The sequence below is a fragment of the Plectropomus leopardus genome, chromosome 15 (genome assembly GCF_008729295.1).
Source record: "Plectropomus leopardus isolate mb chromosome 15, YSFRI_Pleo_2.0, whole genome shotgun sequence".
Lineage (NCBI taxonomy): Eukaryota > Metazoa > Chordata > Actinopteri > Perciformes > Serranidae > Plectropomus > Plectropomus leopardus.
Window position 1 is genome coordinate 22,913,744 of NC_056477.1, and position 72,089 is coordinate 22,985,832.

Consider the following 72,089-nt stretch of genomic DNA (forward strand, 5'->3'; position numbering starts at 1 on the left):
TCAGGAGACCGCTCAGCTCAAATTAGGCCTTAGATTGGCGTTCACGGTCAAAATAGTTAACCTCAGCTCACCTCATCGTCTCTTAAGAAAACATATGCTTTGCCTCAATGCCTTAGTCTCGTTTCAACAAAGTCTGTCAGCCACACAAGGGCAAACATGAAGGAGCACTGACACATGTCTAAATATCTCCTGGATAAACAGTTTCTTTCAAATACATTAACACTTAGTAGAACAAGAATTATTAAGAACTCTACAGGAGTTGTTAGATGTTGCCAACAGGACCAAATAAAATTAGTTGGAGCAGTATTGTTTGCTGTGCCCATAACTTACTTTTTGTGCTCCTGCCACTGGACAGAGCAGCAAGGAGGGACACAGAGAAACAATAAACAGAGTTAAATGTGGGAGTGGGGAATGGAAAACAGCACCAAGCCAAGGTCAAGTCTATAACTGCCGCCCTGCAGAGTGATTTAGGTGCTGTGGCCAGGGGGCTTGTCCAATAGCAGCCGCAGTGTGAGTCAGGGTGGGATGGTAGAGGTGTTGAGAGCCTTGGTGGTAATGACTTGCTGATGACATCAGGACATAGAGCAGAGTCTTTTCTCTGCCCCGGGGTTAAAGGTCAGACAGCCCATTCACTGACCTTGTGATTTATTCCCTGGGCCTCCCTCGATCTATAATCACAATGAAAGCTATGTGTATGCTGGGAATGCATGACTCTCTCTGAGGTGGGCACTCCAGAGAGACCCTAAATACTTTCTGTTAGTTTCTTTAGCCCTCTTTAGTCCTCGTCTACGACGACAAATGTTCTCTAAAGATCAGCCGGATGACAGGCTGCGCTCATCTTCAAATGGTGTTAAGACTCTCAATAGAAAACACCTGCTTTCAAAATGCAGTGAAAGTCTTTCAGAAACCCCCACTGCTTTAAAAGAGAGTCCACGAGGACATCCTCAAAGATAGCATCAGTTCTCTTCATAGCAGTGGATAGTGCTGCTGGTAAGAGCAGTAGATTATAGGTACTACAAAGCACACCTCCTGTGAGTTGTCACTCAGAGCTGCTGCTATTTTTCTGGGGAACAGTTTGGCTCTGTACACCAGGTAATGTTTAACCTGACTTCCTGCTGCTCCAGACAGAGGAACTGCAGGGAACACTGCAGTCAGCGCTAATGTCTAAACTCCCTCCGACAACAGAGAAACAGGGCCAGGTTTCAAATTACATAAATCTAAACAGGTAATCAAATTTAACGCTGAGCATATAGGTCTTATATTTCATACTGTAACACCAGAGGGAAATGTATTTAATGGAGAGCATGAGTTCCCTTTTTTAAAAACTTTTTAGTAGGCCTACACTTTTTGAATAAGTGACCTGCTGCATAAAGGAACATTTTGCCATTTGGGATAATAGGATTATTCGCTTTTGGAGAGATTATAAGGTTGATAGCACTCTTGTATTTTTTTGATCAATATCAAGCAACAACCAGCAGCTGGTTAGCTTGGCACAAAGACTGCATGGAAACAGCTAGCTTGGCTCTGTCCAACACTAACAAAATATGCCAGTGACTGGCCCCTCCAAAGCTTATTAACTAAAACTGAGGTGTAAAAATGACAGTTTGCCAATTTATCAGGGGTTACTTCCTGCACTATTTCTTTGCTCTAAGCAGTTTCCATCAACCAGCAGAGACTCCAAAATACTGTGACTGGCCAAAAATAATGAGCTTTAAGGCCCAGACACACCAAAACAACTTCAAAGAACTATCAATGAAAGCCAACTGTTGAGTCACCTCACATCGCTGTGTCTCGGCCAAAAAGTTTCACCTGAATGCACCACAAAGACCACAGTCAACCTCCAACTAGCACGTAATTTCTGCACCTGCGTGAGAGGAAATAACTCTCCATGCCAGCAGGCAGCGGTAGTCTCCAATTGTCATTCAAAAAGGCGTACTCGAAGACTGAAAGGATTCAAGACGATACTTAGCCAGTTAGCTCATTAACAACAGAAGCTGATGTTGACAAAACAAATGATATTTACAGTGTGCTAGCAACAAATAACACCAACAATTACAAACCAATTGAAGCGTTTGCAACTGTTTACCACAGTTTCCAGTCTTTATGCTAAGCTAGGCTAACTGGCTGCTGGCTGTAGCTCCACACAGATATCTGCCAGGAAGCGAATGAGCAAATTCCCAAAAGTTTGGAGCCTTTCATTAAGTAACATTTTGTAATTAATGGAGAAATAATACTTTCTTGCTTTAGATGAAAAGAATGAATCATAATCAAAGACATGTACCATTGCACAAAGTTTTTGTTGCTAATGCTAATGTTAGCAAACTTTAGTTTGATGTTTCCGTGAAATGGATATCACTTAGTTCACAGAGTTGTTGGCTCATTTTCTCAGCTTTTGGTACTGTTGTACTAGGTTTTAAGATTCATCATTATTAGCTTGCGTAGCCTAATTGTTTCACATGACCACCGTGTTTGTTCAGCAAAATTGAATTAACTCACTGAGTGCCACTGACGTATATATACATCATTCAAAAGCCAACGCTTGAGTGCCATTGATGTATACATGTTAAAGTGTGTTTTCAGCGGCTGGCACAAGGGGGCGCTGTCACACTCCCTGTGTCTAATTTTGGGGCTGCTGGGATTCGTAGTTGTAGTACAAAAGACGGTAGATCAAAGCATTAAATGGAGTAGCCGGGATCAGAGAGCAGAGTGATCTGTAGACAGACGCTGGACGAAACGCTCATGGACCCCCCCCCCCCCCCTTTTCAAAGCAGGCCGGGTCACTCAAATACTGCAGGTAGGGTAGCCATGAATTGTTGCATTGTGCTGTACTTTGCATATTTATTTTACACTAAGATAACATTTGTAATACAATTTTTAGATGTCTTTTATATCATTGAAGGCAAAATTATAACATTCAAATCACTGTTTTGCTTTCACAAAAACGCATTTTTCTCAGCTTTCTAGAAAAAAAGTGGTCTTTTTGATGAAACTAGCCTCTATTCAACTTCAGATAAATCAAGAATGGAACAAGGTGCCAACCAACATTTTTTTCCATGGCGAAAAAGAGAGTTTCTTCTTTCATTTGAGCTATTCAGTGTTTTCAGAGTCTTTGTACAAAATATTCTGTGGGTCTTGAAAGATGACTCAAAATGGCCAGAAAAACTGGCACAAGCCACTTTCCATTATATAATAGGGCTGGCACTCAATGAGTTAATATACAGGCATTTCATGGTTATTGTTATTATTATCATATGATTTAAGAAACTTATTTTTTGAAACAGCATTAGGAAAAAAATATTTGGCCATTTCATCATTTTTGTGGGATTAAAAAAAGAAAGAGGAACGTTTTCTTTTTAATTATTTTTCACTGTAAATGAGACTTTCAATAGCAACACAAGCACTAACTTGATATATTTTCTGTCCAAGCTCATTACTACTGGGAGTACGACTGAGCTCTGAGTCACTGAAAATAATGAATCTCTGACTTTGCAATGACGTAAGTCTAACAACTCATAGTCAGTATGTGTACGTTCGCTAAAGAAGAATATTGAGCTGTTGTATTTAACTCCTAAAAGACTGTTAGCTTGAGCAGAAAAACAAACTTCAACAGTGTCAGCACAGGCTTAAGTCCTGACTTGTAAAGTATGACTCATACCCAGAATGACTGAAGTGACCTGTTCTCTGAAACCAAATGAGCTGTGTAATGTGTTTGTATGTGTGTGTGTGTGAGCATAATGCTTATGTGTTGTGCGACCACTGACCCATGGAAAAAAGGAGAAAGGAATGGTGAGGTAAAGAGAAAGATAAAGACGAAGTAAAGAAGTGAGGGAGAGAGATCCGTGTCATTGTTAAAATGCCAGGAAAAAGCTCTATTCATTCTTCATTTTATATAGAGTTATAAAGTTGTCAGTTCTACTCAGCATTTCTCTGTGTTTCTCCCTGGAAAAAGTCCTGTGTTATTTTTATTAGGAGTAATGGTGCCAGTCAGGTGGGAGGAGAAGCAGACATTTTGATCAGGAGTTACACTGCAACACTGCATGTTTCTGCTTCTTGAGCTGCTGTTTCCCATTGCAGCGTGAGGGAGTTGAAACTACCAAACTCCCAGTTTCAAGCTGGAAACATCCCCCCTTCTTCTCCTTGCACTCCCCTTTCAGCTGAGCTCCACTGCAAGCTCAATCTGCAGGCATGCCAGCTATTTCAAACACTCTGGAGTACTGAGGTGGAAACATGTGAGGAATCTGGATGATTGACCCTCCACTCCCCCTTCATCCACTCCCTCTATCCCTGCTCTCTGTTACCTGCTGAGGGGGAGGAGAGGACAGCGAAAGCCTGGCTTTCTGGATGAGGTTATTACGGCGTATCAGTGACAGTGAGGAGGAAGTCCCGCTGACTTATGGGGTGATGCCTCCTGAGCTAAAAGCTGAGGGACTTGCTGTGTGAGAGGGCTCATGTCGGGCAACTTGAGAGGGGTTCAGCAGTAAGAGCTGGCCTTCTTGATATCCACAGTGCCCACATGATGAGATAAAAAGTCTCTCTTGCAATTCTTTGCCATTTTCAAACACATCTCTTGTACTGCTACTGCCGGTTCCTGCCCCCCTCTCCAACCAAATACCTAAAACTTTACTCTCACACTTTCTCTTAGGGTCCTTTTACATCACCACATGGCCACAGAGAAGCTATAGTATGTGGTTCAAATTAGACCCTGAGGCATGTGTCTACTTCTTATTTCTCTCTCCAATCTCCTTCACATCCCCCCACCACACACAACTCAACGCATTTGTTTCATATTTTGCACAGGATATGACTCACCCACGTTTGTTGTTTTAATTATATAGTGTCAGTGATATATCGGGAGGAAAAAAAAGGAGGGCTCTCTCTAGGATTTGGCACTGCGAAGTTACAATAACATATCACTGCCACTCATGATTAACAGCAGCACCCTCAAGGAAGAAGCAAGAACGACCCTCCAAAGGAGAACAAGTGTGTTTTGTACTCTCAACAGAGAATATCTCCGCTAGGCTTCAATAGCATTCAGAGAGACACAGGGAGGGGTTTCACCATCCTGGCTCAGCTCACTGTAAGGGAGTGGATTGTCTGTGTGCCACTGCAGTGAAAAAAAGCACTGTATAATGGTTGATTGCCTCCAATAGAGGCGTAAGCCACAACCATTGCCTGTGTTAGCGCTAATATAGGACTGTTGGGATTTGAGAAGACGAGTTGTGATGACTGTGGCTGCTTTAAAAAGACTTGTCTATATACATTGACCTGTTAAAATTGTAAAAAAGTATGTTTACTTTGCTTTCTTTGAAAAATCCCAAATTTTAACTTTAAAGGTGTAATTGCTAAATGTGGGATATCTCCTACTTTACTAAAAACCCATTCCCACTGTATGTTTTCAAGTGTCCACATCGTACTTTTATAGATTGAATCACAATGAAATGTGTTAAATCACAAAGAATGAAACTGAGGAAATACTATCTCAGATGGTTCATTTTTTCCACATAAAAAATACCAAAGCAAAAAGATCAACATTAGTAAAAGTGTATGCTATACTCAGAATATTTTCACAGCTTAACCTTGGTGTTAGCCATTTCTGATGGGGAACTGAAGCAGTTATCTCAAAGCCACCACACTTCAGCATCGAAAACAGTAACTTTACTTTGCAGAACACAGGAATTGCTGTTCTACTGCTGCCTCCATCAGTTAATGTGTGAGGTAAAGCAGAGAAAATATTCCAAATATAGCGTAACCTTAAACTGTTATTAATTTTTAAGGGTAGATCTTTTTTGTTGGCTAAAATATGATTTGTTGCGGCCTCCGTCCACAGCAGTACATTGCCTAACGTTGATGCCATTCGATTAAGCAAAACAACACGTTATATTGAATAAACATAGAAACGTCAGATAGGTCAGACCATTGTGTTTAACAAAACAGTTTCAACAGAAATAGTTTGTGATTTGACATATCTCCGCAGTTCAAATCACTTGGAATGGATGTCTATCTGGAGGTGATTGTTGTTGTTGGCATGTCACTGTCATTTAGTTTATAAGTTGCATACTGTAGCATGATTGGTTTCCAAACTAGTTGTGATGTCACAAAACCATGTTTCTGCATATGGGTCTTTCAGGTGAGCATAGAGAAACTTTCTCCCTCCTCTACAGATAAAGTCCCTACACACACATCGCTCTGCACAGTGAAGCTCAAACACCCAAGTGAGGTAACAATGAGCTAAACTCATTTTGGAGAGTAGGGGGACTTTAATGTGAACCAATTATCCGGTCCCTTGACAAAGGGAAGTAACGGCTAGTTGTTGATTAGTTCTCTTCAACAGCATCTTAGATTTGCATAGCAGCAGGAGGCGTGCTTAATGACTGGTGAGTGGCTCAGCCTCAAACATCGCTCACAGCTTCAATCGCCACAGCAATAAGAGCTATTCCTACCATTAATGCGCCGTTATTGGAGAGCCTCTCCAATAACCGCCCTCCTGATGATTTCTATCAACACCGACAAGGAATCAATATGTTCATCTACGATGCTGATGGCGAGCTATTAGCTTGTCACTTTCTTTTCCTCTCACTCTGCTTCCTAATTCCAAACACTGCGGCTGCTGGCGCAGGAGGGATTAAGGAAGAAAGAGGACTGAAGAAAAGATCGGAGATGAAGAGGGACAATGACAGGTTGACGGATACCACAGCGCAAGGGCATAGAGTCCATCCAGTTCTCAGTCAAAAGGCCCATGAGACTCCGCTTGATGAGGTTTCTTTCAAATGTGGGATGCCCGAGCAGTGGAAAATAAATTGGGCGATTGTAAATAGACTCATGCAGTAGGAGGAAAAGAGACACACATAGACGGAGAAACAGTGGGGGGCAGTTTGTGCCACTCTTGAAAAATGAGTCAAACTCTCCTTCCTCACCTCTCGCTCCCTCTTTATTTCTGGCCAACTTGTCAGCTCCACTGTTATCTGATGGCTTTACTGGTGAGGCAGAGATGGGAGACAGAGAGAAAAACAGACGTAGAACTCTCCATTCACGGGCCAAACCTTTGCCTCAGAAAAAAAAAGCCTTGTTAGTGCCTCCTTTCAAATTGAATGGAAGAGTTTTCCCTCCCTTGTTTAAAAAAAAGAGGGCTTCAGCAGTGGAAATGAGACAAAAATAAAAAGTCTGTGGAGATTAGAGTCTTCCACCCTCCCCTGTGTCTCTTTCAGAGCACTTGAACGCCTGAACCAATGCAGGAGACAGCTTGAAGCAGTGGGGGACGAGCTACAGGGGGCCAGCCTGCAGTCTCTCTCTGGGTAGCTGTGGACAGATCTGTTCATCTGTTGGAAAGTTATGAACTTTAGTTATTCCAAATTCTGCAACGATGCACCATATCACAGAAAGCAATCCTTCTGTCTTCCTCTTAAAGCGTCTTGCTTTGCTTTGTTCTTAACTTTTCTGTTATCATTGTGTAATCACAGGCACTTTACTTTTTAATACCGAATGCTTATGTTATAATGTTTGCGATGTTATATTTGATAGATATTTTCTGTTGAGCTCATTGTGTAAGCAGTGGTGGAAGTATTCAGATTGATACTTTGGTTAAAGTAACAATACTATGTTGTAAAAAGTCAACAGGATGAAAGTTTTACTGTGAAAATGTTTTTATAATGTCAGAAGTGAAAGTACTCACTAGGCAGACAAAGTGGGCACTTATGATATTATCACAAAGGCAGGTGTGAAATGTTAAGGGTGTATTTTAACTGGTTGAGCTAATTTTACTGTTAGGTACTTTAATCTTATAACAGCATGTCATACTTACTAAGGTGATCATACATTATGTGATTAAAATCAACCTGTAGAAGAACTATAACGTGTTTAAGTAAAGTAACATCAAAAGTTAACACTCAAGTGAAGTACAAGTACTTCAAAATTTGACTTAAACAAATCACTACTACATTTCAACACTGTGCATGTCACTTTTCAGAAATATATTTTAGTGTTCATTTTAGCGGTAAAAAGTTGTTCGGGCTCGTGGGCGGTGCTTGGTACTCCTGTTTAACTGTGTCCAACATGGCGGCCGCGTCACAAACTTTCTCATTTTACAGCTAATAGGTACACTTAAATATTTTTCTCTAAACATTTATGATGAGAAAAAGGCAAAGCAGCAACAGAATCTCGATTCATATTTGATTAGCGCTGCATAGTTTAACAGTTTGACTGCAGTTCACTGAGTTATTGACATGATTGATGCGTTAGAGACTTGTCGGCTCTGATTGGCTGTTTTTGTCAAACGCTGTAACCTCATAGAAATTCTACGAAGCAACAGAGTAGACAGTATGTTTTTTTTCAGTAGCTGTCTCATTTATTTGTGAAAATAGATGTCATTTCAGGAAATGTGAAAAAAAGTGATGTTTTTTGTTTTGATTTTTAAATAAAGGTTACCAACTGTAGTTTTAAAGATATTTACACCAGCAGAAAAAATAAGTGTTTGATGCTTTAAATTTTCCAGTGGAGGACCCCCAAGTGTCCTCCCCAGTTTTGAAACCAAACTACGCCCTTGTTGTATTGGTTGACATCTCAACCCTTATGAAGCATCTCTGTGGTCGAGTAAAAGACTATTTACTCAAGGTCTGTTCCTAGAGAAACTTTGATGTACTTGTACTTCACTTGTGTATTTTCATTTTATGCTCCTCTATTCTTCAACTTCACATCTGAGGGAAATATTGTACTTTTAAATCCATAGATATAGTTACTACATGGCAGATAAAAGTACCTTAAACTTATTATTTATGCATATCTTCATATTGCTGTATTACTGCTGATGCATTTAACTACTTTGTTGGATAATTTGCTTCATGATGTATCAAATTTAGAAGCTGGTGACATGGTTTATACGCTGAATCATTCTTTTGCTGAGAATGCTGATGAAAGTACTTTGCACTTTTTCCTGGACATAAGTTGTATTTTACTATGTTTTGTGATACTTTTCGAAAATGATCTAGATATTTCTCCCACCACTGCAGCATAAATATGCTAAAATATACTGTATGGATGCCTTGTGGGTCTGTGTGTGTGTCCTGCAGATGTTGCGTCTTGGCCACAGAGGGGCGTTGTTACTGCGGTTGGACAGCTCCGGAGCGCAGCAGAGCGGGGGCCCTTCTCGTATTGGCCCCAGTTTGAGCAAGTTGAGCGCAGGGCAGGCAGGCGGGCAGGCAGCGCTGCAGTTTGATGGGCGGAGGAAGGCAGGGCCCAAAGGCACTGCGGCCAGGAAGCGGCTCGAATTACACTGGGGGTGCTTGGGGGGGAATGACACCCACTGGAGTGAAGGAGGAGGGCAGTGTGTGGAGACGTAAGGAGGAGAAAAAACCTAGTAAACCTGACAAAGCGTCTGAGAAACAGTGCGAGGACTGTCGGCGGAAGACGAGAAAGAGACGCGAAAGACGCTCTTTTCACCAGGGGGACGCACATTGATGGATTTTATGACATTTTGCACCGGACAACTATCCTCTCGTACCTTTTAAAGCCCCGTTCCACCTCCTTAGTGGCTGCAAACTTTCTTTTTAGTTAACAAGTGCGCTGCTCGGGAACACTGGGCATGTTTTGCGCCCTGGAAGAAACTTGGTGACGGGGAGGAAAGTTTCGGGGGGACAGCGGTATGGTTTTCCGAGCTGTTTATGAAGGATAACGCGTGTAAACTCGGATTTCTTTGCATGGCATTGGACTACGCTGCCAGTCGGGGTTGGATTATATCCCTCTGATCTGAGTTGATGCCGGCTGTTTGTGGAATAGTAAACTGAAAAAGGCAGCGCCTCGCAGATTTTTTTGGTGCATTGTGGAGTTGGAGACATTCCTCCCTCTGGATTCAGCTCATGCTCTCTCCTCCCTTATCTGTGCATGCCAAAACAGAGATCTCCACGATTTTATTCCTCCCTGGTAAGTATTTTATGTTTGCGTCTAAAGCTTTACAGTCTTATCTGTCAGGTTTCGGCTGTGAGGACCAATAAGTGGTAGATGCTTTTGGGGGGGTTTGTACCATTTTATTTATTTATTTATTTTTGCGGTTGCATTACAAAATAAAAACTATTTTACTCTTTAAAGTTAAACTTTTCAGAGTTTTCCCAACCAAGGATTCATTTTTGAGACATTTTGAATGAGTTCTCCATAAAGTTTTTTTTTTTTCCCCCAAATTTCACATCTAGCAAAATAATGCAATTTGCTTTATTTGTGTGTTTTTCTACCATTCTAAATTTCAGTGTGGAGAAACTAATGCAGCACTTGCATCATCACTTTAGGGCCCATTAACAAGTGTCCTGGTTATTTATTACTTTGCTTAATTTTCTACATTGCATTTATGGTGCCAATTATCCCGTGACCGCAGTTGTTTTTTCACTGCTTGGTGCCGGAGCCCTAAATCACTGAGCAGCTCCAAATGAGCCCCCATTGTGGAAAAAGCCAACTGATTTGAATTTCAATAGGAATTCAATCAGTGCCAAGAAATTTCATTCAGAGCCCGGTCTTAAATGAAGGCTGTGGTCCTGTATGGAACAAAGTCCCACATGTGCCCAAATGTCATGTCATCAGCAACATGAGAACACACATTTTTCAATAAGAGGTACATTATATAAACTCTTCGAATCTTATTTATCTGTACTTTTATCACTTTTAGTATAAGCTTTTTGTTACATTTGATAGCTGTAAAAATATCCTTTTTTTTTTTTTTAAGTTTTTTTTATTTTGTGACCAACACACTTGTTTAATGATGTAAAACGAATGGAGGTTTCTGGGTAAATCTGGTCTTATTCGTCTTGCTGAAGTTTGCAGACAGCAGTAAGCTCAGTGCTTCATTGGTTCACTGATTGCTTTACAATTCATAAATATTTCATCCGTCTTAGCTATAACTATGCAGAATTATTCGCCTTAATTGCAAAATCAACCCACTGCGTAAATCTCTAATGGAGTTGGAGGATGTCGGGATACATTCATGGATTCACCCGGACATCATGTGCGCGTCCACTATCCGTGTCGCGTGTAGTCCCTGAGGGCTGAATTAAAGAGAAATCAGCCTGCACGTTTTCGGGTTGTGCTCTGTAAAAGTCAAACTACATGTGTCTTTGCGGGTAAAAACCAATCGATACGTCCAGCTGGAGCAGAAGGAGCGCAGGGAAGCGTGACTTCACCAAACCTCCTGAGACACTTCACCACGGTTGAACCGCAGATGTCTGGCTAAACAGATTGCTGTGTGAGAGAGTGTGTGTGTGTCCAATATTGCAATATTGCATTTCAATTAAAGCCTTGCTGGTTTTATAATCAAGTCACGCAAATGCAATAAGAACCTCTCGATTAACACGGATGAAGCAGCGCGGGCAACAGGTTTGGCGCATCTGTTGCGCACGGGAATAAACGAGGTCCAAGTATATCAGATTGGTGCCACATTGGCTGATCTGCTGGCCATCTCGTGCCAATATTTTGAAATTAGATTATGCCTCATCAGTTAAGAATACATATTTTTTTTAATTATTATTAATTTTGAAGAAAGAATTGAGGCAGTTTGATAAATTGATACAGAATAAACGTCAAATTTGTATGAAATCACATTTGCATAAACTTGAAAAAAGTCCAGTTTTTGAACTGTAATGCAGCAGTGTGTCTTAGGAGGACATCAAAAAAGAGCTCTTAATTTGCTTCTCTAAACCATATTTTAATTATAGATGTGAGGTAAAGATAGATGCAGTTTGTGTTGACTGCCGGTGCCTCACAGCTTTGGTATGTCTGTGGCACGGCTTGTTTGACAGCATTTTGAAACCTTCTGTTTCTGTTGCTTCTCGCGCTTCATTTTTCTGTCTCACTTTGTCCAAAAAATGAAGTAAAGAGGAAGAAGTTCTTTGAAATGATTCCTTAATAACAAATTTTCTTTTTCCTCGCTCTTCTTTCCTCCTCTCATTCACCTCCCAGCCCAGGTGATTGAATTCCACTGAGTGACAGGCCGACCCGGGAGCAGTTGATGGTTGGGCGGACTCCCTCAGATGGGATCAGTGTCCAGGGGGAGGTGGAGAAGGGGGGTATGGGGAGCGCTTGCCCCCACTAACGGGATGGCCTCGTGGGCCTGGCTGCTGGCCGCTGTCCTGCTGTCTCTGCTGACCGTCAGCGTGGCCCGGCCACCCCTCACCGGCACCAAGGAGGAGGAGGCCACTCTGGAACCTGAAGGTAAGCAGCAGGGGGTGATGGGAAGAGACAGAAAAGAAGTGTGGGAGGTGGCAAAAACCATTTGTTTGTTTTGTTTTTAGAGAGCAGGTGTAGCTCTGTCAAGTTTGTTTGTTTCTCATTTTAAACCTGACAGGAGTTTTTGTTAACTTTTGCATCCTGTCCTTGAAATTCCTGTCCTTAACTTAAACACCAATGGATAAAAAAAAATCTATAATCGAACTCAAGCAAAAATGAGGGATATTTAGATTTGAAGATTTGATCATTTGAAGATTGAACAGTAACAAAACAGCATGGTTTCACTGTCACTTGTACACTTACAAATTAGTACTTAAAAACTTCTTGCAGAGAAAACTTTCTTTTTTTAAGCCTCTTGTCTCCTCACCGTGAGCCCATGAGTCACACTTTTTTGTTTAATTTCTTCCGCTGATGTCTGTGGTAGTTCAGGGTATACTTGAGTGTTAAAGGCAGGTTTGTGACCCCGCGTGGGAGGACAAGGGAGAGCTGTGAAGGAGGGTGAGACACTTTATGGTGGCATTTTCTCTCATGCCCTGCTTGCCTGGAAAGACGCATAAAGAGGGTGGGAAAGGGAGAAATGAGGATACAGAGTTCAGGGCTTTGGTTTGCTTCTTCTAGTCACGGCTGCTTGTCTGCTCCATTTTAAGCAAAGTTTGTGAATTTACATTTTTTTAATGCATATTTTTTTATTAGAAAAAGTTAAGCAAAAGCCCTTTGTTTTCTTTTCTTTTGAGGCTTCTCCATTTTCTGTCTCCAGTCTGGTCAGAGACTAGCTAATTAGAGTTGTTGTGATGGATGGTAACTCACATTCCAAAGCCTTTTGTTCCCGGGCTTTTAATCAGCATGCTAATTGTAAGTTGGGCCAACAACAGAGCATCACTTTTTTTTTAAAGCCACCTCCCCCATCTCTCTCTCTCTACACACACACAAACACTCTGTACCTTGTCTTACCCTTTGCCCTCGAGGTCAGGTAGCGTTGATGAGAGGCCTTCTGAGCTCCCCTGTTGATGTTTTTGTTGTTCTGTCACAGACTGTTTGGCTCCGTGTCTGTGGGTTCAGAGCCCCACATGGCCCCGACGCTATGCTTTGCATGGCTAAAGAGAGGACACAGGGAGAGACTTTTCCAGAGTTATACAATCCTCCAGGAAAGGTCTAAGAGGATTTGTGCATATTTGACTTCTTCCTTTAGATGGAGAGATTACAGAGCGCTGGGCTGCGATGAAGTCATGTGACTGGAGATTAAGTGGCTAGACCTGGGGGTCACATGATGAGGGATCAACGGGGCACAGAGAGCCCTTATCTGATCCCGAGTCAGTTTCCCTGCTGCACATGGCAAACATTTTATTGAACCGCAGCTGTGTGTGTGATTGAATCTGGCTTGTTGTGGTCTCCTTCCGTTCTTCGCTCCTGATGGGCGTCACTGGTGTCACCTGGAGAGCATATATGTTCTGCAGACAGATTGGCTGGTCCTGCCCCCTACAGAGATGCAGGTTTTCCACCCCTCCACCCCCTTTCTGCCCTGCAGCCAGGGTCACACCACTGCCTATACATGGGAGCAGTAATATGTTGTAGATTCGTCAGATTGCATATCAGTGTTGTCTCCATAGAGCCCACGCCTGCACCCCCGGTGGCCCCGCTAGTTTGTTTACCTGTGGATGCTGTAACAGTAGAAGTAGAGCGAGCGCGCTGGTTAAGGCCTCCACAACAGACCTATTGTTGTCCCTGTAGCCACTTCAATATCTATGGGAGTGTTTACCTTGTCCAGGCGTTCTCCGCTTGCACAGTGATTAAAATACTCTGACTGAGCTGAATAACAATGGTGCCAAACACAGCAGGTGTGTGTCTTTAACATTGGTATTCAGTGCTCTCTGGTCTGCTCCGCCAGGCCTCTCTTTGCATTAAAAACGTGGAATAAATGTGGCACCAGGCACTCTGACTGGAACGAAGGCTGAATGTGAGTGCAGCTGACAGAAGTCAGCTCATGGTCTGGCTGTACTTTCCTGTACTCCCCTGCCAAATTCTGTTCTTCAGAAAAAGCTCTGATCAGCATGGAGGCAAACACTTCAAAAGAGTTGAGTGGTTAAATAAATAAAGGCTACATTATGTGTGAAGGATGAGTCTTTTATGCTCAAACAGACACAAAAAAGGATGGATTCTAGTTGACAAAAGACAAGTTTTATTTCTTGAAAAATTTCTGTGCGCTGTCGGAACATAATTGCTCTGCTGGCACATCTCTGTGTTTATTTGCTGCATGATTTCTGCTCTTAATTAAGTCTCCACCGTTATGCTGTACCTTATTTAATAAGTCAGCTTGCGTTAAACACATCAGCGATTGCCTTTACTTCATTAACAGTCATGATGATTATAGACTGCTAATTAAGATCATAGTTTTCAGTAGACTGTTGATAGTTGTAGGTGGGACTGTGAGGAAGTTGCTGTGCTATCTACACAGCAGGAGTACGGTGGTAAAAGTATAAAAGAGTCAGCTGGCTGCTTAATGACCCCGAGTGTGTGTCTGTGTGTGTGTGACTGTGGCGATGGCAATGGAACTGAACCCAAAACAAACGCAGTGTGTAAGCTGGTGGTGTGACTGGGGGGGCTGAATGTATGGCCTCCACACAATGACTTTTATTGGCCTGCCGTTGGCTGGTGTTAAACTTGAAGGTTTGAGTGTGTGTGTGTGTGTGTGTGCGCGCACTTACTGTTTGCCTTGGCTGATGTGCCAGAAAATACCTTGTCACTCCACTGCTCGATCTCACACCTGTCTGATAAGAGGCTGGGAAGAGCTGCGACCTGTGCCAGCTTGTGCCTCAAGTCTCAGTGGACTGTCCGGTGTACGGGAGGAGGCAGAGGGAAATCTGAGCCAGCATGAATAGGGTGCAGGATGATGGAGGAAAGACACTGACTAAAACCAGTTAATAAAATAAAAATATAGACTCTGACACAAAACTAAGGATGCAGTTTCATAAAAAAGAAAGGTATGCATTTTGCTAGATAATGTTGCATCTACCATTTAAGTTTTTAGAGTAGTTGCAGTGCTTGTGTTTCTGTGCAAGGCACTGATTCTTCTACATGCTTGCTTTTCTGGAAAAATAGTGCTTCTTATTATGTAAATCAGCATATCAGAGTAGAGACAATAAGTCGAAAAATAATCAACAACTATTTCGATGATCAGTCAATCATTTTAGCCATTTTTCATTTAAGAAACAGTGAAATATGCCAAAAGCTTTCTGGTTCCAGCTTCTAGTAATGTGAGAATTTGCTGCTTTTCTATGTTTTATCTTACTGTAAACTAGCTATCTGTGAGTTTTGGATCTTTGGATTGACAAAACATGATATTTACAGATGTCTGCCTGCAGTCTGGGAAGTTGTGAGGGGAGAAAGTAATTGGCAGATTCATCGATAATAAAAAAAAAAAGAAGTTTAATCTCTCTAAGTAGAGGGAAGCTCTACTCCGAGGGTCACGAGAGCTTCACCCTCAGAAGATTTTGGAAGATAAGGGGTTATCCAGTGGGTTAAAGGGGTCGGGTGGGGTTCAGGGAATGCCTTGATGGAGGGGGTGAAGCGGAGGGGGCTGTTGCCATGGACGCCAGCAGGAGCCAGTTCATGGAGCTGCTCCTTTGTCATACTAAAAAAAGCTAAAGAGGGATTTGAATGTGAAAAGACACTGACATCAGAAAAGAGGGGAGAGACAAAAAAGGGGAGAAAAGTCCTGGGATTTGACTACGTGAGGAGGATACAGAGGAAAGAGGAGAGGAAGAAAGAAGGGATAAGACGGGCAGCAGAGATAATGTGATTTGGCAGTGTGTGTGTGTGTGTGTGTGTGTGTGTGTGTGTGTGTGTGTGTGTGTATGTATGTGTGTGTGTGTTGGTCTGCATGCATGCTGAGTGTGTGTCTCAGATGGCAGTCATTACATTTAGTCCGCCTATCCTGTTGTGCAGAACGCGACAGGGAGGAGATGGGAGAATAGATTTGCAGCCGAATGTACCTCCCTGCGGAAGTAAATTCATAAGATAATTTATGGAAAAAAATCTGATGTAAACTCCGCCCTCGCCACTTTGCCAAGCTTGGCTCTCACCGAATTGACAGACAGACAGAAAGACAGGTGTCAAGGAGACGTTGGTGGGAATTGCTCACTGCATTTTGCCGCAGACACTCAGGCGGTGAGACTAATTATCGTCAGCCCAGACGGTGCGAGTGAGGACGAGGAGATAGCCAGGAGTGGACGTCCCAAATCTATCACACCTGATAGACACTTGTAATAGCTGTCAGAGAAAAGAGAGAGATGGTTTTGAAATGGAGGTGCGCTTCAGGAGAAGAGAGGCAAAATGATAGTGGTGACGGAGGGAGGGGGAGACGAGAAAGCCGTTTGATAGAAATCGAGCAAAAGTGTGAGTATGAGATAGAGAGGCTCCCGCCCCCTCCTACGGTGCAGAGTGCGATGAAACTTTGCAGAGATGAAAAATCTGCAGTGAAGTGTTTCAGCTCTTCAACTCAGCATGCATCCCCAGACCCTTGTAGACTGTCTTCAAGGTGTGTGTGAGTGCGTGTCAAGGCCTGTATCTCCTGGTGTGCACGTGTCTGCTACATCTATTTATTAAGCTGCAAACTCTGTATCTTTATTTTTTTGGTGTTTGCAAAGTTTCTGTCAGTTTTTGCTGCATTCACTTTGTGTGTATGTGCTTTCGCGACACAGGTTCCCACGAACAATCGGGCATGCTAGAGGTGTAAACAGATTTGGGAAGGGTCAGGGTTAGGTCAGCAGGGTCAGCAGGGGGTGGGGAAGTGTGGGAAGGAGAGGGGAAAGCTGCAGGGGGAAATGAAGGAGAAGCAGGAGGAGGTGTTGATGCAGGGGGACAGATGGACACAGCAGAGATAAGAACGAAGAATGATGAAGGCAGAACTGACACATGCATGCTTTCTCTAATCAGATGCACCATTTGGAGAGATTCCTTCCTCCGTACTTATTTTCCTTCCTTCCATGTCTCCTTCCTCAGATCTTTCCTTGAAGTGTTACACACATGCACATCCATGTGTTTGTATCATCTCTTTATGAAGCACCTCAGTGCCTTCCCTTTTTCTTCACAGTGCAGCCTGTGTGTGTATGTGTTTGTGTGCGTTTGTGTGCATTCCAGGTGTTGCGCTACTACGTCAGCCTCATCACAGGGCTCTTGCAGTTGCCCATACCTGCTGAATTCCCAGCAGTTACACACAAGGCTTTGTGTCCTGGCACTTATGACATCTCTAAATCTCCAAAATCCTAAATTAAACAGCAAAGGAAAAAAGCTGAAGCCAGTAATAATATCAAGGCAAAAGGCAGTGGCCCCCGGTGTGGAAAACCACGTCGTAAAAGGTAGCGGAGGCAGCTCCCATCAATCAGCACAGGAGCTCCACCTCTTATCAGACCACACACTCAGTCCTGGGTGGAGAAGGAGGGGTTAATTATTTCCGGATCGAAGGAAAGAGGGAGAAAGGGGAAAAAAAAAGACAATTCAGGAACTGTACCTGTCTGTGTTTGTCTACTTGCCCAGGGGGAACATTTAGAGGCTCGCACACATGCCTCAACCGCTGGCTTGTGGCGGAATGACTTTCCCTTCCTGTCGAGGCTGGAGTGTGTGTGTGTGTGTGTATACTTTACATTTCACACACACTGAGGGCACGTAAAAGGGGTGGAATGTTGTTGAAAAGGTGTATTGAGGTACAGGAAAGGCTGGGAGTACCACTGCCTCTATAATTACACCTATCAGCCTTCAGTCAAACACTACATATACCTTCATCTGGCTTTTTTTTATGATTTTCTATTGTTGCAACTCCCCCTTAAACCTTTTAAATCCCTTTTTTTGTCTTCAGTTTCTACTGAGGAAAAAAAACACTAACAGACATTTTTGAGCTACAAAACTACAGTTTTTTCTCACTGTGGACGCATGCAGAGATCGTTTGGGTGAATATACACACTCGTGCATGACTCTGTGTGTGTGTGTGTGTGTGTGTGTGTGTGTGTGTGTGTGTTAAAGTCTTCAAGAGCCTTAAGGTGACTGGAATTGGCTTTGGCACATATGGAAGGAGCCAGCTTGTATTTCGGGCAGCCCCCCTCCCCCTATACACTTTTTGCTCAACATTCAGTCACAGTGTAGAGTTTGCATGGATAAAATCCGTCCTGATGTAGGAGTTCATGTCTCAGCTACGGACACTCCGAATTCCCTTTGATATATTGGACATTCACCTCACTCCCTCTGTGCAGTTGTACAAGTCAGAGGACACGGTGTACACACATGCACTCGCAGGCGGACTTGGATTTTCTCCCAGAAGTGAAGGTTTTATGCACTTTGGAGTCGACAGGAGTTTCTTGCTCTCTGCTTTGGCCGGCAGATCCTTTGGTTGTAGATCCTCCATGGCCGAGAACGAAGAACAGAGAGACGGAAAACAGAAGAGTCAGGCTAGGTCAGCCAGGGTCAAGGTTTTCGAAGCTTATGCGCAAAGTCAAAACCAAAGAGAGCTACCTCCCCCAACTTCCCCTACCCCTCTTCCCCCTTCCCCTGCCTGACAACCGCTTCCGTCCCAGACCTTTTTGGCTGCTTTCTTTTCTGATGGGCAGACGCGCTGGAGTTTTTATTACCTGTTTTTTTAGGATCCTTCTGTGCTGTTCCTACTCACCTAAACACACTGGCTGCTTGGTATTTATGCTACATGGGATGGATGTTAGTAGTGGGGGGGTGGGGTGTGTTCAATTCTCACCTGCTCGCAAAGCATCAATTGTTTTTTTATCTCTACACATGCTGCTCTGGCCGTAACTGCATGCTCTATGAACGGCAATCACACCGCACACTTGATAACAGGATAGTGGTATTTTCTGAGGGCTCCATTTCAAATGACTGACTGGGAGTTGGGTAACGACATGTTGGTGTGACGTTTTTTTAAAAATGGGCCTCCTCTTTTCTGTATTGCTCCTCCTGCATAAGTTGATTCAAGTGCATCCATTTGGGGGTTTTGTGGTGTTTTTGTTTCTTACACTATGGCTTGTTTCTTCCTCTCCCACCTCTCTTTCCTCCTTCTTGTGCACCCTCTTCCTCCTCCAATCTGTCCTTTGCCTCCCCCACCTCCATCCCTTCCACCTCCTCCCCTTCCTCCCCTCATTCGCTCTGCAGAGGCATCGAACAAATACCAAATTTCAAAGCCCACGGTGTGCTCGGTGCACCCGGGGGAGTTGCTGAAGCTGAGCTGCCCTCTGCCACCGACGGGGACCATCACCTGGACCAAAGATGGCAGCTCTCTGGGCACCAACAACCGCACGGTGATAGAGCAGGAGGTGCTGCAGATCCGTGATGCCACGCCCAAGGATTCAGGCCTGTACACCTGCACCAGCGTGGGCAAAGACACGGTCTGCTTCATAGTGAATGTCACAGGTGAGTCAGGGATGAGGCAGGTCAGGATGGGACAGAGTAATTTAAGGTTGGACTCAGCGTGGTTGAGTCAAGGAAGCGGCCATGGAGTAGATATGGTCAGCACTGAACAGCCTGATTTTTGTTCTTTCTGGAAAACTCAAGATTTATTAAAGGAACGGCCCAGCTTTAGCATTTCTCTGCAACTTTGTGTGTGAAAATTTGCGCAGAAGTGACTGCATGAAAATTTCTGCATGCAGTACCGTACGCGTGTGCATGCAGGTTGCGAAAGGTTGGCAGTAACCGTGGTTACTCTGTGCAGATGCCATCTCGTCGGGGGATGATGAGGACGATACAGAGCGATCGGAGGACACGGGGGCGGACGGAGAGCAGATAAGTGAGTATGGGCAGAACGGAAAGAGGGATGAAAGAGTTACTGTTGCGCTACCCTTCCTCACTGCCACCCATAGATTGAGCAATCCACATAAAGTGACAGTAAAAGCCTGTGGCTGCACTCATCTGACCCTGTTTTATCTCCACAAACACTCTCTGTCTCTGCAATGTTGTTTCTATTGTGAACTCAACTCTCACTCTCCTAGCTGCTATTGCTATTCTTTCAGGACCTCCCCCGATAAAAATAGCAAATGCATGACCCTCAGACTAGTGAAAATAACCGCATTTTACTTCCTATAGTAGCATTTGGAATATTAAGGGAAATTTCAGGAAACTAGGAAATGAAAATAGCAGCGACACAGTGTGTTTGCAAGTTGTGTCATGTGTGATGATTCAACGATGCTATGTTGATCACACTGCATACAGTTTCTCATAGGTAAGATTTCAATGTCACACCAAAGAGACAAATTTTGGACATAGAAAAAAGATATGAGCTTTTCCTCACTTTCTTTCGTCTCTCCTCTTGTACACTGCCAATCAGGATCCATACTTACAGACAGCCTGACACTGACTGATGGCTGACTTGTCAGCCTGATGTGTCAGGGCCCTAAAGGTAAAATTTTACATACCTTTGAAGCCACATCCTGGTCTAAAATATCAAAAGAGCAGTCCTTTACAGCATGTTAAAACTTAAGTCTGGAATGCTGATTGTGATAGCCAAACACTCACAAAGACTTAATCCCTAAGTGAAATAATCTACTTAGCTTTGTCAGTGTTTATTAGTGCAGTTCAGACTGTGAGATTATGATTAAGGCTGGAGAAAAAGCGGATTTTGTCTATTATATCGGGATGGCTGTTAGCACTGCCAAAACTCATTTCAGCATTGCTAACACATCTCTGCTACTCTATACCTTAGCATTCCTGTATAGGCCTAGACTGTGAAAGTTTGGAGCGTGTGTTGTATAGTGTGTGTGTGTGTGTGTGTGTGTGTGTGTGTGTGTGTGTCTCTCTCTCTAGGGAATACTGAGATTCCTGACATTCCTTCAGCTAGTGTCCCTCAGGTAGTCAGGCCTCATGGAGCCAGCGAGCCAGTCAGTCAGCTGGGCTCATCCATTATGAAAGACAACCCATCTGGACCCAGTTACCCACCTAATGGGTCTGCGTGTGTGTGTGTGTGTCTTTGCGTGTGTTGTGTGTGTGTGTGAGAGTGAGAGAAAGTGAAAGTTTTTATCCAACTTTGTGTATATGTTGGTGAATATCTGGGGGTGTTTATGTAGCCACGTGCACACACGCAAGCGCTCACATACACACACACTTGCTGAAGTAAAGATGAGGGCTTCCACATCTTGTTAAAATTCTCCACACGCATCACGTCTCACCGTGAGTCCTCCTCCTCCACTTTTGGGCTGACTGTAATTGCCTGAAATCCATTAAATATGGGGAGAGAGAGGAACTCAGCAAGAGGGGAAAAATGGGGGGAGAGGGAAAAGATCCAGCCATTCTGGTGGTAATAAGCTGTTTGAAAACAAAGAGAAAGTTGTTCTGGCAGTATAGTCGCATTTTCTCGCCGTGTGTGTTTTTGAAAATTCAAAACCAAGATTATTATTAAAAGAAAGGCGGAAGAAGAGGAGAAGGAAAAGAGGCAGCGGGAGAAGGGGGGGGGGTTGTTGGATCAGCACCAGCTTCTCTGAGCATGGCGTGGAGCCTTGGCCTCGGGCCGAGGACTGGAGCGAGGGAGGAGGGTGCATGTAGGCGTGGGAGGGAATGAGAGTAGAGAGTGTGGGGTGTAGCTTTATATTCGTGGCTCTTTTTTTTCTTCTTCTGGAGCTCTCAGAATGGGTTGGGCATCAGGCCACAGCAAAACAGAGCATTTTGACTTGACTTTGTGTCGAAGATTGAACAACATAGGTTGGTCCAAAGTGTTTGTCCATTTTCAGCAGTGGGTGGTGTTATTGGAAGAGACATGGAAGAGCCTCTACAGGGATCTGTGAGGGAAGCTGTGTTTTGGGGAAGGGTGAAGGTGGTGGGGGGTTGGAGGAGGGTAGCAGTGATGTCATGATGAAGTTGAAGAGCCACGTGGAGCTTTGCTTTCTGCATGCTCTCCTGTTTCTGTTGCAAAGTGTCTGTCCAGTAGATGACTTTGCTTGCTTTTGTTTACATCATCACTCACTGTCATTGTGCCTCGTCTGTAGTTAAAGCTGCACTGCAGGATCTTCATGCAAGAACACATCTATCACAGCAGCATAATTAAAGTTAAGACCGAAACATGAAGCACACAGCTAAAGCACTCATGCACGGCCCAGGGGGAACCGTTTTTATACTGTTAATGAATAAATAGGAGATCTTCACTGATGTCCTGTTACATGCACAAATAGGTACTGAAGTGAAAAAATCAATCTACTATTTGAGGCTTCCAGTTTGCAACATTAAGTTGAAGGTTATGGCCACTGTTGGGAAACAAATTAAAGATTTTTTAAAATAAAGTCATAGTATTTTGAAAAGAAAGTCATATTAAGGGAATTAAGTTGCACATTTATGATGAAGTTATATTATGACGATGATGTCATAATTTCTACGAAAAAAGTCGATTTTATGGAAACAAAGTTGTAAGGTCACAAGAAAAAGCTTGGATAAAAGTATTTTAAAGGCCTCAAAAACCTATTTAATCAGCTCCTCACAATAAGTAATGGGGTCCTACACGAACAAGCAATTTTCTGCCAAAGTTTGAACCGTTTTGGCGATGTCACAGCAGTGATTTCAGTATTTTTATTTTGTCTGAGCTCAGCTCTCTTGTTTGAAGTGGGTGGGACTCAGTTGGAAAAAGTTGATGTCAGATATTTCTGTAAAACCATCAGGATTTATCAATACTTCATTTTGAATTTTTGAGAAAAACTGATTTGTAGGTGGAGAAAATTCTACTCAATAAAGGTACAGGTTGTAGTTTTAGGGGCATCTATTGGCAGAAATGGTATTTCATACACATCACTATGCTTTCATTAGCGTATAATCACCTGTAAATTAGAATTGTTGTGTGTTTGTGACCTTTGAATAGGCCGTCTATATCTACATACGTAGCGGGTCCTCTCCCATCGAGTCTGCCATGTTATTTCTACAGTAGCCCAGAACAGACAAACCAAACACTGGCTCTAGATAGGGCCAGTCAAATTTTTTTGTGTCAGCCACCATAGTTCTTCTACATACTTGGCACACAGGAGAAGTTTTAGTTCTGCATCCTCACTGCTAAATGCCACTAAATCCTACACACCTGACCTTTAAGTTCTTTAAAAATTCTTTGGATTGGCTAAACATGCATTGACATAAAGCTGAAAACAAGAGTGTTTCTCCGAGTTCGTGAAAAACTGACATTTGGGAGACATGTGGCAATCACAGCACCAGTACCAAAACCGAAACTGTATTCTTGAAATCTCATGTTGTTTCCCCCACAGTGGCCTCCTCCCGCTCAGCTTGCATAAATGCATGGTAAAGGAGAAAACATTTCAACATTGAAATACTACTTTAGGCCACTGATGGATTTATTTCTCCGGAGGCAGAAAAAAAAAATCTTGACTCATAGCACAGGAGGTTCGATAACCTCAGCTCACCCCGGGCCAGCTTAGGATAAACAGCCGTGAGTGGGGATCCGGATGCACGGGGCTTTGGGGTGGAGGCGGGGGTTCCTGGAGTCCACAGCAGTTGGGCCAGTGAGAGTTTGGCTTCATCTGGAGAGAGGTCTGAGGGTCGTCTCGTTTGAAGTGCTGCCCCTCCGGACGGAGAGCATGGGAAACAGCACCGCTCACCTTTCATGTCCCAACCTCATCGTCCGACCCGGCTGCCAGTTTGAGGTCAGAGGTCGTTTCGGAGAGACGGCCTCGCAATGGGCCAGTCTCCACCTAATCTGTCTCTGTCTGGAGTGATGACAGGGAGAGTGCATGAAGAGGAATGGAGGGAAGCGAGATGAAGATGCAGGAAGAGAAGCTCAGATAGTGAGAGTGAGAAGGAAGTTTGGATGACTAATTATAGTTTGAGCACTTAGCTTATATATCCATTCAGGAAGGAAGAGCACTGTTTACTGACTTTACTATCCAAGTATGTTCAACTTGTCCGGTTGTGCGTGCCAGAGAAAATTATGGGAGGTGTCTGATAATATGCAGATTGGACAGGCAGGAAAATTCTCCTGGGATTGTGTGTGAGGGTCATACTAAAGTCAGTAGCTGTCTTATCTGTGGGTATTCCCTCTGTTGCTGCTATACAGAGAGGAAGTGATGGTGTGGAAGACGGTTTTGGTTGTTGTTTGACTTTGAGTTTTTCTTCCCCTCTGAGCCCCATCTGCTTAGGCAATCATGCTCCCAGGTGCAGAGAGAAAGAGCGGGCGGGGGGCTCGGAGGAAAATCCAGCTGACTGAGAGACAGAAATTGGGAGAAAATAGGGACCTAGAGAATGGACAAAACACAAGAAAGGTGACAGATTTCAGTGGGAAAAATTGCGGTAGATACAATCTCAATAAAAAAGTGCGTTGAGAGCTTTAAAATCGTTCGTTAAACGTGACATTCATTTTCTCCCCTGATGGCACATAATGATTTTCCAAGGGTGATAAGCATCCCAGGCCCTGCCGTGTATATCCAGCCAAGTGACAGGCAGATAAACAGGGGAGCTATGGTAATTGGAGGAAGTGGAGGGAGAGAAAAAAAAGTGGTAAGTGGAATGAGATGAAATTGAATGTGATGGTCTAGTTACCCTCTTGGCAACGCCCAGGCACATTCTCCCCTCAGAGCTGATGTTTCTTCCCCCTCTGCAACACCCCGCCGAGCCTACAGGGAAAGTGTGTGTTTTTATTTAACTGTGTGAGAGTGGGGCTCTGGGTTATGTTATGCAGACGGCGGATCAGTCAGTGTAGCCAAGGAGGTGTGTGTATGTGTGTGTGTTTAGGGGGGGTCTCTGGGAGTGTGAGGAATGGTTCAGGTTTGGCTCCTCTGCCGTCACGCTTCCATGTATATCAGACTTAGCTGGTCCAAGAATCCTGAAGCCAAACAGTTAATGCTGAGGACATGATTAGAAAATCTCACCCCTACTGTTCTGTGGTTGTAGGCGCTCCGTATTGGACGTCGTCAGCAAAGATGGAGAAGAAGCTGCATGCGGTGCCAGCTGCCAATACAGTCAAGTTCCGCTGTGCTGCAGGAGGCAACCCCCGGCCTAAGCTGCGCTGGCTTAAAAACAGCAGGCCTTTCCGCCAAGAGGACCGTATGGGAGGGTATAAGGTAGGATAAACAGTAATACATCATGCCTTTTTATTACAAATGTCAACTCGCTGCTTTCTTTTGCCTTTTTTTTACTGCTTTCTGTGCTCCTTTTTACGAATGTATGTACAAGGGACGTCAAGCCTTTTTCTTCCAATCATTCTCTGGCTGTCCTTTCACCCCTTCTCCACCCTTCACTGGAGAGACGGGAGGAGAGTAGACAGAGGAAACGAGGGCAGGGTTTCTGGTGTGAAATTGGAATTGCTCATCCGTGCGCCTCCTCTCACCAGGATACTTTGCAGAGTCTCTCACTGTAACTCGAAATGGTTCTTTACCCCCAACAATTAGAAACTTAAGCCCGGGACTTAAGGGTTAAATGCCCCTAGACAGTAACGTATAGTGAAGGTAGGTCACGTCAGGGTTGAACTGAGTTGAGAATGCTGATGTAACTCAATCAGGGAGAACAGGTCCCACAGGCTTTTGGTCGGAGACTAGTATGTGATTCTAGCAAGTGATTCTGTTGTTTTGAAATGTGATTTACAAACAGCGTTGCTGAGCTGGTTAAAGTTTAAACTGAAGGAGCTTGGTGTGCTGTGCAGCTTGCTGACTCTGTTTATAAAAGTGACTTCAAATTTAAAGGTCCCATATTTGTAAAAAAGTCAGACACATTTTCTGTTCTTTAAATAAAACAGGCAAAGTTGCTAAATAAAAACTGTAAAAGTATCAAAACGCTCAATACACAAAGAAATGCACAGTCTGAGTTTAGAAACTGTGTCTTTAAGCAATTTTTCCGGATTTCTGTGTATTTGTGATGTCACGAATATTGACTGCTTTAAGCTCAAATATAAACACTGTAAATGGGTCCCTTTGTATTTCCTGTTGTAATGTTTTGCAGTTTATGTGAATGACATCAGCTGACAGGAGGTCAACATTAGCACCTAATACACTGCCTGTTTAAGACAGGAATGTTGTGCTTTTATGCAGCCTAACCGTATATATGTATATAACGTATGATTACTTTTAAGGTGCCACGGGAGGTAGTACCGGCACCAAAAAACGTGTCTGTATAAACAAAACAGGAAGTGGGATGGGATTATTGATGTTTTGACGATGTGTTATACGTGTGACTCACCATAGGAGATTTAAAAATGATGCAGATGTACAGTATGTCACTAGAGGCAGACACTGTTGTGCTAAACACCGTGCTTGACACACCTTTCGGTGATTCAGCGATGCCAGCATGCTATCTAAAATAACACTGGAGCAGCATGATGCTGCTATAGTTCTGTGCAAAAATACAAATTAGGCATAAAGAAGGGACTTTGTAGTGGTCATGTAGTGCGATCTCTGTGTAAGAAGGGCTTTGGACTCAAGATGTTGCCTTGCACTGAAATTCCAGTGAAAAGATTGATCTGAGATACAAAGTGCAGCTACAGTGCTGTCACAGTCATTTCCATGGCTCCATAACGTTGCAGAGACGCAGAGAGCGTAGATGTACAAGACCCACAAACCAAACAGAGCAGACTGGGCTTTTTCAAGAGGTGGCTTAAAGAGGCCGGTGCTAAAACGGAGCGTTTCAGACAAAGTGTGAATACAGGTATATTCAGGCTGACAGTATGAAAAAAAAGAATGTGTTTTTTGAACATCAAAGCATGTAAACATGTTCTAGTAGAAACCCAAAATAAAAGTATGAACCTGAAAATGAGCATTATATGGGACCTTTAAACCTAGAACTCCAAAGTATTCCCTAATTCTTGGAAGGAAGGCCAGAATAATGATATGTGTGTATGATGTCAGCAGTTGACATAAATGAGTACTACTTTCCATACTTTGTTTCCTTGTGAAATTGTTTCTCACCCTGGTCCCATTTTGGGAAATAAACAGTGTGAGTTGATTTATAACTGCTGAAAATACCTGAATCTCTATGTCATGGGAAAGTAAAGCTAGTGCGGTTGTTTTATTCCTCTTTGTATATAAAAAAAAAAAAAAAATCCCGCTACAACTTAATGTGAAGAATTCCTCCCTTGTGACTGAGTCTATTTGGATTGCAGGTTTTGCACCTCGATTCCTCTTTGTCTCTCTAAACAGGCAGCATTTACTTTACATTGTGAAGCCACACTGATAGATGGGAATAACAGCTAAATCAGACAGTTATGAAATTAATTTATGAAAAGATCCAGTGGTGCTGAACGAGTCCGAGGTTCCTGGTTAATGACTGACGGTTTATGAGGAAACACATCTCCCTGCCAGGAAAGTTTAGGAGTAGATTATGTTGATGTAGCTGCTAATGTCGCTTCTCTTTTGCTTTCAGCAGACTCATTACAGAGCAGACAAAAAACAGCCACGACGTGACGGAAACAATACAGTCAGGCTGTCAGATACGCTGCGGGCAGCTCGTTTCTCTCTTTTTGTCAACAAATGTTGGACAAAAGCTGTACCTGAGCCCAGCCCTGCAGCATAATCTCCCCATTGTGTGAAATGTAGGCCTGTGCAAGCAGTGGCTGCAATGTCTCTTCAGTGTGCAGACGGAAACACTATTGTTAGCTCACACCTGTGGATTCCACACGGGTGGTGAAACTATTTTTGCAGATAATTATGAATAACTGTGTGTTTGAAACTGCTAAGAGTAGTAGGGTGGGGTTTACCGCCCCAAGATAACAGTGGCTAACAGAGGAATTAGAGGGAAGCAGGGGGACTCTGCTCAGTGTGTTTGTCAACTTAAATTCCATTTCATCCATTTACGTCTACTTTTCAGAACTCTCAAAACAACTCAAAAGTAAAATAAATTGGATATTTCGTCTTGCAGTTGTCATGTTTTGCAGGAATGAAAGAAATAATTGGATGTTAAAGTCATTTTGGAGGATTCTGGAGCTTGTCATCAGCCTCAGTATTGTTTTTTTTTAGCACTCTGCATCAGTTTTCATCTTTCAAAAACAAAATCCCCTCTGTCATTTTTCATCTTTCTCACTGTTAATGGCATCTGTGTTTATGTGTGTATTTGTCGCATCTGTGTTTCTGTGCCCTTGTAACAAGAAACCCCTGCTTCTCATAACCAGGTGCGCAGCCAGCACTGGACCCTGATCATGGAGAGCGTGGTGCCGTCAGACAAGGGCAACTACACTTGTCTGGTGGAGAACGAGTTTGGAGCCATCAACCACACCTACACCCTGGACGTAGTGGGTCAGTACTGTGCACAAAACACACTCTCAGGCTCACGGTACACCTGTGAGGCTAACGAAGGTGGAGTGGGTGGATGGAGGGAGGGGGAGTTGGAGAAAGGGGAGGCAAGCGGAAAGAGTTCCCACAGTGGGAATAGTGTGTGTTTGATGGCCCAGGTGCACTGTGGATGCAGGTGCAGGTCAAGGAGTGCTGCCAAGTGTATAGAAAAAAAAGATGCATGTGTCAACAGTTTTAATTTAGTTTCCATTAATTTATATAATTTGGGTTATTATTATATTATACTACGTATAATATATTTATTACTTATGAAAAATAATAGTGTGTGTGAGAGAGTCTTATAACATATTGTAGTTGTTTTAATTTATTTGAAGGACCAACGGTGGTTGTTTCATCCTTTGTGCTAATCAGCCATCTAAACACCAGCTACAACATAATCAAATATTTATTTCCAAAGGTCAATTTAAAGGGTCAGTTCACACAAATTACAAAAATTATTACTGGAACTATATTTTACTGAAGAAATATTTCCTCTGTGAAGTCTGTGAAATATCCAGAATAACAGGGACACAGTTTCTGGAAAGAAAACCACATTGTTGTCCAGATTTTTAAATGCAATTTTCCATGATTTACACACCACATCTTTGGCTAATAAAACAGCATGGCTCAATACCACAAGAGGTAAGTGGAAAGATGTTTTTTTTTTTTTTTTGGTGCATTGGGCGATATGACTCTTTAAGGTCATCTAAGGTATGATGGGGACTTAAACCGGTTGTGGATGATGGTTTAGTGACGGTCTGTGAGGACACAGAGTGCTGCCCTCAGCACTATTACAATGAGTTCAGACCCAACTCAGTCAACCCCTCACTATGACCTTTGGAGTGCGGAAAGCAGAGTGTTTTTCTGCTCAGTTTGCAGAATCAATGTGGGGCAGACAGCGGGGAGCGGGATAAAGATAGTAGATCAATGTCTCCTTTGGCCTCACTCGAACCACAATACAAACGATCAGTACACATCAAAGTTTATCTGACACAGTTATTCTTCTAAAGGCTGGTCAATAGTCCACTGATAACCTGGACAGACGTGCAGCTGCAGCAGTTTTAGGGGCCACTGGTCACTCCATGTCTGTCTGTCTGTCTCCAACCATTGTCCTGGAAGACCTACTGTAATTACACACTTCTGTTTTGATTAGAGTCTCCATGGTAATAAAGAGTATTATTTTCCTTATATCAGATTGAGATTTAATACCTGAGGGTTTTTGCACAATGAGCGTAAAGGCACACAAATGCATGAAGGTCCACACACACACGCTCCCCAACTCTGGCCCCCTGCTCTGTTCCCCTCTGGAGTTAGCTAAAGCTCTCCTTCAGACTGCATATTTCTGTTTTTTGTTCTGTTTTATTGCAGAGCAGTAAACCCCCTCCACGTCTGGCTCCGCAGCCACTGCCCCCTGCAACCTCTTGCTTCATTTTGCTCCATTATAGTGGGGTGGACAGAGGGAGGAGAGGGGCTGAAAGGGAAAAGGAGGGGAAACAGAGACAGAAAAGGCTGTTCTTATCAGTCTCTTTTTTTACTCAAATGACCTGCAGGATCAGCTATTAAAACCAAGAGGAACCAGCCCTTTCTGGTTCAAACTGGCCTCTGGAGAAAAGGCCGCAGTGGGACATCCACGAGTAGACACACATGACAAGTAAATGAGGAGTCAAAACAGACGTCGGCTATTTCAATCAGAACTGTGGCACCCAGTGGCCATGCGGCGCTTTGATGGTAGCCCCATGCCATCCTGTGCCATGCCGCGCTCTCTTCTTGTGCCTCTGCCCCTCCCTGACCCTTAGGGCCCTGTGTGCCAAGCTGCCCGGTTACCCAGAGTTCACCGGTCTCGCATGGGACACCATGGAATGCCCCTGGTCCGTTTCCTCACGCTTCTTCTTTCTGCCTCTATCCCACCACTGTTGCCATCAAATTTCTCCACTAATGACTTAATTGACAAATGGATTCAGTTTTTGAAACGGGTCACTACTTGTTGGTTACAGTGGAACATCAAAAAGCACAGCGGGGTCTGCTCTTTCATGTGATTTCAAGTTCATAACAAGTTCTTTATCAAAATATTTAATGAAAGCACAGAAACTTTGTGTTTCTATGACTCAGAGGTTGTCTGCACATGGCTCTGAACCTGGAGATGGCTGAGCCTGCGGCTAACAGTTAACAGTGCTAACAGCAGAAACACTGCTAAAAATGGCAACAAGGCTGACAGATCCAACAGTGTTAACTGTGTGGGAACCAGGGTGGATGCTACACATCTGTGATGAAGCTCACCTGATATAAGCAGTAAGCACCATATGAGTGCAGTGCAGAGCAGTGGCAATTAGCTAGCCAGAAGGATACACATGCACTAACATGCACTCACCGTCAGGCCATCTACCATAACAAAAAGCAGAGAAGCTCTGATTACAACTCACACAGAGACAGCATAACTTCTGCTCAGGACGCTATTACTCCACCATATCTTTACATAGCAAATAGTCGTTTGCTGCCATATTAATGTTAGGATTATCGTACAAAGCTCCATGAAAATATCAAAGTAAAACTACTTGTTCTGTCATAAAAATGACCTGTGACTGACTTAATCTTCTATGTAAAATTATTAGTTTGTTAATACTGATGCATTAATGTGTAAGCAGTATTTTGTTAGCTGCCCAAGGTGGAGCTAGTTTCAACTATTTCATATACAAGCAGCTAGCAAGTTAAGTCCATTAGTTTCCAACCTAGGGGTCAGGCTCCTCAAAAGGGTCACACAATATATCTTAGGGGTTGTGAGATGATTAATGGGAGAGGAAAGAAGAAAAAACAAAGATCTGACACAAAAATCTGTTTTTAGTTTTTGTTCAATATTTTCTTTTTGGTGAAAAATTGGATAATTAGACCCCACTGAAGTTATTGAAACCATCTGGGAAATTTAAATTGGTCACAAACCAAACAGATTAGGAAACACTGGTTAAATTTAAAATGCATTGTCATAAAAAATATTTTGTTTGTGAAATCTTACTCTGAAAATAAACTGGTAATTTCAGCTTTCAGATAAATGTGTTGGAGTTAGAGTGTGAAGTAGCAAATAAAGTGCAGTAAAGGACTTGAGTAAACGCACTCTTTGCATTCCATCACTAAATTCATGGAAACCACCGAAGCTTTTTCTGTCGCCATTCCCTCATTCCATGCTGCAGACAGAGAGGACAACATGGCTTAGTTTTTTAAATACTTGTTTTACAATTTCTTTTCCCGTCATTCTTCATGTCTGTCCCCTTTTAAGTGTAGCGTTCTTGCATGTGGTCGATGGGCCATAAAGGAGCTTCTCTGCTCACACACACAAACACACACACGCACACACACACACAAAATATTCACTTATCTAATTTAAGAAAGAATTGTTCCACAAACTTTTATTGTTTTGGGGTTTCTCCATAATCATGATGTGGCCTATTTTCTCGCACTGCACGCCTATTCTGGCATTTGGTCTGAATTGTCATTCTGCTCTAAATGCTCCAGCTAACATTTGGATACTACACTACTATAATGAAGGTTAGAATGAATATCTCATGTTTTAGCAATGCATATCATGCCAGAGAGCATTCAGTTTGGTTGACTAAAGAGAGATTTGGCGACAGTCTGATTTACATTGATCACCTCTCTGCGTTCGTGAAAGGTGGAGAGGTTGTGAATGCCTGTGAAAGATGGAGGAGAGAAGGGGGGAGGGGGGGAGCAATAAACAAGACGAGCCCTAGGAATGTGCATAAAGATGGGTGTGGGGGTGGGAATCATCTGATCAGACTGATTTCTGAAAGATGGAACGGGAAGCCAGACGGGCAGACAGACATATGGAAGAAGTCTCTGCCTCGTCGTCTCTGCACTCTCCATCTGTTGATCCCTTTTCTTTCCTTCACTCACCCTGCTAATTTTCTCTCTCTTTTTTTTAGTCCTGCCTCTGCCCTTCAAAACACAGCCTCAGCCTCCGACAACCCCCCTCCCCTTATACACACACACACACACGCACAAACTCACTGCACCTACCTTGAGGCTTTGTTTTGGAAAGGCACTGCAGTGCCCCGGGCTTAGTGATGTCATTTTGTGTGTGTGTGTGTGTGTGTGAGTGGTGGCGGCGGGTGGTTGCTGTCAGTGTGGGGGTTGGTGGGCTCCTCAGTGAGGTTGTGAGGGCCGGGCAGTGTTTGAAAGGGGGCATTGTTCAACAGGTCTCGCTCTGTTTGGATTCACAGACCAAATGTTTGCCTTTAAAAGAATGCAGATAGCTGGAGATGTGGGGGTGCCATGAAGGTGTTTCACTTTCCAAGACTGGCACATAGTTTCGCTTAACCCCCCCCCAACCCCCCCCCCCCCAACCTACTCACATGCAATATATGCACTCTTCTGTATGGAAGTCCTCCTCCACCTGAGTTCTTTATCTTCGAGTGATAAATGCATCGGCCTCTTTGTTTTGTGTGAAGCCTTTAAATGCTTCAAGATAAGGAAGAGGCAGTCATGATTTTACCTGTCAGGGTTGCTGGGAAACATTCTCAGCACGTGAAGTATGTAGTTAGGATCAGGAAACTGAACCTGACTCCCAACTCCATTACATTACATGGGACCTGGGAGGTGCACGGTCCTTCCCTGTGTGAGTTGTCTCTTCCCCATGACAGGCAAATTGGTTTAGATCACCACTGTGATGTGTTTTTTGGTTGTCTGTTAAAATCTGTACGCTCACGTAGCTTGGGTTAGGATTAGGGTTAGTATGAGGTGTGAAATATGAAGTTTAGTGTAGTTCTTAAAGGGAAATACCACGTTTTTGAGACACTTCCCTAATGTTTGATATACACGGTAAGCCTCCTAAAAGTAACATTCCCCTCCCTCTCAACAGAACGGTCCCCTCACCGGCCTATTCTTCAGGCTGGTCTCCCAGCTAACACCACCGTACACGTTGGGGAAGACGCCCGCTTTGTCTGCAAGGTTTACAGCGATGCCCAGCCTCACATCCAGTGGCTGAAACACATCACTCAGAATGGCAGCCGCTACGGCCCCGACGGACACCCCTACGTCCGAGTGTTGAAGGTACATTCCTGCACTTCCTCTTTTAGATATTATTCTCATTTAAGTTGTGTATTGCCCTTGGTGGCAGGTGTTTTGGACAAATTTCAAAAGTCGTAAGGAATTAACATTACATTTCCTCCCTTATTGAACAGATTTTTTTTTTCCCTGCTGGTTTTTGGCGGCAATTCCTCTCTTCTTTTTCCTTGCAGATTCAAATACAGTAGCTTTTGTCACATTTGTATGTCTGATTTACTCATTTTACTGATTTTACATGTCTAAGTGTGTATGTGTGGATTGCAGCGTTCAGGCATTAACAGCTCCGACGTGGAGATGCTCACCCTCACCAACGTGACGCAGGAAGATGCCGGAGAGTATATCTGTAAAGTCTCCAATTATATAGGCGAGGCCAGCCAGTCGGGCTGGCTCACTGTTATCCCAGGTAACCCCCAAGACCTGACCCCATCTACACTCCCTTCCACCCTCCCTGGTGTGGTTTCCTGGGCTTTGTCCCTGACCTGCTGTGCTGTGGTGGTCCTGCTGGTGGTCTCTTGGTGGTTCCTGGGGCTCACAGAACCTTCTCTCTCCTAATGTTGGACCCTTGTGTTTCAGCTGCTCCCTCCACTGCTGATTGCAGCCATGGAAGCACTGGTTGGAGCTGCATACCGAGACACTGAAATTGTCACAGTTGTCTTCTCTTGCAAGCTGTGTCAAGATCGTGTTTGGTGTTGCAGCGCAGTGCTCTCCATGCTCTCTGTGTTTGTTTTTGCATGTGTCCAGTCCAGTGGTTTCTATTAGCAGGTTTTGTTGGTGACGGGAACCTTTTTGGGTTTTTATTTTTGGTGTATTGGTTCTATTTTCACATTTTTTTGGTGGCATACTGGGTGCTATCTGTGTCTCCTCCTCACCCATGGAAACTCCCAACATCCTTTGCTCTAGATGGAACCTCAACGATGGACGCCATCCAGCTCCTCTTATTTCCCTCTTGGTGTTTTGGGTCTCATTTTTTTTCTCTCTCTCTGTTCTCCCTCGTCTCTCTGTGTGACTCCCCATCTCTTCTTTCCGCTCTCCCTCTGCTCTTATCTTCACCCCTCTCTTTCTTCTCCTCCACCTCCCCTTTTTCCTACTTCTCCCCCAGACCGCAGGTGTTAACACCACAGATAAGGAGATAGAAGTTCTCTACTTGCCCAATGTAACATTTGAAGATGCTGGGGAGTATACGTGCTTGGCGGGTAATTCTATTGGGATCTCCTATCACACTGCTTGGTTGACGGTGCTTCCAGGTATATACACTCGTCTGCTGTCCTCTCTTTCCTTTTCTAAAAACAGTTGGATTATGTCATTTAAATGACCTCTACGGAAAGCAAGTCCCCCCCTCCCGGAGTCCGAGGCACACTGCTCAAATATTAGATTACCTCGATGGGCCAGTACGGTCAACATCCAAGACAATGTAACGTAATAGCAGGGAGCATATATTCTATAATATTATCTGGATTGGCGAGCTGGTGAAAGCTCAGAGCAGATAACGGGGTAGTTTGCAGACGACTTAGTATAACTCTGAGACGGAAGTGGAGGTCCCAGAGCAGCTCGAGTGTCTCCAGACTCCTAACGGAGGGGAGGGTTTGTCGCCCGCCTTCTCTTTTCCTTCTGTTACGTCTCACTCCTGCACCTTGGGAAAAGTCTTTCAGTGCCACATTTTGGTTCTGCATGTTGAATAAATCCGCTTTTTTTCACGCCTCATAATTTTCTCCACCCCTTTCCTGGCTCTGATAATTGGCTTCTTTCAAGATTCTTATTTCTCTTTGAAATAAAGGTCGAAAGGTAAAGCTCAACTCTCGCCTCGAGTTGGCTTGACTTTCTCAATTATCAGGGCCAAACCTCTCCGCTTCTACACAGCGAATGCATGCGAATGTTTGTCCATTTGTGTGTTCTCTCATTTATTGAACTCCTTTCATCCTATTTTTGTCCGTTGCTGCATGTCTAGCCTGTAATTATGTATACCAAAGGATCAAATACATATAACTTAGTGTCAGTTTCTGCAAGTTCACTCGAGGCCAAACAGACAAATGTCTCTGCCCAAGTTATATTCGACTGTAGGGCATTAAATGAGATCGATGAGAGTATTTGACTGTCTGCAAGGCGCAGCAGACAACGGGTATCAACCCTTCCTTAATGTCGTAAGCAGACGATCGTTTTGTTTTGTCTGTAAACAATACAGCATGATGATCACAGGCAAGCCATTTCCTCTAGGAGTAATATGTAATATTTATTGCTCTTGATGTGCTCTATCTGCACTGATGGCGCCTTCGAGGCTGCGGCTTCTCTGTGTGTGTGTGTGTGCGCGCTGTGGTTTTTGGACCAGCAGATACGAGGCTAGACGGCGAGAAAGGTTCCTACATGTTGCTTCACCTCCAGCTGGCTGACGAGTTGGCTGTGCTGTACAAGAGCCTTGTTTGTGGTCTGGAGGGTTATGCATTATGGAACAGTCCGTTTCTATAGCACACACACACACACACACACACCGACACACATAAACTGAGCCCATTTCCTCAACAGGAAGTACAGGCCATATACAACCACGAAGGACACCGCTCTCCCTTGTTTGCGATCTGAAGTGAAGCGCACATTGTTCTGACGTCCGTGGGTGTGTGTTTGTGTTGGTGCTCGCGTGTCTCCAGCATTAGCACAGAATGCAGACATATGCTGTACTGACCACTAAGCCCTGTACAGGCCTGTTGGGTTAAAAAAAAAAAAGTAGGCGTGCTAGTTTCCTGGGAAGAAGGATGCTACAAAACTATTTCTGTTTAGTTTGCCTGCCCCAGAGCATCTGCCCCTGTGCTTGCCTGTCTTATACACATGTGTGTATTTAAATGGAGAGGATGTGTCTGTCTGTCACCCATACGTGTGTGTGAGAGTGATCACTAACTTTGTTCCCTCTGTCTCACTGCTTACCCTTATTTTCCTCAGCTCTAGAGAAATCCCCAGGGCCTCTTTCCCCAGACTACGTGGAGATCGCGATCTACTGCGCGGGCGTCTTCCTCATCGCCTGCATGGTGGGCATCGTGGTGGTGTGCCGCATGAGGAACACAGCAAAGAAACCCGACTTTGGGGGCCAGCCAGCTGTCCACAAATTGAGCAAGCAGATCCCTCTGCGCCGCCAGGTAACAGAAAGTAGATAAAGAGTTCTAAAGGCATTTAACACCCCTAGAGGAGAAAAACACACACTGCAGAATTATATCGAACATCAAACTTTGCATAAACATACATAGGATGCTAATGCTGAAAGATATTAAAATAAAAAGCTGCATGGTTTAATACATTTATTTTAAACAAACTACCTCATTTAGAAGGCTTGTATTTCTGAGCAAGTTAGCACTGCTGTCTGAAACTGCAGCCAGAGTGTTTTTTTTTCCTGTCTGTGTGAGCCATGCTTTCCCCTCAAGGGAAACCAAAAGGTACACTCCAAAAGGTACAAAAAGTGTTGGATTACATTCTGCGGAGAGACTGATTCCTGTGTCAAGGTAAGGTTAGGATGGAGAGAGGAGAGATGAGCCCTGAGGACAGCGGCAGGGCCGAATGATCAAACAGACATTCATCGCAATTACTGTTGTTGCTCACCTCTTAATGATCACTGAAATGTAATCTCCAGCCCCGAGACAGACTCTATATATCAAATCTCTATATCAAAGTGTTAACCATGGAAATTAAGGATAAATTCATATTAATGGGCCAACATTCTTGGTAATTTGAATAAAAATACCATGGTCAGTCACACATACGCACTCATTTACTCCTCTAGTGATGCCTTGGAGCTTTATCTGACCTATGAACCCAGACTCCGGTGATCAGCCATTCTCTCTCCTCCTGTAGGTGTCGGCAGACTCCAGCTCCTCCATGAACTCCAGTACACCGTTGGTACGCATCACAACGCGGCGGAGCTCTGCGCACGATGAGCCAATCCCTGAGTATGACCTTCCCGAGGACCCACGCTGGGAATTTTCCAGAGACAGGTGAGGACAATCTGTTTCTAATGTGCACGATCACTTTATTGTCCAGGGTCTCCCACACATTTATTTATTTGTGGTGACCTGCTATGATCGAAACATCTCCCATCAAGTATTATTTGATATTTTTGGAGCTGGACCGCTCATTAGGAGAACTGTTTAATAAATGTTTGTATTGTTTGGTCAACATGCGTTCATGAACCCCCCCCCCATCCCCCACCCCCCTTGTTAACTACCACTGAGAGAAACATCCCAAACAAATGAAACTATATGACAGATTTTTTTTTTTTTTGGGGGGAATGTTGTAAGATTTTGTGATTCCGTTGGTTTCAGTGCTCATGAAGATTGATGTTTTGCATTGAAAATAGTAATTATGACCGAGTCCCTAATTGCAAGTTTTACCATTTTACAAAAATGCAAAATATATAATTATGTAAATCTGATTCATCTCTCTCACAAAGCATTAAAAACCAGATCTGCTCTGCTGTATGCAGCACCACTTTTATCTAAAAGGGAGTCAAGACCTGCATACAGTACTAGTTTGACAGTATACACGACAACTTTCAGTACCCCTCTGTCCTCAGTGTAACTATCTTTGGCCAACAGGGCGCATCACAGTAGCCGATAACACCGAGATTATAACATAATGAGCATCTGTCTGATTGTATCTAAATGGTCAGATAACTATTGTTCTAGGTGAAGAGTGCCATTAACACTGATAGAAAGCAGGCTGTAATGACTAACTGCTGAATAATGGTTGCAGTGTCTGAGATAAAGGCTACTGATTCATCTGTCGGTGCTGTAGTAAAATGACCTGAACTTGGCACCCTGCCCTCATCATTACAACTGCTGCTGCGTCACTCTCACTCACACACATGCTTCTGATGGCGAGGAACGGAGCGGTGCTAATTACTGGTTAGCACTCGCAGCTTTCATCTGCATGTTTGGGCTAGGAGTGTTTGCTCGCCTTCATACCAGAGGACTTAACACCACAGAGGTTTCGATTTGTCACAGTTGCAGCGGCGAGTGATAAGCTTCAGTGTGGATTTAATAGGGCAGCAAAGGTTAGAGTAGTTTAATACCCAGTTGAGGCCTCTGGTTTTTGGAAGAGAAAGGAAAATCCCAAACCATAAACACAAAGGCCTGTCTTTTGTTAAGATGATTGCGAAAAAAAATTGCTTGGATCATAAATGCTACCATCAGTCATGAGTGAAAAAAACAACTCTGATGTAAAACTAGGCTCTCTTGTGTGCACGTAGAATGGCATCCTGTGGAAAAAAAAATTGATTTTAATTGATGAGCCCATCCAATGGGATGTTTTGTCTAGGCTGGATAAATCTCTGTGTGCCTCTCTGTTTGGGTCTTTATTCCTTGTCTGTCATCCCAGCGCCTGAGGGATCATGTTGGGATTGCAGAACGCAGAGGAATGCTAACGTTTGCGGTTTGCTTGGAGGAAAAATAACATTGATTATGTGTGGCTGGATGGACAGAATGGCTGCCATTGAGCGTGGCGAGTGTGTGGACAGATAGGGGATTGTGTTACTACAGCAGGGCGCCGGCCTCAGGCCCTGGGCTTTGCGGCATGCAGTGTGAGTGTTTACATAGCCAGGACACTGGGCCTTAGGGGCGGGGCTACACCTGTCAATCAAATGAAAGACCACTACGGCACAGCTCAGGGGTCAGATAGGTGGCTGTGGATGATGGATAGTTGTAAAAGAGCATGTGTGTGAGTATAATTCCCTCGCTATAAGAATCAGTTTGAGCATAAAGTTTAACACACCAGCAACAGTGACATGGCTTACAATAAAATAGTGCTTAAATTTCCATCTGGTTTTGTAGTCAGGCCCACCTGTATGGTAACGCAAAGCCAGCATTCCATCCATCACGGGCTAATGTGTCAGGGCTAAGCTAAGCCCTGTGTAATGACTTGTAAAGAGTGTATATTGAAACATGCCAGGGCAGGGTAAACAGTTTAGAAAAGAGTGCCTCTCCCTGGCTTTATCAGGTGATTATCGTTGCCATGTCGGCCTTCCCTGCTTACTGTCCTGGCACAGGCTGCAGTCACCACGCCAATAAAGCACTCACACAGACACAATCTGATTGAAACGGAGAGACCGATCTGGTTGAAAAAAAAAAACAACAACACAAGGGTGAGGTTAAGAAACTGGCTTGGTGCCTGGTTTCATTTACCTGTCTCGCTCTCTTGCTTTATCTAACCTGTTTTATGTCTGCACAGGGAGTAGATCGATGCCAAAGTCAGGTCAATTCGAGTTTCTGATTGTGTTTCTAAACAGCTTCCTGTCTGTTTTTCTTGTTTCCTCCCTTCTGTGTTTGCTGCAGGTTGACCCTGGGCAAGCCCCTGGGTGAGGGCTGCTTCGGCCAAGTTGTAATGGCAGAGGCGCTGGGCATCGATAAGGACAAACCCAAGGAGGCTGTAACTGTTGCTGTCAAGATGCTTAAAGGTGAGTGCTTGAGCTGCACAATCACACTGAGGTTGTAATAGTAAACTTGTGGTTAAAATCTGACCTTTGGGATAAGACTACTTCATTTGGGACATTTCCACCAGCAGGCTGGTTTGGTTCATTTCATTCGGTACGCATTTTTTTTGCGTTTTCATCATGAAAAGTTGTGGATGGTACCTTTAGTATGTCCCCATTGTTCATCACCACTCTGCTTGGGGTACCTAGCACACTGTTCTGATACTGAAAGGTGGAGCTAGAAACACTGCAGTCCATTGATTGGTCAGTGGAGAACCAGCACTATGTGCTCAGTTGTAGATGGTTTAACCACTGTTCATACCGTGACAAGTTTTTCATACATTAGTAAACTATAACAATGAAATGAAAGGATGTTTTGCAGTCTCAAGCAGCAGCTGTAGACTGAGAAAAAAAATAATTTAACATACAGGGCAGACTGCCGTCAACTTTTAAGGTGAAACGTTTACTTGATGTTACTCAGTGCATGAGCCGACCATGTGAATCCGTCAACACACCTCTCAGTAAGACAACCTTGACCATTTCATCCGTTTTTATTGTCTCTCTTGGATGACACACGTTAAATAATGAGTGGATCGTTTAGCGTTTAAAAAATTCATATTGATTTCAACTGGATCATGTGAACGGCATATTCTAATTCCATTCCTGTTTGCTCGGGCACTTTTTGATATCCCATTGAGAGAGACTCACACTCCAGCCTGCTCCTTTTTGTTCTGAAAATGGCAGCGTGCAGCCCCAATCTTTGGATGGTAAATGGAGTGCAGACTTCAATCTGTTTCACAGGTAAACAAGGAAATAGAGCACGTACTGCTGGACAGAGGAGTAAGTGACAAAACCCCACCCACATTTAGGAGAACCGTCTGTGGTGGAAACGCTAAATAGGATCTACTTTTTGGTTCAAATGGTTCTATACTGAAAGCTTTAAATGGAAATGCAGCTATTATGCCTTGTGGGCCACCTGAGTACATTTTATAGTTGATTTGCGCTCCATTGAGGGTTCAGCAAAGGTGCAAGGCGGAGCCTGGGGCTGTCATTATTATTCGTTATTGGTGGTTGCTGAGTGAAGGCTAAGAGGAGGCGAGCTGTGTAGGTAAGGGTTAGGTGCGGTCACATACCTGACCCCAGAGCAGCAGCTGGCTGGAGCTCAGTCAGCACCCACACAAAGAGGCAAGTCACACTAGCAGCACTGCTATGATTAATGAAAGCAGCGGGAGGGGGCACTGGGTTGGTTTTGGGTTAGGGGGGCAGTGAGATCAAGTACAGCAGCAGGCTATTGGACCAACCTTGACAATGGGTATCTGCACTTTACTCCAGGTAAGGTAATGGTGCACAGGAATGCAGGCAATGTTTTTTTTTGACTCTGGATAGCTCAATCAGTCCCATGAAAAAGGAGCCGGTGCAGCAGATAATGAATTCAGATTGAACGCCTTTAATTCCTCCTCCTCCCTCCCCCGGCACTGAAAGGATGCCTCTGTAGTCTGTGTGAGGAGCTTCTCCTCGCTGCGGTAACTTTAGCCCACATTGTCTGTCAGTCGCACTTAATCAGAAGCACCTACAAAACGAGGTGTTGTCTCACGGGGCAGATACCGAGTCAAGGGTTAAAGGGAAGACAGTACGAGGGTGTGTTTGTTTTGCTGAGTTTTCCCTGACAACCTTCTTCTGTTTTTAGATGACGCCACTGAGAAAGACCTGTCTGACCTGGTGTCAGAGATGGAAATGATGAAGATGATTGGCAAACATAAGAACATCATTAATCTTTTGGGGGCCTGCACGCAAGACGGTAAGTAGGGCAAGACACAGCATATCACACTATAAAGTACCTTAAGAAGAAAATACACAGACATTTTTGGCAAGTAATCAGGGTTTCCATGGACGTTTAAAAGTCTTAAAAGGCATTGATTTTAGTCATAAAAAAACTAGGCCTTAATTGGTATTAAAATGTCTTAAGTGGGTATGTTAGCTTTTTTTTCTGACGTTATATTTCAAAATCTCAAAATAAGTGTTTACATCCAATTTTTAGAAATTATTTACTGAATGCCTCTTGTATAATGTGACACAGATCAGGATAGTGGAGCCAACAACGCTCATATTTAGTTTCTTTCCAGGATTCTCTGAGGGGGATCCACTGTTTGCTAACTAGCTGTCACTGTTTCCTGGATGACATGGGAAAAACATGCAAATTCAATGAAAAATTAATCATTTAACCAAGATTTTGCCGCATTACTGAAACTGGCACAAGGCAATGCAAACATGGACCAATGTATTTTATGCAAAATGTTTGTCCAAACTCGGCACGATAGAAATCAAGCGAGTGAATTCGCACATGCAGAATGAGAAAATTACCCAGAGCACCTGCTAACTATCTCCCAAATAGTCTTTTTTTGTGTGGAAATAAATATTCGAGCAAAATTGTCCTTAACCGTAAATAGTTGCTATCAGTTCCTGTCTTTTTTTTCTTCAGTTTTTGTTATTTTAAGATTGCTCTGACATTAAATTCCAGGTGGCATTAAATTTAAATTGCCTAAAGCTCTAAGGACTCTATTTCAAAGTATTGTATTATATGTTGGTATAGTCTTCATTGATCTGCCATGTAAACTTTGTGTAGAATGCTATACTAAAGTTTGCTGCATACTTCCAAAAGCTGCATTAAAAGTGTGATCAGACCACATCAGGCAGGGAGTGTTGGACAAAGTGGAGGTAGCTAGAGGCCACTTGTATGTCATATGAAGATCAGTGAAGGAAAGATTGCGTGAAAAATGAAAAGAAATAATATGCAGTCCACCTGCCCCTTTTCAAACATAAGCACACCTTTTTAGTCCCTGTAGAAGATGATGGTGGATTGAATTTGAGTTTTGGAAATGTGCATTAATCCTGAGATGCAGCAGTGGAGAATCTCATTTGGAAGGTGTTTTCCATACAGACGTCCTCATGTTTTTGAGCAGAAATGTCCTTAAAGCCAGCACCAAATTTAAAGTCTTAGCATTCGAACTTGAGGTGCTTCTTGTTCTGTCTTCCATTAAACATTCTCTCTGAATTGGTGTTACTTTTTCTCAAAGGGAATCATTCATGGCCATGTTCAAAAGGTAATGTGGCTCTTTTCTTTGCCGCAGGCCCTCTCTATGTGATAGTGGAGTACGCCTCCAAAGGCAACCTTAGGGAGTACCTCCGAGCCCGCCGGCCGCCCGGCATGGAGTACTCCTACGATATCGCCCGTGTTTCGGATGAACAGCTCACTTTCAAAGATCTGGTCTCCTGCACTTATCAGGTGGCACGGGGCATGGAGTACCTAGCGTCACAGAAGGTAAGAGGACACACACACACACACGCACACACACACACACACACACACACACACACACACACACACACACAAATATTCTCACATCAGCCCTCCGCTAGACAGATCTGAGTGCCAGCACACAGAGCGTTTGACGTGCTGTATCCAGGAAGGTTTTACGTAGGGAAGTTTGTCGTGCGTCACTGTGGGAATATTGTCTCCCAAAAACACTCCTCTGACCCCCTGCCCAATCCCCGCATTGTCTCTCATTCTACGACAAAAGCCCCTCTGTGTGGAAGAATTGTGAGGTTTTCACAATGGGGGTACAGCCATGTTGGCCAGCCTCACGCTCCCTCTCACTGTTGGAATGTGACAGAGCATACTGTCTCTCACGCACACACACACACACACACACACACACACACACACACACGTACATGCTTGCACATGCGTGCTGATGCACAGAAACAACTTGGACCATATATGTGCTAAAGTATGTTAGGAATCTTTACTTATCCAGACATGTTCGTGTCGGCACAGTGGCTGTGGCGTCATGTCATGCAGTCAAGTGCTACCTCTGTGCAGGAGATTTCTGGATGATTACATGCACCACAAACATCTTAACGCCGTTCCAAATTAAGTATACACCTGTTTCAGACTTGATTTATTTATGGTATGAGGTAACTGTCTTATTCTCCTCTTCCCCTCACTTTTTCCACCCTATGACCTCCCCTCTCTCCCCCTCCCATCTCATTTCTCACTCTCTCCATCCCAGTGTATACACAGAGACCTGGCAGCCAGGAACGTCCTGGTCACAGAGAGCAACGTCATGAAGATCGCAGACTTCGGCCTGGCCAGGGACGTACATAATATCGACTACTATAAAAAGACGACCAATGTGAGTCCTCAACCTGCACGCCGCACATTGGGGAAATGTTTTTTGAGCACCGCAGTGTGAGATCAGTCCGCTCTTCTCTCTCTCTCTCTCTCTCTCTTCCTCATCTTTCTGTTCCACTCATTCCCTCGGCTGGTGTCTTGGCAGAAGCCGCAGGTTCCCAGGCAGCCCGTGAATGTAGTGCTTCTGGAGACTCTGCCTTGTTTATCCCTCAGTCTCTTGTTCCTTTAGTTCCATAGACACTTATACAATTAGCCAGAAAGAGAGACAGAGTGAGAGGGAGAGAGGGGAGCGGCTTAAACATAATTGACATTTCCATAGTGGCCCAGTGGTGTCTTTCTTTCCCACCGCAGAGCAGCGTTGCCTGCACATCCTCATTTAGTATGCATGGGTGGCTTTTCATCGCATGCACAATCATGCTGAGAACTAGCTGACAACAACAACAACAACAACAATATGCGATGATGTTGGTGGTAATGATGATTAGGACAACGACAGCAGCAACAATGATGATCACTGATGTTAAACTAATTTAGACAGAGCCAGCATTGTAGAGACACATTTGTTTTATTTTTTTCTCTTACATGATAGGAGCAATTTACATCATATTACCATGGATAAAAAGGTATTCATGTCATGAATGAATATAAACACGATATTTTGCTGTCTATTGATGTTTTCCCTACAAATTTCCCTGCGTGTTACTGATGTTGGCAGTACTAGTAAGTATGTTTCCTGTCAGTATTCACCAGAGGTATGGACTCCAGTCATAGATGTGTCATGACTTTATACTTGACTTGATAAAATCAAATAGACTTGCGACTCGATGTGGCCTCAAACACCAACATGACGTCGCTTGGACTTGAGTCTTCCTGACTTGAAAATACTCGAACCTTCCCTTAAGCCCACAGACTGTAAAAAGTATGCCAGTTGAAAAGTGTTGAATGCATCAGTTTATTTCGTGAATCAGCTAACATTAATGCTGTTCGCTCCTGGCAAGTCAAATATATTTTATTCACTTTGAGCCAATCTGAGCGATATCCAGTCAAGTTGCAGGAGAGATCACCATGACGAGCTAAAGTTACGTTACTAAATGCCAGTTGTACAAAATTATTCAAAAAGTAATTTATTTGTGTACAAAACTATACATTGGTCAAAATTGAGTTGCAGTATGCAAAACATGCAGGTGGAAGGTTACAGGGATGCAACAACTTCCAACAAACGAATAAACAAAGAAAATTTAACATAGAAATAGAAATTAAAAAAATATTTTTTTGTATTTATTGTACATTTTGTAAATTTATTATATTATTACTTTTGTTGAAATGACATTACATTTGCTGAAAAGTACATTATGATTGTCATTGTTTAGAAATTGAAAATTAAATTTTGGGATTTGGGATGTGTCAGTCTTGACTAAACAGGACCTGGGACTTGCCTGTGTTTACATTGGACTTGACGTAGGACCTGTCAGTCTTGACTATAGGACTTGACTTGGGACTTCCCTGTCTGGACTTGAGACTTGACTAAGGACTTGTCAGTCTTTACTTGGGACTTGAGACATACGTGTGACTTGCTAAATAACTTGCTAAATAATGACCTGGTCCCACCTCTGGTATTCACAGCGGCTGAAACATCTCTTTAATAAGGACTTATTTATGTGTTACCCCTCTGTTTAGTAATTCAGCGTGTCTGATGAGATTATTTTCGGCATTAGCCTACCTCACAGATATTGACCAAGACCGCCTTGTCGTCTATGCTTAGCTCCCCAGCCAGTGTTTTAATGGCACATGGAGATAAACCCTCTCCTTTATCTGCGACCCTGTTTATCAGCTCTATTGCTTTAACAATGTAAACGTTCCTCTGGGAAATCCTCCTCCCAGACTGTTGCTCCAGTGCCTTATTCCCCAGGCTACGTTCACGTATCGGCCCTTCCAGGAGTAATGAGATCTCCAAGCATGGAAAGAATTCAAATGCTCTTATCAGGCCAGAAATGAAGAAATCCAGGGGATGTGTGTGGATTTTGTTTGACCTCTCACCTGTTTGTGTCTTCAGGGTCGCCTGCCTGTAAAATGGATGGCTCCAGAGGCGCTGTTTGACCGGGTCTACACACACCAGAGTGATGTGTAAGTACATGATAAACTGTCTCTCTGTCCCACAATTACATGACAGAAAATCCATTAACACACACCAGTGATGCTAATAAACCTCCTCATACAGTCAAACACACTCTCAGTGGTGTTTTAAAGGTTTCATTTGAAGCCCAACACTCTTAGGAATAAGGGTTTCAAAAGGGTTCTTCCTAAAGGGCTCAGGTTCTACCCAGAACTATTTGCCAATAAAGAACCCTTTTTTCAGAGAGGGTTTTTCAAGGCTTATTTTGTAAGACTAAAGGCTCTATCCAAAGAATACTTTTTAAAAGAAAGAGATCTTCAAGTTTTTGACAGCATGGGTAAAAGGGTTATTGGTAGAACACCCTGGGTGGGATCTAGATGAAACTCCTTGAATGTAAAATAGTTTTTCATAGAACCCCCTAGGTGGGTTCTTGTTAGCACACAAGAAGGCAGAAGAAATCAGTTCTGGGTGAAACAGTTACACCATTGAAGGGTTCTCTGTCAAATCTCTCATCAGTGGTTCTGGGTGGAGCCTTTCACACATGGTTCTAGGTAGAACCCTTTATGTTGGACTCAATACTCTAAGACTGAGTTAAAAATCGTTCCCTATGACGGAAATAGTGCACTGTATAGTGTGTTCGCCATTTTGTATTAGTGTTTTCGAATTCTCAGCAGTTAATTTAATCCACTACATAGTGCACTATATGATACCCACAATGCACAGCATTATGGGTATTTACATTTGAGTGTACAAACTACGTACCCTACATTTTAGTCCCGTATAGCACAATGCAATGCAGTTGTGTATTTGCAGAGGAAGAAAATTCCAGCGTAGTGTCCAAAATCTCTGCCAAATAAAAGGGTTCTCATGCAGGGATAAGCTGAAGAACCCTATATGGTTCCAGTTATCGCTCTTATTTGTGAGGGTGTGCAGTCACATTGAGAGGGTTGTTTTTCAGGGTGAGGTGTTTTGGTGCAGCGCTGGTGAGTGATGGGGGGGGGGGCTGCCCCTGGGGGGGGGGGGCAGCACTGGCCGGTCTGTGGCAAAAGTGAGGATTTCACGCTAGACTTGTAGCCAATGCCGTGTTACTAATCTGACCGGCTTCAAAGGGCCCTGGAAGGAGCCCAGAGCCCACCAGCGCCTCCTCCTCCACCACCGACTCACCCCCATTGCTCCTCCGGCTCGGCTCGGAAGTCTCCCCTCCTTTTGGGCCTCCGCACATGTCCAACAATGCTGCGGCCCTCCAGTGTGCGGGCCTCATCCTCCTACACTCCTCCTCCTTTAACCCCCTGCCATCCCCTCTTCACTCTCCTCTCCTCATTCGGCAACACTTTGAACATGTGGCTCATCATTTTGGAGCCGTTCCATGATCAAAATAATCTCCCCCTCCTCCCTCCTCCTCCTCCTTTCGCCCCACCGTTCTTATTTTCATTCATCTGGTATGTGAATTGCTGACCCGTCTCTGTCTCTCTCTCTCTCTCTCTCTCTCTCTCTTTTTAAGTTCAAGAGTACTCATTCTAAAAACAGAACAAAGGAAGCGCGTCCCTCTCTTTTTTGGTGTTTGAGTCTCATGCGTTCTGACAGCGTTGTTTGAAGTTTCTGCTCCAGACACTGGCGGCAGAAAGTGTATGTGGCAATTAGATAAATGCCTCACATGCTGACCCCTGGGAAAGGAGATTTTGTGTGTGAGTCATACACCAGTAGCACACTAAACATAGCACTCATCCAGTTAAGCGTTCGGATAGAGGATCTCTCTACTGTCTGTGTTTGTGTGTGTATACTGTATGTGTGTGTGTACATAAATAATATGTGTACATACACATAATGCCCTTCATGTTGCACGGCGCAGCACCAATCAATAACCTGGGAGAGCACAGGGGATGCAGGCATGAAGTGGCTACTGTAGTCCTTTCTATCAGCTCGCTGCTAATTACGTTTCATCACTCACTTTTAGTAATTGGCTTTTTCGCGTAGCACATGGAGAGAGAAGGAAGATGAGGAGGTGGAGGGTGCTGGGCTCACGCTGAAACATCACCAGAAGCGTAGGCGATCCATACATGACATCAGATTAAATGAATACATGAATTCCAATGAAACTCGCCCCTGGCTGTTTTGACAAATGGGCCCAGGGGACTCAGCTCTGGCTGGCTTAGGTAACAGTTAAGGCTTATGGCTCAAGCCCAGAGAGACGAATCATAGCGGGCCTTGGTAGATGCAATGTGGGCGGTCTGATGCTCATCACATAATAAAATAAAGAAAAACTTTTTTTGCTTTAGCTTGTATGCAAATTTCAGAACCTTCAATCTTTATATTTCAATCAGATTCACTGATATATGTCCATGTATTAACTGATTCTCTGACATTTGTATTCATGTTTCTCTCAGTCGATATCGAGGAACCGAACTGCTTGAATGTAATGAGATTTGAATACGACTCAGGAATATGAACCACGCTAATACAATATACTGATCGGTAATTTATGCATGTAATTCGCCGGAATACACAAGTACACTCTAGTTCGGCCGAACGCCAGGTCAGTTAAAGTGACCCGGAGCATGTTGGTTTGTTTATTTGGTGAGTCAAGCTTGGATGCAGGCGGACTGCGCCAAGCAACAGGTTGACGAGCGCTGACAGACGATTACAAAGTAGCACAGAAAGCAGTGATGAGTGTGTCAACAAGTGTGGAGTTGCAACGTAGTGATAGAGGAGAGAACAAACCCATGGCTGGTTGTGTAAACAGATGGAGGAGCTGATAAACGCCTCAACCTGCCTGTCCGTGCACACTTGCCTGGTTGGACCACTAACATGGTCTGCCAGATTAGCGCTCGTAAGCGTGTCTGCGTCTTATAATAGAGCCTTTGTGCAGACAAGAATCAAACATGATGTCAGTGCAGGAATGATTCATTTGCAGATTCACACTCTGATATCAACATGCAGCGTGACAGTGATGGAAGTCAGCGGCGTGGAATCACTGATATTTAACGATCAGGATGAGGAAGTAGTTAATAGTCACTAGCCATCTCTGGGCCTCTCCCTCCTCTCTTGCCCGCTGTGGGTGGTCCACTGTTTGTTTTGGTGTGGTGTGACCGGACAATGCCAGCCTGTGTGTCCGGTCCAGCCGGGCACAAAGGCCATCATTGAGATCAGCGGCAGAGTGGCACTGGGAGCGGGTTCGCGCCACAAGCCACCGGACGGCAGAAAGAGAGCATTGACACCACTGCGGTCACACTGTTGAAGTTGTTTCCAAACTTTGGCCAAGTGGCTCTGTGTAAAGTATCTGTATGTTAAAGGAAAGTGACACTCATTCGGTCTCATGTTATTTAAATATCCAGTGTGAAGGATTTAGGGACTTGTTAGCATAAATACAAAAGATGTTTGTGTCTATAAAGGGAGCAGGTCCTCATCCATGGAGTTCGCCATGTTGCTCTGCCATGTTTTTTTGTCTTTGTTTTTTTTACATGAAAACTGCTTTGTTCAGTGTTTTTGTTTTTTTTTTTTTTAAATCATGGGTCCGTTTGTTTTGGAGAGGAAGAAACCTCTTCAGATAGTTCAGCATTCGGTAAACACCTCCTGAACATCTGGATCTTAATTTATTAGAGAAGAAAGGTGAGCACACATTAGCAGGTGTTAGGTTAGCGGCAAATGTCCAACATGCTTAACAGTTGATTTGTAATGTGAAACTGCTTTTTTCATTGGTTTTTAACACTTTAAATCCACGGGTCTGCATGTTTTGGAGAGGAGGTGGCCTTTGCTTATAATTCAGCTCCTGGTAAAAATCTACCAAACAATGAATCCTTAAAGAATTTTAACCAGGAGAAGTTTCAGCTGGTCGCAGTCTGCAATCCTCACTGCGAGATGTCACGAAATCATACACACTGCTCCTTTAAAATGACTGCGAGCTCTCAAACTCTATTTATAGATGCTGTATCGTTGTTACTCTCGACAGTATTTTTAGTTTACATTTGTGTTTTTGTGTCTCTACAGCTGGTCATTTGGGGTGCTGATGTGGGAGATCTTCACCCTTGGAGGCTCCCCTTACCCCGGCATCCCCGTTGAGGAGCTCTTCAAGTTGCTCAAAGAGGGACATCGCATGGACAAGCCCGGCAATTGCACCAACGAGCTGTACGAGTCTTACTTTTGCTTATTTTCCCCCAAAACTGACAGTAGCTCTTCCAACTAGACTCTAATGCCATCCCAGTCTCCATCAGATCCATGACTCTTGGCCTCTGTGTCCACACTGTCGGGCCTCTGCACAGCTGTGACTGGCTGCTATCAGTGTCCTCATTCACAATTAGTCGTCTGCAGTCAGCGGACAATGGCACAGCTCTGCTACGGTGCCACACTGAGAGGGCTGATAGAGAACAAAGTAGAGACGGAGACAATAGCAGCACAAGACGCGCGCGCGCGTGCACACACACACACACACACACACACACACACACACAAACACAAACACACACACATTAGAGTATTTATCCCCCACAAAAATCAAACACTGTGAGGCATGTTTGTGATCAGCAGCAGGCCATCAAAATTGTCTCTGGTTCTGATGGCAGACAGAAGTAAAATATCAAAATAAGATGGTATCAGATGTTTTGAGACCTGAGTCGAGAGGCGTAATTCATTCAGCTGGCTAATTTAGCAACATGGACACAAGGTAGATGAGGAGATTTGATTGGCTACATAACGCCCATGTCGTTGAATTACTCTGTTCTCCCCTTCTTAATCTACTCTTCTCTTTGAGTAAACAGGTATTTTTTTCTCTCGCTCAGGTACATGATGATGAAAGACTGCTGGCATGCCATCTCATCCCACAGACCCACCTTCAAGCAGCTAGTAGAGGATCTGGATCGCATCCTCACCCTCAACACCAACGAGGTGGGTGCAGCTCTCTCATTTCTTTTCACACACATTCTTCTTCCATAAAGTTCCTAGAGTCAGGGTGGTCAGAAATCACGCTACACAAACCCTAAAATTTCCTGGCAAACAGGAGTCCGGCATTTCATAACAATAAAACAGAATAATATGATACATTCCTCCACACAGTAACATGTTCCTCAGTCCAAACCAAATCACGCTCCTGCCAGTGCACGCAGGGTTCAGCCGAGTGTTGCTGAAAGCTTTAGGAGCATTAGCAGCCACGTTGCTGACACAAGGCCCTAAATGGTGACCGAAAAAATGGCCAGATGATTTGATCCAGGCCCAACATGGCCGCTACGGCCCAGTGAAGTTGCCCAATCATCACATTCATGCCTCGCTCCCTACGATGGCCTGCATTTCTTTCCATTCCCCCTTCCTGTCTAATGTGATATCCGAGTGCGGACCTGAAAAGAGGCCGTCGATGGAAAGCTGTCAAGACTCGTCTGCTCTTGGAGCTGGAACTTCATGAATTTATGCCAAAAAAGCCCAACTTTGAGTTTGAACTTTTGAAATGTAATAAAGCGCCCTTTTCTTGCCTTTTTCTGCCCCCCTCCTCCTCCTTTCCCTCTGCCCCAAACCGCTGGCAGATGTGGAGGTCTTTAGTAATGTGAGCCTTCTCGTGTTGAGCTGGGAAAATGGAAGCCAGCGCTCATTTTCTAGAAAACCCCAAGAACTCTTCCTCCTCACGGCTAGTCCCAATAACGGCCACGAAAGACAAGAAAGAGTCAAAAAGAGTGCCTCAACTGACATGAAAAGAGCAAAACAACTACACGACACTGGGCCAAGACAAAAATTAATAACAGGATTTCTTGGGGTTTTCATTTCCCTTCATCTTCATTGTTTGCGAGGAGGGGCGAGCATTATGATCTGCCAGCTTCTATATTTTCTCCAGCCACCTTATAGTGTTTATGTCGAGTGTTTCAGATGCCAGATTTGTTTGGACTGAACTGATGTGAAGGGATGCTGTAAAAGGCCAAAGTGCCACATCTCTGGTCGAAGTTTACAGTTTAACCCTTCAAAACCCTGAGCAAATCAGCTTGATGGGAATGGGAAGAAGACAATGAGCAATGAAAGAAGAAATGACCCAAAAATTAGAATAATTAATAAGAATTAGTCAAAAGTACAAGCCAAAAATCAGCCAAAAATTAGCTAAAAGTTTTAAAAAATTCTAAAAAAGAAAAAGAAAGTTAAAAAAAAAAACACCCAACAAGGAAATAATTTGGGGAAAAAAGTGCTTTAAAATTACAATAATTTTGTAACAGAATTATAAATAGTAATGAGAGTAATAGTAATTATAATGATTATAAATATAGTTTTTCCTTAACTTTTCTCTTTTTTTCCCTAAACATTTTTCCCTAGCTTTTTTGAAAATAATTTTCTGAATCTACTAACTTCTTACAATTTTAGGAACATTTCTTACTAAGTTGCTTTATGCCTTCTTACCCATGTTTTTGAAAGAAATTGCACTAATTTGTTCAGGGTTCAGAGGTTTAAATACTTGTGAAAGGCATCTGAAAGCAGTACAAGAAAAGTGATGCTACTCCAGATTTTAAACGGTTAACTGCTTACAGCTAACTGCTGCCTGGAAGCTTTAAGGTCACCGCAAAAACATCAACAATTCTGTCCTGAGAGGGGCCGTATGCTTCAAAATAAAAGCACCTTTGATTAATTTCAATTTTTTTAACTTTATTGTAACTTTAGTGTATTTAATAATTTCATATTTGTTTATATTTTAGAGGAGATTTCCAGATATTGAGTTATATATATGGTGTATTGCGATACAGCCTAAAAATATTGCAATGTCTCGTCCAACCCAACTTTAAACCATTTTATATTGGACCAAAACCACAACTAGGCTATATACCTTCAAGCTCCACTGGATCAGCCGACAATCCAACTTTCAATTTACTCCCTGTTATTCCTGCAAATATTTCCATACAGTATCCAGTTTAAGATTATTTTTTCTGCTCCGTTTCATAAATCCTTCCCGGGTGATTTGGTATGGTTTAGATAAATATTACAATGAAGGTGATACTCTCTCACCCTCTTCTGGAAAGTCCCCACTCTTGTTGACTGGATTTCAGCTCTGTATTTATGTTCTCCTGTTTGCCCTTTTGCCTCCTTCAGAGCGTCTCTCCCTTTTTTAACATATGAGCTTGTGTACGAGTGTAATTTATCTCCCTCTGTCCTCTGTCTGTGTCTGCAGGAGTATCTGGACCTGTGCGCCCCAACAGAGCAGTATTCCCCCAGCTTCCCCGACACTCGCAGCTCCTGCTCCTCCGGTGACGACTCTGTGTTTTCCCACGATCCCTTACCGGATGAGCCCTGCCTCCCCAAATACCAGCACATTAACGGAAACGTGAAAACATGAGCCCCCAACCATCCTCTCTACCTGACCTGCCCCAGTCTGACCCCTTGACGACCCACGTGGCACAGACACCCTCGCCGAAATCCTCCCAACCTCCTGCCTCTCCCCATCACCCCTCTGGCTCCCGGTGGACTAATGGACCCAGTCGGGGCTGGGCTGGTGGCAGCGCTGCTGTCACACACTCATACTGCCATGCACACACACTTCACGCTCATGAGGTCTTAAGGGAGAGGACAGGGACCGAACAGAAGCAGTTTTTAACTGACTGAATGAATTGACTGGGGACCCTCCTGGGGACTGAACAAAAGCAGTTTTTAACTGACTGAATGAACTGACTGGGGACCCTCCTCCTCTTCTCCCTTCATAATAAACACAAAGACTTTCCATTTTGGTTCTCATGTTTTTACCCGGATTTTTTTTTTTTTTTTCACAATCGACGACGTTACTTGTTTGGTAATCCCATTCCAGTGGCTGGCATTCCAAGACTGTTATTTGCTCCTGGAGGAATGTATGGACCGATGTGAACTTTAAAACACAAAACAAAACAAAACAAGGGACTAGAAGAGGACGACGAATAGGAAAAGGACTGAAAGCTTCAACTAACAAAACAGAGGAATAGAAGGAGAGCACATATAGAAACTGCTCTCCTGTTTATTTTGTAATATTGATGCATTTCTTTTTCAGTTCTCTTGATAAACCTTCCCAATTATTCTGGAGAAAAAATACACAGTATAATGTATAGTGCTGGGTATATTTGTAAATATATTCAAAAATGTATAAATATATATTATATATTTACAATGAATTATTTTTTGTATGGACTCCGAAATAACCCTGACCCTCCCTTCCCTACTTTGAGTTTGAGGCAGGTATTCTAACAGGTTATGTGTCCTATATTTCTCTTCACACACACACACTCACACACACACAGACACGGATACACATTTTAATACACACAAACACCTGTTTTACTCTCACTCAGTAACACAGTTGAGTATTGGCTTTCAGGGACTGAGGTAGCATGTTAATTTATTGACTTGTGTTTTTTGAATCAAAAAAAGTCTGGAAAAAAGAACAAAAACAATGTGGCAGAAATGATGACATTAATGATGCTGATAATACATAAATAATCCATTAAATTTATGGTAATTTAAAATGATCTTTCAGCAGTAACAGAAAAAAAGCTATTTTTAGTGGATTTGAAAGATCCAGGTTTTGTAAGTTTTATATATGAATGTGAATATTAAGTTAAATTTTAAAAACTGTACATTTTATAGTCAGCTAATCCCTTTCTTATGTAGATGATGATGCCATTTCTATCCAGTCATTTTACTCTTTCTTAGCTTTGCTATAGGAAATGAGATTGACTTCTGGATATTTATATATGATTGATGGAAAAAGATTTTGGAAATACCTACTAGCAATCCGCTCCCTCACTTAGAGACAAAATATAGACTCCAAATTTACTTGACAGAATTGAAAGCTGAAAAACAAAGTATTAAATCATTCAAGTGTTTTTTGTCTTTTTCTACTGGACCAACTTTAAGATGTTCTTTTGCAAGTGTTCATGCCACATTTGCGAAATAAATGATGGAAAAACATAACTTGTTTTAATCTCCGACTTTGTTGGATGTTAAGTATGAAGTTGTGAATTTTTGGAGCGAATGGCAGAGATAACTGGCTTAATGTATTTTTTTCTTTTAGAGGAATGTGCTATAATTTGACTGCACATTCCTTGGCGTTAAATTTCTTTTTCTTTATGTCTGATATGGTGGAGATGATTTGGCTGTCATTAGTGCGTTTTAGGAGAAAGTACTTTTATTATACGCTTTGATTCTTTCCTTATGTGACAAGAGTGATTTTCCGCCAAATCTGCAATTAATTCAGAGAAACTGTGTCACAGTCTGCTCTGCCTCTCTCCTGCTGCTGTGGGATTTTTTCCACTTACTCCACTCCCACCTCTCGCGCCACCCGGCCACTGCCCCTCATCAGCCCCATCACCTCCACCTGGTGCTCCCAGCTGCTCTTCATCGCCAATCAAGCCAGTATGTAAGCAACCTCACTCATTTCCAGATTGTCTTCGCTTCCCTGCTTGACCATCCAGCACTCACTCTCGGACTGTTTTCCTGGTTGTGACTCGGCTCGCCTCTGACCGCCTCTGACCACTTCTCCTTGTTTCTGCTAAACCGAACAGCCCTTTGTCTCCGACCCAAGTTTTGCCTGTGCACTTCGTGGTTCTCGTCTGCCTGTGCTGTGCAGTGTTCTACTGCTTCAGCTCCGTCGACAGAGATCACCATTCTTCCAGCCGTCATCAGAGCCAGAGCCAAGCAGAACATCTCCTCTAAGTGAGTGCCACTGGTATTTATTGTTCTGATGGTACATTGATTCCCTGCCTGTCCTTGTTGATCCCGCTTCCTGCTCCTACTGGATTCATCTGCCCTGCTACCTGCCTGACGCCAACTCTGCTTCCTCCTTGACAACAAGCCCTACCTGTCCCTCCCTGAAGTCGCGCAAGCTCCCTGCTGTAAGTGTTTCTGCAACTTACCTGATACATTCACCTGCCAGTCCGTTCCACGTTCATAATTTCCTGCTCAAACTCTGAGCTAATACCTGTGAACATAAGCTCACCCCAGTCTCTCTACGAACCCTGTTCCACCCATGAACTCTGCTCCACCCCACAACTGATAACTGTCCCTACGTACCTGCAATCTGATTATACTCACCTTTGCTCCATTCAACCTGCCAAAAGACTAAATAAAGGTATTTACCAACTACTCACCTGCTATGTTTTGCTGCAGTTGGGTCCTACCACACCCGTTACGTTACGTTACGTTTGACTACAGGGCTCAGATAGAGGACAATTTTTCTGCATTTCATTTTCTGTATTCAAAGGTTATTTTTTTTAAGGTTTTCAGCTCTATTAGACAGGAAAACCTTTAGAGTGAAAGGGGAAGAGAGAGGGGAAAACAGGCAGCAAAGGGCTGAGTTTGGACTGGAACCTGTGGCTGCTGTGACAAGGACATAGCCTTTGTACACTGTCTGATAGAGTGGCATTTTATATAAAAGATTACCTTAAGTTGTCCTGATGGGCTAAGGCTAAAACTGCTAAGCTCAGCGCAAACAGAGTGAATGTGATCAAGTCAGATACTGAGTTTAAGCCACTGGCCGAAGCAATTTTGTTAATGAACAGGGGACTCATCATTGTCACGACAGTGTGGCTCTGTGTCTCGATCTGTCTGACTTTGATCAGACACTCTTTGTTTGCCTCCTGGCAGACTAATAGCTGCTCTGATTAGCTGATTGATTACCCTTTTTTTCCTTATCTGAACAGATTTAATTCAACATAGTGGATAGTTGATTTATCTGATTTGATGTAAGTTAATCAAAGTTGATCTATGAGCGAGGGCAAGTGACAGTGGCAGCCATGGATGTGGTCTGTATGGTGTAATGGTGGTTGCTTATCAACCTCGTAGAAAGAATGTTCTCAGAACACAGTGCAGCAAAGATTGAGTCGCCCAGCAGGTCATGGCATTAGAAAGAGCTTCCCATGCAACAGATTCATTGGTGTAATTCACATCATTTTTTATTATAAACTCTGTTGCTGGTTTATAGCAGTCTTTGGTCATGCTACATTCAGCAGTTGTCAGGACATCTCAGTCAAAATCTGTCTAAAGGAAAAGTCAGACCACCAATATCATTTACATAATAATACATTATCTGGGAAGCATTCATTACTGTACACAATGTTGTGGCAGCCTTATCAAGTAGATGTTGGGATACTTTTCTGGAGAAGTAGGAAGTGTGACCTGCTGGTGAAACTGGATAAAAAATCAGCAGGGTTCATGCTCTGGGCACCATGAACATCTGCAAAATCCATCCAATAGTTACTGAGATATCTAAGTGTAAACCCAAGTAGTGGACAAACAAAACGTTAAATTTAAATGATTCATAACAAATCATTTAGAAGTCAAACATTTGGGCTTATAGATCATAAATTCAAACCAGCAAAATGGGAGCAACAATAGTTCTTGACAAGGTGAGTCAGAAAAAAAAGTGTTTTTAACGTAAATCTTGATCCACTCCGTTATCAGGTTTGAACTTGTTCTGAATAAACATACACACACACACACACACACCGGTTCCCAGCCTTCCTCCAATAGACGTGTCTCCTCATGTCTCCGGAACCTGAAAAAGGATTGGAGAGAAAAGTCAGTCAGAAAACATTCCTCTTTTTCCATAGAATAAGGGGGGGCACAGCTACAGCCCTGGAGGATTGGAGGGGGATTGGAAAGAGAGAGTGGAAGCATTAACCACAGCACCATACACACTCATTAAAGCGCAGAGCAGAGAGAAAGGCGGCCGGATACCACACTGGCTATTGCACAGTTTTTATCACAACGCCTGTCTATTGTGCTGTCGGCTGATGGCACACACAGGCAGGCAGGGGACAGGGAGGGGTGAACTCCAGGGAAACCAAATAGAGGATTAGTTTGTTCCATCTTGACAAAATGCCCTCGGAGCTGCCATTGAGACAAATTATCTGATGTCAGTAATGTGACGCAACAGGCCCTCACTCAGAGCTCTTTCAAGTGACACATTATCAGTTTTGTTTACATATTGATAATGATGTAAGGGTAAATAAATAGATGGGTTACCTATGACCTCAGTCATCAGTCAGTGACCATGTGAAGACTGATTCAAAACAGACTGACTAAAGCATTCATTTTTTTGTGTTTTTGCCTCAGCAACACAGCATGAATTTTTATCATGAACATTTCAATGACCCTATGAAGGTGGCTGTACTGTATTTTTACAACCCATGGATCATCTTTATATGCTGCACAGGTCCTACAACTATTAAACTTAAAATTTTACATATGTAATCATGTCCTAGCATATTTTTGCACAACATTTATTGCCCCAAATTAAAAACTGATACTGTTAGTTTTTCCAGGGCTGGGGAGTAATGGAGTACAAGTTGCTAAATTACATATTTAGAATACAAAATGAATGACTGCATTCCATTACAGTCACAATTGGGTTGTATTCTGAACAGTTAGTCTTTAAAAATAGATTATTTAACACTATAAAACTGGAGCAAATTGGCCTGATTCCTTTTAAGAACATGGAACAAGGCAACGAGTAACTTTATAAGAAATGATCCCACACATTACCAATAAATTACTTTAAAATTACAAGAAAATGACCTAAAAATAAAAATGGGGAAAAAAGACACACAAAAGGAAATGACCCGAGAGGAAGCACTAAAAACTAGATTTCTTAAATTGTTATAAATACAAATTATAATAATCATAAATCCTTTTTTCTGGATTTTTCTTTTTTTTTTTTGTTTTGTTAATGTGTGGGCCTGTGTTTTTAATTTTCAAAATTAAGCAAACCAATCTGCTTGGGTTTTTAAGGCGTTAATCCTGACGCAACAAAAGCAATGTGATGTTGATCCAGGTTTCAAAGGGTTAAAGATTTACTTTTTTGTTTTTGTTTTATTTGCTTTTAAACCATGTCCTAAATGAATGCTGCATGAATGAGCATCAGTTTGATTGCATTATTTTCCACTGGAATGTCCTGAACTGGCTGAGAGTGACACAGTGCTGTGATTGTGAGCTGAACTTTTGTTTGACTCCCTGTTTTTGTTCATTCCTGTCTTTTGCTTTGAAATTTACAAGGAATGACTGATTTGTAAAGTTGAAAAAAGTGATTATTCAATCCAGTGTTTCCCAAACCTCTCCTTATGTACCACTTGCCCCGCATGTTTGAGATCTTTCCCTGCTGCAACACAGCTGACTTAAATGATCGACTTGTTATCGAGCAGTTTCAGGAGTTCATGATAAACTGATCATCTGAATCAGCTGTGTTGCAGCAGGGAGAGATGAGATGCAGGGCAAGTGATCCTTGAGGACAGGTTTGGAAAACTCTTATTTAACTACAAAAACCTAAACAAGGAGGCACCTGACATCAAATGGAAGCTGAAAGGTTCTGGTAAATGCTGCTAATAAGAACCTACCTACTGCTGGCTATACTGTATACCATTTCCTGTAAATATCACAATATAAAATGTGTTTAAAAAATGAAAACATAGAATAATAGGAAGTTACTGGCCCATCCTTCTTAGTGGTTATATCTCCAATCAACTGCACACCTGATAGACAGCCTGCCTGGCTTGTTTGCATGATGTAACAGAAGGGCATATTTAAAGCGATAATTTGGATTTTTGGAAGTGGGGCTGTATGGGGTACTTTTTTATAGACAGTGAACAGAAAATGTCTGTCAACATGCCCTGAGTTTGGCAAAACAGGCTGGAGTCTGACATGGAAGCTAAGCAATTCCCATCCAAAAAAACAGATCAGTATTAGTTAAAGTGTATTCTATATTGTATTTTTGCTGCTTTACCTAAATGTCAGACACTGACTTCCAATAGGAAAATGAAGCTGTTATATCACTCTTCAAAGCCAGACCCCATTGAGAAAAACAGTAAATTTAGCTCACTGAACACAGAAGCTGCTGGTCTACCACTGCCTTAAACAGTTAGTTTGGAGTATTCTGTGACTTCGGTGTTTTAAAGGGTTAGTTCAGAGTCACACAATAACACCAAGTAACTAACTGGTTGAGCTAAATTTACTGTTTTTCTCAATGAGTCTCGTGGCTTTGATGAGAGCAGATGGGAAACAGAAGCTGTCAAAGGCTACTGCTTCAAAACAGGCTGTCTGACAGAGAGGTGAAAATACATTTAAAAACGTTGTTGCTGACCCTCATCCACAGCAGTACTTTGCTTAGCTTCTCCCTCAGACTCCAGGCTGCTTCTTCAAACTGGGGGGCGTGCTGAGTGACATCGACTGTATGTAATACACTGACTATGGATAAGTACCTCATACAACCCCACTTCAAAAAATTGGAACATCCTTTTAACAGATTCACTGTGGACAGAGAGCAGAACACACTTGCTGTGAGGAAACAGTGTATTGGCAAGAAGATAAAAGACCCTGACAAATGAGCTCAGCAAGATGATTTTGAAGTATTCCAGTGATCCAAAGTACTTAATATGTTACTTTGAGTAATCAAACGGAATACGTTACAAATGACATTTTAGGGCATGTATTTAGTTATCTGTAGTTTTAAAAGTTACCCTCCCAACACTGTCTACTACAATGTGGATGTGCTCTGATGTTATTTTACCCCCTACACGAATGCCCCAAAGTCTCATGGAGCAGTGACACTTTCCTGCCCTCGTCTGATAAACACGACCCACCACGCTCAGTTAAAGCCCTAAATGAGTTTTTCATTTGGAGGGGTTTTTACTCCATGGTTTCCAAATGCCCTCAAGATTAACCCAGTGACCCTCAAATATTAGTTTTGACTGACTTTCGGGAGACGGGGCAGTAGCTGGAGGACACGAGAGAACAGCACTTTTTGTTCAGTCTTGTGAGTATAAGTGAGGGATTTTTGCTCAACAAACAGTTGACAGATTTGTCAGATGACAGAGGGACATCTGGCGGCGTGACAGATACACTGATGAGTTGCTAGGGTAGCCTGACATTTTGGTGTTAAAAGCGATTTTCATGCTGTTTCTTCATGTCCTTCCTTGTCCTCCTCTGCGTCCTTGGTCTTAGCCCTGTCCTCCCTCGCACAGCCATCTGGTGGGGCCTGGTGTGTTTGCACAAGGCTCGGTCTGCTGGAATGTCAACATGAGGCTTTGTGTGAAGCCAGAGGAGCCCACATCCACTGGAGATAAGACCCCAGCAGCCCCCAGGAGAGGAGGAGGGGTCAGAGGGTGGGAGGCTGGTGGGCGTAGTTAGAGGGTGACTTTAAGTTTAACAAAGCTGCCAAGTGACTGCTGTACCCACAGCTTAATCCTGAACATCTCCCCTCACCAAGCAATAGCTTTGCCTAAAAAGTGAAGCTGCTACCAAAATCTTATTTCTGAGTTGAAGACATCTGCATCCCCATCCACATGTTAACCCTTTAACACCTGGATTGACATCACTGTTCTTGTGCTGTGCTCAGATGCCTTTCACTAGCAACTGCATAAATAAATAAATGAATGAATAAAGAGTGACAATGAAATTATCTGAAGATTAGCTGGGTGGGATTATTAGATATAACCAAAAAAAAAATAAAAAAAAATGAAAAAATGAAATGTCCAGGAAACTTTACTTATAATTCTTTTATTATGTATTTGCAATGTTATAGAAAAAATAAAAAGACAGACAAACCTTTAAAAATATATATTTATTGATTCTTTCTTTTTTAAAAACTCTTATTTTCAGGTAATTTTCTTGTAACTTTTAACTGATTTCTAACTAACTTTGGGCCATTTTCTTTCTTTGTTAAGTTGCTTGTCGCCCTCTTCCCATGTTTTTGAAAGAAATCAAACCAATTTGCTCAGGTCTCAAAAGGGTAATCTTATTTTTTTTCTGCATTTAAAACATATTTCTCTAAACTCTTTGCCAATGACCAATGGGGTCAGAGTATCCATCTGTCAAGGCTGCGTTCCTCAACCTACCATTTGCATCGAGTAGCAGATAATGAATGGTTCATCGCTAGGTCAGTGCTCATGAGAAGGAGGGGTCTACTTGTGTTTGATTAAGGGCTTGCAAGGCACCATGTCTGGTTCTGCATGGAAGGATAAACAAGTCGAGTGTGTGTTTGGGACTGTTGGGCATGTGCAGGCGACGATGTGTGTGGTTTTGTTGCCCCGTGGGATCTTCTAAACATTCACTAATGGTGCAATTGTGTCTGAGCAATTGTAATTCACAGATTCCACTTCCAGTTCATTTATATGCTGACTTTGCTGTGTCTAAAGGTCTGAGGTAACAGCTCTTGGCGTATAATCAGTGGAAAGAGAAGAGCTGAAACTAAACTGTTTAGAGGAGAATAACAGGGCAGAATTGCCAGAACTCAAGAACTAACATCTTTAAGCAGAGTTTAGACTGCTTTTGTTTGTTGAAGCAAAGAGACAGGGGAATAATATGCCTTTTTAAAATTGTTTAGGCAGATTAAAGTAGGTTAAATATTGCACACACTAGAGCTAATGTTGGGCTCTGCACACAGAATTTCAGTTTGCAAAATGATATTGGGCTCCAAACTGGTGAGGTTTGTTACATTGGGCTAACTCTGCATGTTTTACAGCTCTGGGTGTGTTCTATAAATGAGCTTAGTCATAATGTTCCCCTGCCCAGTTATGCCAATCACAACACTCAACCCCATCGGTCAGCCCTATTCCCCCGTGCCTTGTCTCGCAAGTGATGATGTCACTGGTGACATCAAAAGCTATAAACCCTGACGCATGCTAATAATGTTCTGCCAAGGTGTCAAACATGGGTTTTCCAATGGCAAGTTTTTTTTTTCTCCTCTGGACAAACAAAATGCCTCATGTAGTACAGATTTATTTGGGATTATGACCGAGCGTGTGACTGAGGCAGAGTTGTTTTTTTTTTTTTTTTTATTGACAGACTGAGTTTAAAAGAGTAAATTAATATTGTACTTGCTTAAAGTTAGAAACATTAGAGATTAGGGATTGGAAAAAGAGTGGTCAAAATTAATGCAGCAGATTTCCAGATATCTTATATAGGCATTTTCTGCAATCTAACTACCTGCCTGGAACATTTTTTAGCCATATGTAACTGTTTTTGAATTGTTTGTATGTGTTTGTTTGGTAGGTATTGGTTAAAGGGTCAGGTCACCCCAAGATCAAAAATATATATTGTTCCTCTTACCTGTAGTGCTTTTTATCAGTCTAGATTGTTTGGTGTGATTTGTAGACTGTTGGAGATATCGGTCGTAGAGATGTTTGCCATCTCTCAAACATAACGGAACTAGAAAAAACTCGACTTGTGGTTTGTAATCTTTATTTAGGGATTCAACTGTCCTTTTTAAATGTTAACAGATGTTTAAAAAATAAACAGAAGGCAAATTTATTTTAAACCTATAAACCCAGTTTATAACATTGGCTTCACATAAAAATTTGCAGTCACAAGTCCTGACCAGATACCTTGTTGATGTCACTTGAGTAAATTTTTCAGACTTTAGAAAGCTCCCTCTGAGCCACAAAGCCACAAAGCTGTTTTCACAAGCTTAAAACTACTCTACGTGACTGCTGAATAAATATTGACATTTTAAATTGGAGGAGTGCCCCTTTAATTCAAAAATCGGTTAGCTGCAAGGATTTACGTTAAAATGTTTGTGATTTTAAAATGAGTTCATTTGTTATGCCTTAGAAATAATGGTTTAATCTATGATACAGTGTTTTTTCACATACTCGAAGGCTTTATTTTATGAGTATTTATTGTGTTTTGTCTGTTATTCTCTCAGGCTTTGCTGACAGCTGTTTGCAGGGACACCTGACCAAGCCACAGTCACAGCAGTAAGCCTGCAGTTTATTTACCTTGTTATGTTCCTTGGTGTTACTGTATGTTTGAATCACATGATACAATGTGTCTGTAAAAGAAAAGTAGTTAAATCAAACAACAAAATCCGTGGTTTAAAGACAAACTCACAAGTTCAGCTGAAATGACAGCAGTATATTACTGGCAGGAGGAGAAGGGTGGCTGTTAGTGCGTCGTTGACAGTAAAGAGTCTGTTGCCTCCTCTGGCCTCCGTGTCAGGAGACAGACTGGATGGAGATATATGGCAGTGTTTGCACAGGACAGTTAACCACTCCAGCACTGTTACTGTCATGAGTAAACACAGGCCCAGGCCAATAAATAAAACGCTTGTAAAAAAAAAAAAAAAAGTGCCCATAAATGATGTTTAATTGAAACTGTGCAGGAGGGCAGTTAGTCAAAGATGTGGCTCCCAGGAGTCCAAACACACACACACACACACACACGCACACACGCACACACACACTCACACACTCCTGCTGGGGGAAGGGGAACAGCAGGAAGTGGAAGATGACAGGTTAGGATTGATTGAAAAGGGAGGTTAGGATTGTTTTGGTCTCCAAAAGTGAACGCAGAGGGGAGAATTGTCAAAAGCATGATTCAGGGCCAAAACTGCTTCCTTAGGAGGGCTTCAAATTTTAATATTTAACTTGTAGTCATTCTGAATAAGATGGACAGTTTCCTGGTCACATACGCACAGCATTTCTCGGTCTAAACAACGACGATGTTACACACACTGGATAAAATTTCCCACCAGAGTTCAGGAGTAAAAGTTTATGAATACTCAGCTGCAAATGTTGGCGCCCACCTCTGTCAGGTGGACTGTTTTCACAATCTCAGTAACGAATGATCACCATGACAATGCCATGGTGACAGACAGCGGGTATAAATCACAAGGGGAAATAAATCACCCGCAAGACCCTCCTCCCCCCCTTTTTCACCTGCATCAGTCTTTCCAGCTAACAACAAGTCCACTGTTTCTCTGAATGCCAACATTTCCCTCCACTCCCCCCCCTACTCAATTTGTCAATTTCAAATATGCTTTCAGCGTTTTGTTTGTTCTTTCTCTGCCTGTGTTTGCATCTCCCTGCTCCCCCCCATCACTCTTTTTTCTCTGGTCAATCAATCCCCCCCCCCTTTTCACCTGCATCATGTTGCAACATTATGCCCCCCCCCCCCCCTTTGCCCCTCTCTGACTCCAGTGATTGTGTGCTGCTGAAAGTTTGGAGGCAGGTAAAGGGAAACTTTTCTCCCTAGTTCTCATTCACTACAGTAAGGAGGTCATTAAATAAAAGTGTGCAATGAGTGACGTGCCTCTATACCTGCCTTCCTGCACAGAAACAACAAGAGCCCGCTCTGTCCTGCCCAGGCAAGACGGTATAATTATAGCTCCTGACTTAATCACTTACCTCAAAGTCTTTCTCGCTCTACAGCTTCATGCCTTTGTGACTCTTTTTCAGGTTTGCCGCCACCTGCCAATAGTGAAGTGTTGCAACATTATGCTGTTACTTTATTTTTCACTCTGGGACAATGATGGGTGTGGGCAGAGTGTTGCGGTCGAGGTAGTTTGTACATGCAGAGAGAGAGAGAGAGAGAGAGAGAGAGAGAGAGAGGGGCAAACAGTTCAAGGTGTGCTGCAGGCTTAAAGTCAGACACGCTGTGAGTTTTGGGTTCACTTGCAGGTTAGCATCCATCTCCTCTAGGCCTGACACATTTGTCCATTTCTCACATTTTCCAGCAAAGAAGTTTGGGCTCTTGAGTGAGTTAAAGCTGCTGCAGTAAGCCTCACTCTGTGTCTTGAATCAATGTGAGACCGATCAATAAAACATTGCCACGGTGCCTCTCTTCAGCACACTTAAATGTCTATATTCTGATGTATACATGGTCTATAGACTGAAGTATGTCTTCATCCGTCCCAGCTGGGAACATATGAATCCGTAGGTTGAACCTCAGCCCATTTCTGCTGTGAACAGACTCCCCCCTCCAGGCTCCATGAGGTGGTTGGCCCCTGGCTGAGCAGTGAGACGGAGAGGGGGGAGCAAAGGAGAGAAGGCCCCTGAAAAGGTGCTTTGTGCTGGTTTAGAAGGGCCCGAGGCTTTAGCCTGTCAGAGGTTGTGGTTCTAGGCCAGCAGCCAGGCCTTCAGACCCTCTCGCTGGCAGGGACTGAACTACCATCTGGAGTGACGGGCCCTTCCTGAGCTGCTCCGTGAGCTGCACAGAGCCAGGCTGAGGGGCTGAGCTGCCTTAGCCAGGCTGAGACACACCACAGAGGGCTGCAAAAATAAACCACTGGTGCTTCGCTGAAATTCCTTGGCTCCGGAGCTTTAAGATCATTCCCATGGGAGAGTCGCAGAGTGGCCTCACACTGAGCGGCGGAGTGCAGGACAAAACTACTTTAGTAACTTCTCTACGTATAAATCAGCAATTGTGATCTGGCTTGTTGCTGATTATGTTGGATGATGATGATGATGTTTGAAACCTGCTCAGGTTGCATTTGGCTGCCCGTGCAGAATGAAGAGGAAAGAAAGAGGTGGTGTGAGATGAGTCACTATCATCAAAAGTGATTTATTATGTTTATGAAAGCCTGTGCCCTGGCTGTCATCAGCAGAGGCAAATGGGAATGATCAGCACTACGTGGTGCTGCAAACACAATTAAGCAAAGAGGCAGAGACGGGCAGACTCCTGACTCACCCACTTCTTTCATGGCTTTTGTTTACATTTTGGATCCAGAGCTATATAGTGCGGGAGAAGTATGTCTGCAGAAGGAGTGTGGCAGAGTAAGTGGCCTGGCAGTCAGACTCAGATTTAGTCTTTGGAGTGCGTATATTGTGGAGCTCAGAGCTGCACTTCAGCCACACTGCTGCTACACATGACATGAAATCAAAGTTTTCCCCTTCAACTGGAAAGCGAGATAATTCATGGTACATTTAGTACAAGGGAGAAAAATGTGAACCATATTGTGTGGGGCGTTTTTAGTGGGGCAGGTTTCTGTTCTTCCCCATCCCCCAACTACTGCAACAGAATCAAATTCCTCTGTCGTTCTGGAGCTGGCCCAAGGCAAGCAAATTATGGAGCAAAATCTTTTTATATGAACCTCTGTCACGCAAAAAACATAACTAAGCCCCATCTCCAGCTCTCCTTCTCCTGGAACGGGCCTTGTTTTATCCCATTTCTCAGAGCGAGGCCATTATGTAGAATCCTCGAGGCCTTCCTAATCGAAAGGGAGCGAGCACAAACAAAAGAGCAACAGCCCGGGCCCTGCAGAGACCACTTCAGAGAATCTGATGCAAAACAACAAACAAGCAAGTTACAGCGATAGGTCTGGATAATGTAGTCTGGTGATTGATCAATCTATCAAAAACCTCGTAATGTCCTCTCTGGGGCTTTAGAGTTGAGTCACAAACCTCCCAGCAATCTCAGCTGGAACCACAGTGGGGTCCGAAAAAATGCCCTCATCCTTTGCAGGCTCATGCAAAACCACCATTTAAGGACAACATGGCAACACCACTTAAAAGAAACATGAGCTGTACAATGATCAGACGGGTTTTAGACGAACCGCGTTATATTCGGAGGAGAAAATGAGGAGCAGGAATATATAATCCAAACTGCACACTGTAAAAATGCATCACAGTTTCAGTGACTCTCAAGGTGCAGCTCGCAAGGTGATGAATGAGGTTTCAAAGCTGGCACAACTAGTGAGCTAAAGCACCTTTACACACCAGGATGTGACCAATAAATGACATGAAAATGTAAATACTCCACTGCAAATATTTGAAAACTATTCATACCAGCAGTGATGCGCTTTTGCTAAAATTGCAACACGTGTTCAATACACAGTTATGCAGTGTATATGTTTAGGGCTTTTATCGTGAAAGGTAAGAATGCAGGAAGTGGATCTGGTATGTGCTGCATTTGACAAGGTTGGAGTGAGTTAATATAGTTTGCTGTCTTGGTTTCATATGTCCATGCTTGCTTCAGATTACGGCCTCTGTGTTTTTGTTTTATAATCCTAAAAATACAGGCACAATGTGATTGGCCTTAATTTGTGGTGGCAAAGCTCAAAAAATCTTACTTACTCCAACAAAAACTACATCAATTTTTCATTACATATTAATGTTCTTTGTGAAAATACGTAAGACAAAGATATATATATATTGTTCGTATATTCAAATGGGAATAATCCGCACAAAAAAAGCCCCACTATATAAAGGCCTAAACTAGTAGCGTACTGCCGGCAATGTAATCTTTGTCATGCAGGTCGTATTTGTTCTTCCTGAATCTCCCATCACAGTTTATGAAACTTCTTAAAATTTGATATTGTGTACTTAGAGTTTTGTAATGAGTGTGGTTTAACCTCCAAATAAAGTGTTTTATATAATTTAATGCTGGTTTCTTGTCCCATTGGACCTTGCTGTGACAATGTCTTTTTTCTTCCACATCTCAGCAATTAATTTGGTGAAAACAATTTCATCTGCAATAAGATTAAAAAAAAGACCCAATTGTAATGAACTGAAATTAGCCTTTAAAACATAAATAGCAGAAAAAATAAGTTTAAGCTTTTTGGAAAAATGGATCCTTGTCCTCCTCCAAACTGCTGCTTTTCTATTTAGTTTATTTAGATTTCTGGGGGTAAACTTCAAGGGACCAGCACAAGCTGCTGTATGCGGTCCAATTGTGTCCCCCAGCTTTCACCTCTAAAGTTCAGCCTGGTGTGAACCACTCAAATGGCCCTGTTGTTTACAGTAGTGTTAAGTGCGTGCCCCTCCAGGATCAGTCGGAGCCATAATCCCCTCTTCATTCCCACTGAGGCCCAGAGTGTGTGTAAGTGGACATGGGTGATGGCAGACAAGGAACGGCTCACCAGCCCACCCATTCAAACCAGCCACGCAGCTTCAAACACACACGAAAAAAAAAACACAAGTGAACACACGTATTCATTCTCAAACACACACACATACACAACGAGAGAGCACAAATAATAGAGAAAGAAAGAGAGCAAATGAGAGGTTTTTCGTCTTTTTTTCCTCCAAGATATTACCCCCTTCTTGCTCTGTTCTCCCTGCGTTTTTATGTCATCTCACCTTGTAAAAAGGCTTTATGGTCTTCCCAGGCCTCATGGCTATGAGTGTGGTGAGGTGGATTGTGGGAGCTTTAGAACTCCTCCAGGAACAGCACTTAGGGCGAGTGACAGGAGAGCATCTCCAGAGAGCTTTAGCTCGCAAACTGGGAAACTCTTTAATCTGACTTCCTCTCTTATTTCTGATTTTTTTCCTCTCTCTTTTCTTCTCCTTCTACAAAAAGGCTTACAGAATGGCAAAGACAAAGAACATCAGTGGCAGTTCACCAAAAAAAAAAAAAAAAGAAGCAAAGTAGAGCCAAAAAACAACTTTTTGCACCTAATATTTTGTATTTAACTGAAGGTTTTCTAAGAAATACATGTTCATAGTGGCCTTTTATTTCCTAATGACTCTCTTTCATCAACATCCCACTAAAACTGACCAGTGACTTCCCAAAAATTGATCCCTTGAGGAAGAGGCAACATTCTCATCTTTATATACATGAGAGTGAATTCACCTGTGGCTCTGAATTGGTTCCCACTTGCTGTGCAGGTCACACAACACAGGACAGCATGAGCTACTGCAGTCATTTATATGACGTGCAATATAATAAAACTGTTAAAAGAAATGGGCACGAGGGACTAAATGGGAAATCCACATGACAGAGAAGAGGAAAAGGAAAGGAGGGGCTTTGGCCGTATGTTAATCTAATCAAGTAGTTGTTACCCATTAGCACTGAGGTCTCATATCAGCAACTGTAACCTCTCTGTACCCCCACCTTCATCTCCTCTCCCCTCTCCCCCCCTGCTTTCTATCTTCCGGTCCCTGTGCAGGTCTGCCTGTATAATGTCCACACAAAGTTAATGTGGGGCCTCTCCAAGGTGTTCAGCAGCTATGCTTTAAATCATGCAATTAGTGCTCAGCCGGGGGATTTATACTTTCTGGCAACAGCACTTCTTTCGCTTATATGTGGCCATGGGGAGACGACCCTTTAACAGGAAAGCAACGATAAAAACCATTTGAAAAAAATATTTCATATCACAAAATGTACATTGCTTAAAGCAGTGTGTAGGATTTAATGCCACATATTGGCAGAAATTGAATATATGTTTTCTGTGGTGTGTAATCACCTAAAAATGAGAATTATTGCATTTTTGTTACTTTAGGATGAGCAGATTATATCTACACAGGGAGCAGGCTCTCTGCCACACAGATCACTATGTTGTTTCTGCACAAGGGACAACGAAACACCAACTCAGACTTTTATTTACACTAGCTTATGTAATTATTTATTTATTTATTTATAGACCTCGAATGTAGTTGTCTTTCTTTAATGTGACTGTGTCTATGTTTTTATGTGGATTTTATATGAGCTGCTGGATACAGTAATTTCCCTGTTTTAATTGATAAAGTATCTGTCTGTCTGTCTGTCAGCCACCATAATTAGCAGCCTTCCGCGACATGCGACACTGCAAAAATACCGATTTTTTTTTTTTTTTTTAACGTGACACGTCTTTATTCGGTGTTTTTGCCGGCTTAAATCACTGGATCCGCTTGTTTTTTAGAAGAATAATAACTCAGCTCTCAGTCCGGCGCTGCTCTGTCGGTGCTTGCGGCATAAGTGTGCGACGCCGGAAGGCAGTGACAGAAAGGGAGCGTGCATTAGCAGGTGTAAGACTAGTGACCCGGCTCCGAGCCAAACAACGTAGGAGAAACACTGATTTAAAGCATCAACTGCTTTATTCAGGTTTTTTCACTGGTTTCATCACTTTACATGTTTAGAGAAGGAGATCTGTGTGGATACTTCAGCTCCCAGTGAAACTCTCAGAAAGTCTCAGAAAAAAGGTAAGCACATATTAAGTCCTCAGAGAAAAAGGTGAACACACAGTAGCAACTGCTGGGCTTGTGGCTTGTTTCTGAGGAGCCAAACAGTGGATTTGTAAGGTGGATCTGCTGTATTCAGGTTTTTTTTTTTAACTACCTGGTCTGTTTGTTTTGGAGAGGAAGCCACCTCTGCAGACAATGGCTGCAATCTGCAACCTTCCCTGCTGGATGCTACTAAAATCCCCATGTTGAACTGTATTTGTATCTTTACATTTGCATGCACACATAGCATGTGCATAATGTTCATTGTAGTTGATGAAAACCAGTGGATCCAATTTTTTCATGTTCAAACTTTGAGGGATACCATGCTTCTCTTTATGTAGTCTTCAAAAAGCTGCTGTTTAATCCCAAAATTACAGGCAAGTTTAAAACGTGGCTGCTTTTTGACTTCTTGAAAAGATTTTAGAGATAGGTTCCTGCGTAGTAATATGGGAATATGTGAGTACAGTTAATGCATGGTTCTGAAAGTGTTTTGCCCCCCTCTCTGTGTCCCAGGCATCAGTCTCACCAGTTTAATGTCTTTCCTCAGAACAAATAAACAAGCTAAAATGAACATAATGAACATGGAGCAATGACTCCACCACTTTAACCGCCTTTCCCGACATGAATGTCGTCACAAAAGCAAACAGTGTGTTACTCAACTTTGGACAGAAATCTAGTTTTCCCCCCTGTACCCCTTGCATTTTCACCACGGATATATCTATATACACACTCAGAACAGACACCAAATAAACACTGGGCAATACAAACACACACTGCCCTGGCTCCTCACAGACGTCTTGGTGTGAGAAAGCTCCGAAAACTTGTAAGTGTAACAAAAGAGCTGACCACAAATTCCTGACGGTGTCCAGTCGTTGGTCACTGCCTCGAGCCCAAAACCAAAACCACAGAACATGCGAGACCACAGAAAATGCAGCGAGGGAATCAATTTCCTTAATGGCATACTCACACTAAACAATACTGTTACATTTACACACCATCTACCTACAATAACAACCACACACACACACACAGAAATGAATCCACAGTGCAGAGACACAGAGATGGAGACTCTCGTGGAGACAAAGGCTGCTGTCATACGAACACATTTGGACCAAATGTAATCATTGTAATGATCCCATCAATCACAGCTGAGGTAAATATGAGTTTGTGTTGGGGATGAATCATGTCTGATGAATTGGATCCAATTAATTGGGCAGGCGTCCTGAAGATGAGCAATGAG

General features: G+C 43.1%; 1 protein-coding gene across 6 annotated transcripts; it reads left to right on the forward strand.

Annotated features, from left to right (window-relative positions):
* The first annotated feature begins 9,279 nt into the window (after positions 1 to 9,279).
* On the forward strand, positions 9,280 to 55,133 carry fgfr2 (fibroblast growth factor receptor 2). Of its 6 annotated transcripts, none has more exons than XM_042501525.1 (18): positions 9,280 to 9,912; positions 11,932 to 12,183; positions 19,345 to 19,602; positions 19,901 to 19,975; positions 25,057 to 25,226; positions 28,262 to 28,385; positions 33,289 to 33,479; positions 33,759 to 33,897; positions 36,423 to 36,622; positions 37,326 to 37,465; positions 39,800 to 39,921; positions 41,624 to 41,734; positions 43,065 to 43,255; positions 44,007 to 44,129; positions 46,182 to 46,252; positions 50,226 to 50,363; positions 51,014 to 51,119; positions 53,368 to 55,133. In XM_042501525.1, exons 2-18 carry the CDS (start codon positions 12,003 to 12,005, stop codon positions 53,530 to 53,532), a joined length of 2,505 nt encoding a protein of 834 aa, XP_042357459.1. In that variant the 5' UTR covers positions 9,280 to 9,912; positions 11,932 to 12,002; the 3' UTR covers positions 53,533 to 55,133. The 6 variants fall into 6 exon arrangements, with proteins under 6 accessions (XP_042357459.1, XP_042357460.1, XP_042357456.1 ...); XM_042501526.1 differs by having other exon boundaries at positions 36,423 to 36,616; XM_042501522.1 differs by lacking the exon at positions 33,759 to 33,897 and adding an exon at positions 34,594 to 34,738.
* The last annotated feature ends 16,956 nt before the right edge of the window (positions 55,134 to 72,089 follow it).

Excerpts from the sequence above, each read along its gene's own strand:
- fgfr2 (XM_042501522.1), top strand. The coding sequence starts at position 12,003 with ATGGGATCAGTGTCCAGGGGGAGGTGGAGAAGGGGGGTATGGGGAGCG. Across the intron at positions 36,623-37,325 it reads CTCTGCGCCGCCAGGTAACA|GTGTCGGCAGACTCCAGCTC; the intron begins GAAAGTAGATAA and ends CTCCTCCTGTAG. Across the intron at positions 41,735-43,064 it reads GGGGGCCTGCACGCAAGACG|GCCCTCTCTATGTGATAGTG; the intron begins GTAAGTAGGGCA and ends TCTTTGCCGCAG.